Raw genomic sequence first — 72,089 nt, 5'->3', positions numbered from 1 at the left:
CCCAGCCAAGTCAGGTGAGGGGAGCCCTTGCCAGGATTATAATCCACTTCAGAAGGTGCAGGGAGCCATCACATCGCTGACATTTTGTTGAGCACAACCTCAGCAATGTAGCACACCTGCTCTCTCACTTTCTTTCACACTTAACACTTTGCCTTCACTAAATAACTTGCAATGAGGTATGCTAACTTCATTTTGATTGTCTTTGCTTTAAAAGTCAGTCACCATTGTCTAAGCCAAGCCACTATAATAAGATTGACCTTAAACACTTAGCAGAGCATTAAGACATGTACAATTCCAAAAGAATCAAGCCTCTCCATCAATGGTATCATTTCTCTTGTAAGCATGTGAGACTCTTGCCTTCACCCTGCATGGGTAAGATTTGGCTAGTTCTGTGACTTAGCAGCTATTTCATTCAAGCATTTAAGGACTGTCCCAGGAAGAGTGAGTAAAACACATTGACCCATACTCATTTGCCCTTTTAAAATGTGGGCCACAGCAATTTGGGTTAGCAGCCAGTCTGGCGGATTCTGAGCCAGGTGGAATGACCTCACACCACAACACAACTACTCAGATTTCTGAGGATAAGTGGGCATGTGTCATCCTCTAGAGTCATAGATCGTACCCTCCAACCAAGGATTAACCAAGGAAAATATAATTATCACCAAATGCTTTTCTTCTGCTAGAGTATGTAAGAGAGGGAGCCATTCAGGAAATTTTACATGAAACCAAAAGAAATCTAGTTGCCTTTTTAGAATGCCTCCTTCCTTCCTTCCTTCCTTCCTTCCTTCCTTCCTTCCTTCCTTCCTTCCTCTCTCCCTCCCTTCCTTCCTTCCTCCTCCTTTTCTCCCTTCCTTCTTTCCTCCCTCCTTCCTTCCCTTTTTCTTTCCTCACACCTCCCTTGCTTTCTTTCTCATTTTTTCCTTTTTTATAATGATTCATTACTAATATTGAGCACAGTTCATTTCAAACTTTTTATTTTCTAGGAGAAATATCAATTTATTGCTTCAGTGCAGTGAAATTATTATTTTTCATTGCCAAGTTAGCCCTTCAGATAATGTTAAGGTTTACTTTGAACTTTTCACCTCATTCTAGTTCCCTGTCATCCTTTTTCTGTATGCTGAACTCATAGAAATGGAGATCTATATTTGGCAGTCCATCATCTGCTGCAAAGGTCACTGAATTTATGCTTTCTTCATATTAATATTTGCACATTTATTCCTTGAATATGTATCAGAAACATTTAGTGTGTTCCTATGTTGTACATACACTACATGTCCCATAGTACTGCTGCAACACTGCGCACATAGTAAGTGCTGAAGTAATTGTATGGTTCTGTGCTAGTTAGATTCACACATCAGTCACATATACACAAAGAATAAATGAAATAGGAAATGCCAGGGGAAGATTTTACACTTCTTTGAGGATACCATAGGCAGCTAGAAAGCTGAGGAGACCGTAAAGAAAAAGATCGATAGACATAATTTTCTTAAAAATTTGAAAGTACTCTACACTAAAAAAAAAAATAAATAAAAGTCAAATTATGAACTGAGAAAAATTTACAACATATGAGACAAATAATCATCTTTATATCTCTATATATTAGGAAATATTATAAATCTTTTAGAAATAAATGTAGACACTATTCTACTTCTGAGGAATACCATTAATGAATAAAGACAAAGATCCATATCCTCATTGCATTTACAGTCTAGTAGAGGAAAGTGGACAGAATACATCTTAAAAAATACATAAATTTTAAGACATTCCTATCTTCTGATTGTGGTCTGGGCATGCGAACTGCACTATTTGTTCAGAAGTTAAGTATTCTGGTGTTCTTTATGTTAACACACACACACACACACACACACACACACTCACATACATACACACACGAGAAGACACCTCAAAATGGTACCTGACAGGGCAGCAGGGGGACGTGCTAGGCAGCCTCAAGATTTTCAAGGAGCCAGTGAATGCCATCACCTTGCCAGGTGACAAGATGGTCAAGCAGAAATGTGTAGTACAGTTGCTTTGTTTGAAACAAGACTCTTAACTTTTCAGAACAGGCAACATCAATTCTGGCAAGAGAGAAGAGAGGGGTGAATGTTACCTTTTTGGGGCAAGATAGTAAACTACCATCCTATTTCTTTTTTGAGACCATTAACCAGAGCTAGTGTTAAGTTTCAGTTAACCAAACCAGTTTTTGGTGTTTTTTTTTTTTTTTTTTTCCTCAGCCTGTTTAGTTCAGAAGCTGCAGGCTGGCTGGAAATACTCCACTGAAGATATCCCAAGCAAAAGGTGATACCGACGAGATCTGCTGCAGCCTAAATTTTAAAAAACCATTGCAAGAGAGTAAGGTCCAACTCTGTGATATTTCTAAGATGGCAATATGGAATCTTTTCATAAAATGATTGATTTGTATTTCAAAGGAAATTTCTCCTCTTAAAATCTGAGCAAAATGCTTGAGGCTTTTCACAAGTATGGCATATGGAATATTAACACTCTTCCATTAACTCTGCATTTTACTCCAGTCACTGGCAGAAAAAAAAAAAAAAACAACTCATTTTAGAGGAATCAGCCAAGTTTTTAAAGACAAGCACGTGATTTTTTTCGACATATTTAGGTTTATTCAAAGTCCTCTTAGCATTGCCAGGTGAAATACTAAATACTAGCTTCTCTTTCAGATGAACATCAGATTCAGTTCTAAAAGCCCTCTGGCAATGCTCAGAGTCCAGAAATACTCCTGTTTATTAACATTTATAACTATGATGCTATTTTAATGGGAGAGGGATATCATGATTCTTGTTTCTGTCTGAGGTAAAGAACCAAGACTTCTCCAGGTATGGATGTTTCCTACCAATGAGCACACTGAAATTTTTAGGGCACACTGAGATTTTTAGTGCAATGTTTCTTAAAATACAGGTTTTAGTGGCCCATTAGATTTGAAGCTGAGTGACCCATTTAGTGACCCATGACTCATAAGAGGATCATAAAATCAATTTTGTGGATTATAACTCAGTTTTGCTTTGTTATTGAAAAGTATTAGAACAGGATGGAATAAATGGAAATAAAGAATAAATGGAAATAAATGGAAATGAGTATTTATTAAAACTGCCTAAGCAGGGCACAATTCCTACATTTCACAGATTGCCACAGTCCAGGCAAAGTATGAAAAAGATGAAAAAGTCTAGTACCCTCTCCTCAAGAGTTGATTGAATTATAGCACAATTTTTGACAATTCATTCAGTAGATTGCATCATGTTGGTCACAATTTATTTGTAAACTATTAATTCCTACCTAAAGAGTAAACATAAGTACTTAGTTGTATAGATGTTAATATATTTAAAGATTAAGTCTATAAAACCCTGACATTTCTGATTATGAAAAATAAGTACGTTGAAATTGGTTCTGTATTTTGCTTTATTGTCTAGATTCTAAATGTTATGGCTTAATTTGAAGGTTGCTTAATTTGAATCCTAGACTGTCCCCATTTGCTAGATTTTCATGTGATAGGTCTCTTGCCATAGAGGCCACATAGTGTTCATGCCCCATTTTTATGCTTTTCAAATGAAGTTCATTTGCATCTGCCTAAATATTTATTATCACATTGATATTGAAGGGAATTGTTTCTGTGATGTTATGTTCTAAAGCAAAACACAAAATAATCAAGAACTATGCAAGATTGTTAATGAAATTCACTTCTACATGTTCCCAACAAGCTGCTTCGAGAATTAATTAGCTTTATAACGAATCATTTGTGCAGCATTCACTTATCTCAGAGGCCCAAAATCAGCTTCCCCTGCCTGAGGGAACATGGAACACTGAAAATTCAATCCCTCCATACTTAAGTGTTATATAGCATACTTAAAAAAATAATAACGATAATAGAGAAAGGACTTAACAGTATACGTTTTAAAAATAAATTAAAAAAAGAAATCTTACCTAAGAGTGACCTCAAGTGCCTACATTTGACTTTAGAGTGAAGACAAAGGAGACAAGTAAAGTCTGAGGACTTAGAACAAAGGGGTAGGTGATGGGGGAGTTAAGGAAAGTGCTCCAATGATTTCACATTTCTTTAAAAAATCTTTCAATGATTGTACACTACAGATTTGATATAAACTCATCTTGATGCTTGAGTAAGGTTGCTAGGGCTGTTGTAACCAAGTGCAACAGACTGAGCTGCTTAATCAGCTCAAGCTGATTCAGCGGGAAATCTGAGCTCAAGGGTGGAACTTGTTCCTTTGCAGGAAGGATGGGTCCCAGGCCAGCCCTCCCTCCTTAGCCTATAAATGGCTATCTCTTCCCAGTGTTCTCCCTTTGTACCTCTCTGGATCCAAGTTCCCTCTTCTTATGAGGACACCAGTCACGTTGGGTAAGACTGCCCCTAATTTCTTCATTTTAACTTAATTACCTCTGTAAAGATACCATCTCCAAATACGGTCGCATTCTGATGCAGGTCAGGACTAGGGGTTAGGACTCCAACACAGGAATGGGGAGGGGCACAATTCAGCCCATAACAGTGTTCATGACTCCGTATAGCTTGAGAAATAGCTAATATTGTTAATATCCATATTACCAAAGAGGAAATCAGTACTCAGAAGTTAGGGGAACAGCCTGAATTCACACAATTAAGGGGCTTATTCAGGGTGCAAAACTGGGTGTCCTGGATCTAACCGGGTGTCCTTCCTAGTTCTGCATAGTCTGTTCTGTGAGGAAATCCAGAATATGGTCCTGCCTCATGTTTCTCATTTTGCCTCTCACTTACATGCCTTCGTTGCTTTGCAAATGTCTTTCTGTTTTCACTTCTATCTCTGCCTGTCAAGATTTTATCCATCCACAAAGGTTTTACCTCAAATATAACCTATTTCATAATTAAACACTTATGTTTCATAAGATTTAGAAAATCTTGATGTCCTTCCTACAACCTATGCCAATTAAGTCAGTATCTCAGGAGGTGGAGAACAAATGAGTATTTCTTAAAGCTTCCAGGTGATTCCTACGTTCAGTTAAAGCTGAGACTCACTGCTTTAAAATCTTGTCTCATTATCAACATTTTTATCTTTAGCAACATTTTTCACTATTAGATTTTTGTACTGGGACTACCTTTTACTCATTCAGTCATCTCCCTGCCCCATTCCCACCAGATGCAATGCCTTACATAGTTCAGACATTCAGTAATAATTTTCTTAATTGAAATGAATTGGATTCACCAGAATGAGAATAGAGAGGAAAGAGAGTGGTTATGGACTCATTCTTTTAGGAAACAGTTTTAATTTTTTTCTCTGGAAAAGCAACTTGAACTTTTGGCCCAAAGGCATCCATTAAGCAAAAACATAATTCAAACATAGGTCCATCCCTTAAGACTTTCCTTTATGATGTTTTCTGGCTCATTCTTTCAGTTGAGAGACTTTAAACTTAATGCACACAATTTGGAATTTACCACTTAAAGTAATTACCCATTCATATTGTAATATTTGTCTTATATTAAAAATAATATGATAATGGACCCAAACTATATAGCTGTCATGCATCGAGTATTTATATTTCCAAGAAAGCCAGATAAGGACATTTTATTCTGATTTGCTGTATGTCTTATGGCAATAGCCTTTGCTTATTGGTGCTGTAGCAATGTCCTCATACATATCACTCTATCAAGTTGTTACTAATACCAGCATCCTCCTCCTCTTCACCATTGTGATCACTTCCTAGCTATTGACCTCAGGGAGTCATTGTTGCTCACTTTGGCAACTGCAGAAGCTTTCATCATCACCTGCTCCTTTCCATTCTCCACTCTTTTTTTCTACTTAGCTTTCATAGGCACTTCCCTGATCCAGATTTGCTGAGCAGACTAAGTCTGCACCTGAGCTTATTCTGCACTTGAAATGCCTTCAGTGGCTCCCTATTCACATAGGTTCGTGTTAACACCTGGCATCCAATACCTGGTATCCAAATTCCTGTCAAATATGGCTCCTACATGAAATTTGCAGTATTTTCTTCCATAATATACCCTCCACCTTGAACTGTATGATCTATGGAGAACCAGTCTACCTTTCCCGAATATATCCTAAATGTGTTCCACTATTCCCAATATCTGCCTAAAGAAATCCTAAAATTTCCTTATTTCACATTAAATTTATTGATTTACGTTGTGTGGCTTCAATACTATGTAACTCTTATCTAGCTGTCTAGACTATACATATACAAGAATGATGTAGCCAGGCCAACTCAGCAATATCATGAGGAACTTTTAAAAAAAGACTAATTTAAGTAGACCTATAAACATACTTCCAGGAACAAGCAGCTGACATTTTAAAACAATAGTGGAGGGGTGTCTGAGTGGCTTAGTTGGTTAAGTGTCTGCCTTTGGCTCAGGTCATGATCTTGGGGTCCTGGGATGGAGCTCCACATCAGACTCACTGCTCAATGGGGAGTCTACTTCTCCCTCTCCCTTTCCCCCTCCCCTGGCTTGTGCTCTCTTTCTCTCAAATAAATTATAAAATATTTCAAATGAATAAATAAATAAAAGAATAGTGGAATTCACCATCAAAGGGTATGAATTCCTAAGGAAATACAAGATGCTGCAGTATGAGAAAAAATATGAGAGTCTTTTATTTTCCTGTCTGCACCTTTCTAACACCTAATCCAGTTGCTTGAGGGAACTGGTACTTGATATCAATTTATGGATTGCATGATTAACTGAGTAAATGAGAATTACACATGTGGTTGAAACATATACATGTGGTGGAAGTTAACTGCTGAAACTGGCAACATGGTGAGTTTATATCATCTGACCTAGAAGGGGCAAGCTATGCCTCAGTAAAGAAACATTTGGAAACTATTTCCCTTTAACTCTACTACACAAGAAACAGTTCTTTTTACAGATCATGCACTACTGCCGTGAAAATATGGAGCCAAAAATAAATAATATCCCAGGGGTGCATTAACAGCCGAAGTTAAACTCCATTTGGCACCAATTTATCAGGGCTGTATTGCTGGTGGGTTATGATACAGCATAGGTGATAATTGTGGATATAAAAATCAGACAAGGATGTGAAAAATTTTGCCTGTGAATCAATGTTTAACATCTAAACTTCAGCACCTTTGGTGGCCTCCTTCTAATTCTTTCAACATTCCTCGATGGATAAAGCAAAAGAAGTGCAGGGGATGTCAGTTTAAATACTTCGCAACAGTCTGGGATGGTACCTGATATTGGAATAAGTACAAGTGAATTTTATGACCATGTTTGATGTCCAGGCTAACTTCTTACCATTACTAACATTTCCTAAATGGAAACAAACTCAACAGCAGAACAGTACAATTAACAGGGAATTTTGGAGTTTTGAGAACTGCAGTCTTCCACTACCAATGGACACCATGGAGGGGGAATGACAGCATGAGATTTTTCAAAGTTAAAAACTGTGTGTTGCACATGTCTCATTCTTCAGACATGAAGAGTGTTTCCAATGTTTGAGTTATCATTGGCTGTCACTGCTGCAGGAGCAATGAAACCAGGATCCCACCAGGAGGAAGAACCTCCAAACAGTATGTTCTAAGAAAAAGCATTCTGGATTCTTAGCTTGGTATAATATATGGCATAGTTTCAGAACAGCCAGATAATGTACCTGTCACACTAGCACATTTCATACAAAGGCAGATTTGGAAGCTTCATCCAGCCACAGGAAAACCCCTACATCCTGGTGACAGCAACCATCTGATTACAAAAAGAACAGGAATGTGATGTGATGAGCACTGGGAGTTATACACAGCTGATCAATTATTGAACACTACATCTGAATCTAATGATGTACTATATGTTGCTAATTGAATTTAAATTAAAAAAAAAAAAGGCAGGAAGATGGCTTACAACAGCTTGCCACGTTAGCCTATGACAGGGCAGGGAACCCTGCTGTTAAGTGGCCTGCACATGACCGCTCTAAACAAGGTAAACCCTACTCAGATCTACAGCCTCGTAATAACTGCCATCATTCCACAATCTCAGGTGTTTGAGACAGGTTCTTTCTTTTTCTTTCTTTCTTTCTTTCTTTCTTTCTTTCTTTCTTTCTTTCTTCTTCTTTCTTTCTTTCTTTCTTTCTTTCTTTCTTCTTTCTTTCTTTCTTTCTTTCTTTCTTTCTTTCTTTCTTTCTTTCTTTCTTTCTTTCTTGTTTTTATTATTAATTAACTTATTTATTTAAATTCAGGTTAGTTAACATATAGTGTAGTACTGGTTTCAGTAGAATTTACTGATACATCACTTACATACAATACCCAACAAATGTCCTCCTTAATCCCCATCACCCATTTAGCTCAGTTCCCCCACCTACATCCCTCCAGTAGCCCTCAGCTTGTTCTCTATAGTTAAGAGTCGCTTATGATTTGCCTCCCTCTGTTTTTATCTTATTTTATTTTTTCCTTCGCTTCCCCTCTGTTCATCAGTTTTGTTCTTATATTCCACAAATGAATGAAATTATATGAAACTTGTGTTTCTCTGACGGACTTACTTCACTTTTAGCATAATATGTTCTAGTTTTATCCATGTTGTTGCAAATGGCAAAATATCATTCTTTTGAATGAAATAGATTTTATATATGTATATAATATATACCCACCTTCTTTATCAATTCATCAGTCAATGGACCTCTGGGCTCTCTCCATATTTTGGCTATAGTTGATAATGCTGCTATAAACATCAGAGTGCATGTACCACCTTTGAATCTGTATTTTTGTATATTTTGGGTAAGTACTTAGTAGTGTAATTGCTGTGTTGTATGGTAGTTCTATTTTTAACCTTTTGAGAACCCCTCAAACTGTTCTCCAGAGTGGCCATACCAGTTTGCACCCCCACCAACAATATAAGAGGATTCCCCTTTCTCTGCATCCTTGCCAACATCTGTTATCTCTTAAGTTGTTAATTTTAGCTATTCTGACTGGTATGAGGTGATATTTCACTGTGGTTTTGATTTTTATTTCCTTGATGATCAGTGATGTTGAGCATCTTTTCATGTGTCTGTTAGCTATCAGTATGTCTTCTTTGGAGAAATGTCTATTCATATCTTCTGCCCGTTTATTAACTGGATTGTGTATTTTGGGGGTTTGGTAAGCTCTTTACAGATTTTAGATACTAGCCCTATCAGATACTTATCTGATAAGACACTTGTAAATACCTTCTCCCATTCTGTAGGTTCACTTTTAGTTTTGTCAATTGTTTCCTTTGATGTGCCAAAGCTCTTTATCTTGATGAGGTCACAATAGTTCATTTTTGCTTTTGTTTCCCTGGCCTCAGGAGATGTGTCTAGTAAGAAGTTACTGCAGAGGTCAAAGAGGTTGCTGCCTGTTTTCTTCTCAAGGATTTGGTGGTTTCTGAGACAGGTCATTTCTTTAATTTGGGGCAAGATAAATAAAACATTTTTTCCTAGTCCTTTTGAAATTGTTTTGAGATGCAATAAATTGCAAATTATTGTGGTTGTTGTTAAAGTATTTTATGTTTGGTTGTTTCTATCTAAATTTGCTACAGCATAAAAATTTCTCTGCAGTGCAGGTATGTTGTAGAAATCTACTACAGAGAACGTGTATAAGCTACGTATATCAGTGGTCCTCAACTTGAGCGTGATCTGGAGATGACTTATTAAAACACACATTACTAGACCCCACTACCAGTGTGTATGATTCAATGGGAACTGGGGATTGAGTGGGTATAAGTGATGCTGATCCTGCTGGCCCAGAGATCACGCATTAAGAACTACTGATGTATGGGAATATGGATCATAGTTAGAGAAGATAGTAAAATTACGAGGAAACTTGTGCCATTTCTGAAGTCTTGTGTCATTTTTGAAATGGCAATATCCTGATGCTGCCCGTGGACATGTAGGCTTAGGAGGTCATTTGTTCATTCATATCTGTTTACCTTCCAAGAGTGGAATAGGTTTGTTTGAATGTGGCCATCTCTCTTTGCCTGCTCCCCCTCCAGTGGCAGTGGTTGAGAATCCTTTAAAAGGTTACCAACTACTTTGAAAGACACTGATTCAGGCCAGCTCAGGGAATAAAGTAAGAACTTAGTTAAAGAAAGTATGTTTTCCATTATTTGTAATACTAGATGGTATAAAAAAATTAATGTTTTATCCTCCTATATTTTAAAAAGGGATACTAATTTTTTAAAAAAAGGAATACTAATCACTTTCCTGTTTTTCCTTTTCTTTCTTTAATTTTTATATTTAGATTTGCAAGTTCAGTGCTAAAGAAATTTTTCATTGCATTTTCTAAGCACTTTTCCATAGCCCACACTTAGTGAGATGTATTTCCCACATCAGTCTTTGGGTAAGTAATAGAAGGACTTCAACTCTAGGCATAGCCATATAAATGACCACACACATAAACAGAACAGACACATGGTTATTGAAAATCACACTCAAAGAGAAGAACAGAGATGTAATCTGTTTGTTTTATGCTTATTTTAAATAAATGTAACTGTGTTTTTCATCCTCCCCTTTAATTAGCATGTTCCTTTGGGGAAGATACCTTTTCTCTCAGTTTAAATCTTATGTCCTGTCACCTGCATGACTCTGGAGAATAAGTTCAAGTTAGCCCTTGGAACTTCTCACTAGTTATTTATGGATATGTCAACTTAGGGGAAAATTATAAAGGGTATATAATTTCATAGCCTACTCCTGGAGTAATATAGCACTGTTTACTTCCTTTGTTTTTAGACTCTCCTTTCTGAAAATACTAAGAAATTACAGCATACCTCTGCATAAACAACCCTATATATTTTTCTGAAATAGATTATTTCTTAGCTGTCCTATTTACATTTTTTTTTGGCAAAGAAACTCTTTTTCCCTTAGTTTGTTTGATTTTATTAGCAAGTGATGATAAATCTAAAGTTATTCTCCGAATACTAAGATAAGGTTCACATTTGCCTATAATGTAGAGATATTAATTTGTAAAACTCACCTCATCACAAATACTTGTTCTTTAAAAAAACAGAATTGTAAAAGAACACATTATTAACATAGATAGGAAAGCTGAGCACGGTTTTAATTTTTTCTTGCAAATACTTTACATTTTAGAAATCTAAAGTGAATGATAAAATATCCAACTTGGCATCTTTATATTCTGCATGTTAAATAATTGCATTTTGATGTATAACTTAATATTCCAACTGGTTGGTTGTGGGGCCAGAAGATTTTCTTACATATTTAAAAACTTTCTTTTATGTTTGTCAGGTTTTAAAATATTTAACCAAAAATATAATAAAAATATATAAAAAAATATTTAACCAGTTTGAATGTACAAATAGATTGGTGTGGAGAGCTGACATAATTTAAAGTGTGGAACACCTTTGGAACTGATAAGAGGGTTAGGGTTATATGCATGGCAAAGAACTAAATAGGATTCATATGTGTAGGGAAAAACCAGAAGGATACACATAAAATGTTAACAGTATTTTTGTTGTGGTTGTTTTGTTTACTCCTATAGATAACAATAATATTTTTTCTTTTGCTTTGCTGTATCTGTCTGTATTTGACAATTATGATATTATAGTGAATTCACATCACGTTTGTAACATTCTTAAAAGAAGGGCAGTGATTAAAGACATCCTAATTCTGAAGGTCAGTGAGGATAAAGATATATTGAAATGTTACCTTCCTTGAAATTACTAGTAGAAACTTGGAAGTACTTTTGGTTTGGGTAGTCAAATTGTAAATTTATTCCAGAGAGTAAGAGTAGCAGATTTTTCAAGATATCAAGATTGATGCCTGCATTATTAAACAGACAATAATAGGTGCCCATTAACTTACTAGTTTAGTGAGCCTATATTTATTAGTTTCTTTTTTAACAAGCTGTATTTAAAATATGTCAAACAACTATGAATAACTGTTAATTGACTCTTCTCTCTGGCACTATTCTGGACTATTCTGTAGATTTTTTTTTTTTTTTTAAGTAAGCTCTACACCCAGTGTAGGGCTTAAATTCATGACCCTAAGATCAAGAGTCACATGTTCTGAGCCAGTACCCTATGGATGTATTTTAAAATTCTCCCTGACTCCTGTTTCTAAATTAGGGTCAGTCATGCTCATATAAGATGATAATGCATTTATGACACTATCCTATTTACTTTCCTTACTCGCCTATCTTACTTCACATATGGGCTGCCATTTTTCCATTCCTATTGCCCCTACCTCTCTTGGTTGGGGATAATAATTATAGCATCCTTATTAGCTATTCCACTCCTCACTCAGTTTGTTCTCCTTTCCAATCAGTTCTGTGCATTGTGGCCATGTTAAACTTAATAAAGAATGAATTTCTTATCTAGACTTCAAAGGACTCTGAATCACCCCTAAAATGCTTTCAAATTCAATTTACTCCTAAATGTCTTTCATGAGCTGTGTACTCTGGGTGAACTTAACTATTCATCTTTTCCTAAACATCCCCTAAGCATCCCCTTATCTGTACCTGGATGCATATAGGCAAACTGTTTGCCCTGGAGAGGTGCTTAGAGAATGCCAGCCTTTCTTCCTCTATAGTTGTCCATATTCCCACTATACCTACTATGATCAAAAATCCTTAAAAAAACACCCCTGCCTTCGTAGAACCTTCCTTAAAGTACCTACCCTTTCTAGAACTCATCTGCCCCTCCCTTTGATGGTCATGGCACTTGGTTGTAGCATTCATGACTTAATTTTTCTACCCTGTGACATAGCCGTTTCTGCATTTCTCTTTATTGAACTGAATGTCCCTGAAGTTTATGGTTTGAGAGTCTCCAGTGTTGCCTAATATACACTTCCACTTCATAGTAGATTGCTCAATAACTATCTATTTAATTAAGGAATAAAACCTGCAGCCTCCTAGAGATTTTTAATGGGTTCTCCTATTGAAGTGAACAGTAATCCTTTTCCTGATGATTTCTTGCCAAAATTCAGAACTCGGCTTTTTGAAATTGTGGTCCGGAAAAGTCATTTAAAACTATCACTAAATAATCATTTGTATTTTTTAGTCATTAGAAAATACAAATTCTGACTTCAGGAAAAAAGTAAACTGTTTTATTTCTATGCATCCAAAAATACACGTACCCTAACATGTACATTTTTCTCCAAAATTTCCCATTGGGTTATACTTAGCAACAGTATTATTTTTCTAAGGAAATGTTTTCATCGATCAGAATAAACAAAATTCTAATTATCAGGCCTACAAAAGCCCAGACCTACAGAATTTCTGGAAATGGAGATTGGAAATCTGAATTTTTATAAGCTCCAGGGATTTATGCAAACTAAATCTTAAGAATTGAAGATATAATAGGTTATTTCTCTTAAAGAATAGTGACATTTTCAAAGCTATTTTTTAATTACTAACTTCTAAATGAAGTGCTAATGTTACAAATATTAGCTGAAGTCTAAGGAAGTAATGTATTGGTTTTCAGGGACCTACTTGTTCATGAGCCAGCCCCCTTCCATCTCTAAATGGTTGGTTCTGTTCTCAAGTTACGTGAGACTCCTTCAGGAGTAAAAATCAGGAGTTCAAAGATGAAATCAATTAAAAATATGAGTACTATTTGGTTGTAGAAAAACCGTTGGGGCTCAAAATCTGTTTATTCCTTGGTGAGAATGAATAGTGAAAGAAAGACAAGTATGTAGAAGTGAGGAAGAATTGAGAAGAATAAAATAAAATCACATTTGCTTGTACATTTAGTTGGGTTATTGGATTTCATTCCATTAAGAGCAAGGAGTTTCCATTTTCTTCTGACAAGTATAAAAACAAGAGTAATTGGCAGTAGCATTAATTACTAAGTACCCATTATCCAGAACTACCTAATTAGGAATGGGAATTGCCATCACAAACCTGTCTAAAGGATGTTAATAAACTGCATTAATTATCAAAGATGGCAAGAAACAGCAAGAAATTGCCTACCAGATTAAAATTTCCAATATTTCAGTTATAACAAGCTCTTGAACATATTAATGCAATGAACCTTGTAACATGTATGAATTATGTTCTGGGTTTGGGAAACAGCATCACAGTATTTCTGCCTAACAGAGTAAATAGCATCCCATTCATTAATAAAAGCTGTCAATGCAAATATTAAAAGGCTTTGGAGTGAATGCACACACAGCACTCATCAGCACTCTTGGTCTCATAGGTCATTTCCTCTTTTGCCCTCAACCTCTTCATCAAGTTTCAATGTCAATGACATCTTTGGGAAGGAAAAGAACTTCCTGCTGCTTTACTGACTAAATTCAACCAAGATTAGACAATGAGTATTGTGAGCTTGGGAAATCCATTTGATCCTTAAGTTACTTTATACTCCTCTGATGTCAGCCTTCCTTGCTTTCTTATAAAATGCATGGACAATTTCAGCCCAGCTGTTAGGAAGATCAACTTTTATGTGAGAACTGGATAAACGCCTTTTTAGTTATTCATGGTATTTCTGCATGTGATTCATTCCTTTTTTGTCCTAAGATTTTGTTTTAAAAATTTTTATATTTATTTATTTATTTATTTATTTATTTTTTATTTATTTTTTTTTTAATTTTTATTTATTTATGATAGTCACACAGGGAGAGAGAGAGAGAGGCAGAGACACAGGCAGAGGGAGAAGCAGGCTCCATGCACTGGGAGCCCGATGTGGGATTTGATCCCAGGTCTCCAGGATCATGCCCTGGGCCAAAGGCAGGCGCCAAACCACTGCACCACCCAGGGATCCCTGTTTTAAACATTTTTAATTTATTTTCTGCTATATCACAACATACGATAATCTCTCACTTGCTATTTATTTTTATTTTATTTTATTTTATTTTTATTTATGATAGTCACAGAGAGAGAAAGAGAGAGGGGCAGAGACACAGGCAGAGGGAGAAGCAGGCTCCATGCACCGGGAGCCCAACGTGGGTTTCGATCCTGGGTCTCCAGGATAGCACCCTGGGCCAAAGGCAGGTGCCAAACCGCTGCTCCACCCAGGGATCCCTCACTTGCTATTTCTTAAATTTTTGATAATTAATACAGTGTATGAATGAATATATGTCAGGTAAGTTCAGAAAAGCAAGGATAATGCATGGCAATGGTGAAGAATTACTACAGTAACAAAAGTATGTAAAGAGTGATGCCACCCCAAAATATGCCATTTTGGTATAAATATTATTTTGAGCTAATGGCCTTTGAAAACAGCAGATTCAAGGGTATTCTAGGCATATTCCCTATTCTTCCCGAAAATAGGAGATAAAAACTCCCATGTGAAAGATGCCCTCCTTTTATCAGGAAAAAATAGTAACGTTCTTTGATGAAGAGTCATAGCTGAGAGAATTCTACACAAATAGACATTGTTAAAAAATTCTTAGCTTCCTTTAACTCCTTGCCATCCCCCCATAATTCTATTACTTTTCCATCATTGCTTTTCTTTGTTCAACCTAATTAAAAAAGGCCTTTATTATTTTTTTTAATAAATTTTTTATTGGTGTTCAATTTACCAACATACAAAATAACACCCAGTGCTCATCCCGTCAAGTGTCCCCCTCAGTGCCCGTCACCCATTCACCCCCACCCTCCGCCCTCCTCCCCTTCCACCACCCCTAGTTCGTTTCCCAGAGTTAGGAGTCTTTATGTTCTGTCTCCCTTTCTGATATTTCCCACACATTTCTTCTCCCTTCCCTTATATTCCCTTTCACTATTATTTATATTCCCCAAATGAATGAGAACATACACTGTTTGTCCTTCTCCGATTGACTTACTGCACTCAGCATAATACCCTCCAGTTCCATCCACGTTGAAGCAAATGGTGGGTATTTGTCGTTTCTAATGGCTGAGTAATATTCCATTGTATATATAAACCACATCTTCTTTATCCATTCATCTTTCGATGGACACCGAGGCTCCTTCCACAGTTTGGCTATTGTGGACATTGCTGCTATAAACATCGGGGTGCAGGTGTCCCGGCGTTTGATTGCATCTGAATCTTTGGGGTAAATCCCCAACAGTGCAATTGCTGGGTCATAGGGCAGGTCTATTTTAACTATTTGAGGAACCTCCACACAGTTTTCCGGAGTGGCTGCACCAGTCCACATTCCCACCAACAGTGTAAGAGGGTTCCCTTTTCTCCACATCCTCTCCAACATTTGTGGTTTCCTGCCTTGTGATCCTGCGCCACCCAAGGATCCCCTCAATTTCTTTCAGAAGTGTTCTATAGTTTTTAGGGTATAGATCCTTTACCTCTTTGGTTAGGTTTATTCCTAGGTATCTTATGCTTTGGGGTGCAATTGTAAATGGGATTGACTCCTTAATTTCTCTTTCTTCAGTCTCATTGTTAGTGTATAGAAATGCCATTGATTTCTGGGCATCGATTTTGTATCCTGCCATGCTACCAAATTGCTGTATGAGTTCTAGCAATCTTGGGGTGGAGGCTTTTGGGTTTTCTATGTAGAGTATCATGTCATCAGCGAAGAGGGAGAGTTTGACTTCTCCTTTGCCAATTTGAATGCCTTTAATGTCTTTTTGTTGTCTGATTGCTGAGGCGAGGACTTCCAGTACTATGTTGAATCGCAGTGGTGAGAATGGACATCCTTGTCGTGTTCCTGATCTTAGGGGAAAGGCTCCCAGTGCTTCCCCATTGAGAATGATATTTGCTGTGGGCTTTTCATAGATGGCTTTTAAGATGTCGAGGAAAGTTCCCTCTATCCCTACACTCTGAAGAGTTTTGATCAGGAATGGATGCTGTATTTTGTCAAATGCTTTCTCTGCATCTAATGAGAGGATCATATGGTTCTTGGTTTTTCTCTTGCTGATATGATGAATCACATTGATTGTTTTACAGGTGTTGAACCAGCCTTGTGTCCCGGGGATAAATCCTTCTTGGTCATGGTGAATAATTTTCTTAATGTACTGTTGGATCCTATTGGCTAGTAGGTTTTAAACGTAGGTTTTTCTTCCTCAGGCTGTCGTTTATTTCCCTTAATCTATCTTCATGGTCTTTTAATTGTTTGTCTCTTTTTTCCTCAGTTTCTCTCTTTGCCATCAACTTGTCTTCTATGTCACTCACTTGTTCTTCCACCTCGTTAACCCTCGTTGTTATGACTTCTAGTTTGGATTGCATCTCAGTCAATTGATTTTTAATTTCTGCCTGATTGGATCTAAATTCTGCAGTCATGAAGTCTCTTGAGTCCTTTATGCTTTTTTTCTAGAGCCACCAGTAGCTGTATAATAGTGCTTCTGAATTGGCTTTCTGACGTTGAATTGTAATCCAGATTTTGTAGCTCTGTGGGAGAGAGGACTGTTTCTGATTCTTTCTTTTGAGGTGAGGTTTTCCTTCTAGTCATTTTGCTCAGTGCAGAGTGGCCAAAAACAAGTTGTATTGGAGAAAAAGAGGGAGAAGGAAAGAAAAGAGAAAAAGAAAAAAGAAGAAAAAAAGGAAAAAAGAGAAGAAAAAGAGAAAGAAAAAGAGAAAGAAAAAGAAAGAAAGGTGAAAAAAAAAGGGTGGGGGAAGCAATCAGAAATCAAAAAGAAAACAAAAACAAAAAACAAAAAACACGGGGGAGTATCTTCCGATTCTGTATACTTTAAGCCCCTTGACTTCCCCTGGAACTGGTCCGTCTAGCTGGTCTTCTGGGGGAGGGGCCTGCTGTGCTGATTTTCAGGTGTTAGCACTTGGGGCAGCTGCTCTACCCCTGCCTGGTGCAGGGCCCAGTGGGGGTTGTTTACCCCGTGAGGCCCCAGGAGGAACAGCCACAGTGGCTACGGCAGCTCTGGAGCCCTGGAGTCAGCTCCCGCAGTAACCACAGAGCTCTCCTTCCACAGGGCCTGGAGGCTCCGAGGCGGGGCCGCTGATCTGCTCAGCTCCGGGCAGGAGCATCCTTGCTGTCCTGGGCCCTCCCGGCCTCTGCCTGTCCCGGGGGTAGGCCGGATCCCGGGCTGTGTCCCAGCGCCCTGTGCTCTGGAGCCTGCGCTGTTGGGTTCGGGCTCCCGCCCTGCAGCCTAAGCCCCTCCGAGCTGCTCCCGGAGCCGCGCTGCCCCCTCCACGCAGAGCCACGTAAAAAAGGCCTTTAGATTTTGGCATCATGTCTTTGAATCTTTGTTTCCTTATGCAGCTCCTATGTCACATAAACCTCTTATAAATTGATATGTTTTCCTCCTATAAATCGATCTTACATCTGTTTAATTATCCAGGCCTTGTCAAGAAACCCTAAATTTTGCCTCCCCTGTATGCACAAAAAAAAAGTCTTGTATCCTCCTATACACTTACCAGAGAATACCGCATTATATATAGTAAGGCCGATGTTGTGGAAGTTTATTTGATTGGTTGTTTGGTGTTTTTTGGTTTTTCCTTCTACCTCAATACCTTTGTTATTCTTAAAACAATTTCTTGCCCTGATGGGGCTAGTTTTTGCCTATGGTTTATATCTTCCACTTCTGGAAGATGGTTATGAAGCTAATCCTCCCCCTCCCCCAAGTATTCTGTGTGCTTGTGGTGGGGAAGGGTGTTAGTAGCTCATGGACCTTGCACCATCAGCATTATTGTTGCCAGCTTTATTTTTTTTAAATTTTGTTTTGTTACCAGCTTTATTATTTTTTTTAAAATTTTATTTACTTATGATAGTCATACAGAGAGAGAGAGGCAGAGACATAGGCAGAGGGAGAAGCAGGCTGCTCCATGCACCGGGAGCCCGATGTGGGATTTGATCCCGGGTCTCGAGGATCGCACCCTGGGCCAAAGGCAGGCGCCAAACCGCTGTGCCACCCAGGGATCCCATTACCAGCTTTAGATCTGCAGAATTTACATCTCTAGTGTGGGGCCCTGCAGTCTTTAACAGTCTCTCTAGGTGATGCTTCTACACAGTGAAGTTGGAGAAGCTCTGCTTTGATTGCACTTTGTATCATTGACTCCTTTAGGAAATATTTATTGAGTACTTTTCAAATCAAGGAGCTAGTCTAAGCAGATCAGATAGGAATCCTCTCCTGAGGCTACACAGCATCTAGAAGAGATGACAACTGGTGTAAATAAATATTTGAAGTGGATGTTGTCATAAGAGATTCAGACAAAGTACTATGAAACAATTATATGAGATAAAGATTCTTTCCAACTAAAATGCTCTGAATAAAATGTCATAGAGATGTGGGATTGCAGCAGGACTTTGATAGATGAATGGATGTAGAGCTACAGATGCTGGGAGAAGGAAAGGCCAGTGGTATGGAAGCAGAAAACACAAAAGTAAAAGGTAGGACATAGGCAAGGGCAGAGAATAGCAAGTGGTTGAATCTGAGGGAAGCATAAAGCTTATAAATGTTTATGGTTGGCAACAGAAATGTAGAGTAAGACTATTCCAGAGAGGGTTTTGGAAGAAAGAAATACATGTGTATTCTAAGTCATTTTTCTGTATGTTCAGTTTGATCTCAGAAAAAAAGTGCTCTCAACACACAATGAAAAATTCTTAAAGGCTTGACTTCTTTGTATCTACAGCTCTTAGCATGGTTCCTAACAGACATGTAAGGCTCAATATATATTGTTAGGTAAATAAGCAAATCTTTATTTGGAAAGTCAAACATTTAGAGCTTCCAAATAAACTAAAGGCAAATAGAAGTTTTAACTCCATATTTTACACATCTGCTTGAAAAATTAAAACACCCAGGGGAAATTCAGATGGTCTACCATGTCCAGATAACAGACAAGCAAAATAATGATGTCTGTCTAAATAATCATTTTCTGATTTCATAAATGATTTCATAATCATTTTTCTAAATATAAAAGTATGGTTACAATGAAATGCTTTTTGAGAAATTAGAAAAATGTCAGCATATGCTTTACATGTTTTCATAAGTCTAATATTAGATTCTACTTCGCCATTTTATGGGCAATAGGCAATTATAATTTTGACAAAATTCTAAAACTTTGGTCAAAAAGAGAAGGTTATGAGTTTTTCTAGAATAGATATCGTGTTTATTCATCTACCTCACATAGCATCTTGCATGTAATAGGTGATCTGTAAATGTATTGTTTTTTAATTAAATAAACACCCAGAGAAGAGCTTGGGGCAGACAGCCAGGTTTTAGAAGGTTTTAAAGATATCACAAAGTAATAATGGTTATGACAGAAATACAAATTTCTCGATTAAAAAGGATGCATTTGCAATGGTAGATGGAGTTGGGAATTTTATTACCATGCAGGGAAAACATTCAGTCAGCCGTGCTGGGAAGTCAGAGGGAAAGCAGAGTGACCCATGCACATCTATAATCAGAATTTTATTGTTGCCCTGGGATTTGGACAGTGACTTGAGACAGTTATGAAGCCTCATTTTGTGAACACAGTATCTCCACTTTAAATGAACCAAGATAAGTGCAGTAATGCTCCCTTCCTTCCCAGGAAGGGGTCAAGTTACACTTAGGGCTTCAAGATAGAAGCTAACACTGTAATGGAACAGATTTGGGGTTTTTTTTTTTTTGTTTTTTGTTTTTTGTTTTTTCTTCTTCTTTTACAACTGTGGCGCAGCAATATAGCCAAGTTTGTGGCTTAATTACCCCTCTATGAGTCTCCAAGGAGAGTTCCTTTTCATAGAGCTTTCAGAAGAAATAGAAATAGAAATAATGACTATCTCACCCACTTTTTTGTTGTGAAGAGTAAGAAATGAGCAGTCACCTCAGCCTGTAAAGTAGCTAATAGGCAAATCTGTTTCAGGCAATGGGGCTAGGATTTTATAATCATGAAAAGAAAATAATAGTTTTGGGACAAAATGAACAAATTCTTTCTCTCATCTACTTCTTTTTTCTCTTTTTTTCCAAAAATGATTGGCAGCTCTATTAAATATCTCCTTGGCCAACCAGGAAGACAAGTGGTTTGTTACAGAGATTGCTCCCATCAAACCTTTGTCTGCCAACCCAGATGTGCTGTCAGTGGGGGCAAAGGAGGTAACTTGTTAAAATCTTAGTCCTTTCCTCCTTTCTGTACACAGATATAGAATCCCATTTCCTATGGTGGGTCTTACTAACTCCAGATGCTCAGATCTTTTCTTGGGGACTTTGAAGTAAGCATGAAGGGTGAAAACTGTCATTTTGAATTATTTGTAGGCTATGATTTAAAGCACTGTGTCCTTTTAATGATTCAAAAACCACTTGCAATGTAGTGCCATGTAAGAACACTTTGAACTTCCTAGAATTGAAACATTCTTTTTCTCAATAACATTTCATATTATAATTTCAAAATATAAAACCTCATCTAAGTCTCTATTATATGCTAACAAAAATGTTTTTTGTTTTTTGTTTTTTAAGATTTTATTTATTTATTCATTCATTCATTCATTTGAGACACACAGAGAGAGGCAGGCTCCATGCAGGGAACCTGAAGTGGGACTTGATCTCGGTACTGCAGGATCATGCCCTGGGCTGAAGGCAGGCGCTCAACTGCTGAGCCCCCTGGGTGTCCCTATGTTAAGGAAAATGTTAATAAATCATATAGCTTCTTTTCTCTCTCTCCTCTACCACTTCACTCCCCAACCAACTACCACCACCCAGAATATAAGCTCCAAGAGAGCAGGGTTTTGTGTTTTTTTTGTGTGTGTCTGACTTGTTGATATGTGCTTCCTCTGCTTAACACTGAGCCCAACATTTAGTAAGTGAAAATATTTTTGAATAAATTATTCCCATGTTATTAATAAGGAGTATGTGAGTTGTATCCTACTCAAAATCACAGAGCCGTGGGGAGCTGAATTTCATTCTCAGCCTGGGGGAGAAAGATGTTCTTTTTATAATACAAAAACACACTAGGTGCTGCCAGGCTTGTACCAGAGACTCTCAGAGCTGAAATGATTAGCTCAGTTTTCTTGAATTAAGGAACTGTGAAACCAGGGGCCAAATTCTGTCTGACTCCCGCGATGCTTTCCCCCAGTATACCAAAAAAGAAATGTATACTTTTTTGGCCAGTGGTCTATACCCATCTCAGAGGTAAGGGTGGTGAGGACATAGAAGTTCTTTTTGAAAAACTAGTCAAAGCTCTAATTTTCTCCAGACACATACAAACACACACTTTTCTACACAATTTTTCAAAGTTCACAAGAGGACCTGAAGTAAAGATTAAGAATTTTTTTTTTAAAGATTTTATTTATTTGTTCATGAGAGACCAGAGAGAGAAGCAGAGACACAGGCAAAGGGAGAAGCAGGCCCCATGCAGGGAGCCCCATGTGGGACTCTATCCTGGATCCCAGGAACACGCTCTGAGCCAAAGGCAGATGCTCAGTCGCTGAGCCACCCAGGTGTCCCAAGATTAAGAATTTTTTTTTTTAATTTTTTTTTATTTTTTTAAGATTAAGAATTTTTAACTTAGATATTACTCCTGTATGATCATTGCTGTTGCCCACTGTGAGCCATTTTCAAAACTGTACTAGAACACCTCCTTTTCCTCATAAACACCTATACTTGATTTTTAATGCAGAAGTGGAAAACAAGTTCAGTTTTTCTCACTAGCTCTGGAAGCCTCCTGATTCAGTGATCTAGTATACTATCCCTTCCCTTGTCCCCTGGTCAGCTGCTGGTACACTATCCTCCCACAATGAACACTGAGAAGTATACATTGCAAGGGCAAATTTTATTCATAAGAGTTATGCTAGTTTTGAAATGTCCCTCTTTTTGTCTGAAACAGTGTAGCTATGATGTCAAGATTGTGACAGTTCCAAACATAGGTAATACAGGGTGATTTATTAATAATAAAATGGAAGATATGTACTTAATTTTAATATGTAAATTAACTTTAAATCTCAGTACAGGTTTTAGTATTTAAAAATAAAATCTATTCATGAATGTATTACCTCTTTGAATATTCTGCTTTTGTTATTAGGACTCGAAATTAACTAATAATAAACTTAAAAATCCGAAACCATTTATGAGCTGGATTTATGCTCTAAAGACCTGATTTACTGACCTAATAATCGGTCAGTAGTACATCTAGCCAAGGAGCCTACTTTTGATCCAAAAAGCAAAATAAGGATATTTGTTACAGAATTTCATGGTTACCATTGAGAAAAATCTCAAGATGGTAAGTGACATCACTAAAAAAATTCTTACTTAACAACCCACTGGAATTTTGTCTAACATCTTTTTAGAATTAGTTGTTATTCACAAAGAGAATTATAATCTTCTTGCTAAGCAAATTTTTGTTTGATTCAAGATAAATGACTTTCATAGTGGCATTTCCTGGTAGCTTCATTATACTCACATGTAAAGATCATTTCCTGGACAATAGTTACTTCATTTGCTTATATCTTAAATGGCTCATGGATTTTTCACTTCTTATTTAACTCTCTTAAATGTGAGTTGTAATACAGCACATAAATGAGATGAGAGTAAGGTCTTTAGCAAAGTATTTTATACTAACAAGTGTAATGATCATGTGTTTTTGCTCATTTGTTATCTAAATCCTGATTGCATTTCCACCCTGAATCTTGACACAGCAATTTGTATCTCAATGCATTCCTCATTTAAGCATTAAAAATAAAGGCAAAATCTGTTTTTTTGGTTCTTCGATAAAAAGCCCATGGTACCCTAATTGTAATTAGGGACAAACACTGCTATGGTTTTCTTATTATAGTGATAGATAAATACTATAACTACATTGCTGTCTCCTAAATGAAGTATAATAAGCTCTGGCAGCAGAAGATGGCTCTTTTTTAGAAATGAATACATTTTGCCCCATAAAACTCAAAATCCATTTTGCTGCTATTAATTTCTTATTTTTTATTATACATTTAAATCATTTTCTATGAGATAGCTTTACATTGTCCTGCATCCTGTGGTCCCAAAAAAGTTTCTCTCCCCCTGCCAATGTATAATGACCAGATAACAGAAAGTCAGTCAATTTGAATATTAAAGACAAGCATAGAAGTTGATCGATTGGAAATGGCTGTTGGTCATTGGAAGTGGCTATTGGTCTTAGGCATGAGATCATCTCACCTCATCTCATTCTTTGTTAAAGTACTGATTGTTCATTGCCTGATGTGTAGGGTACAGTGGTAACTTACCTACAGAGAAATGAAATAGTGACAAGATCAATCTCCTCTGGCTAAAGTATAATTTGTCACTAATTTAAAAGTCATATCCAAACAGGTGATTCAATCACTGGCGTGTGGAGACTCCACCTCAAGCTGTTATGTGTTCCTTGATTCTGGGTTGAGATGTATTTTCCTCTACCAAGCCCTTGGGAATATCACAGGGTCATTAATTTTCAGTCTGCTTTTACAGCAAGATTTTTCATACCCAGAAAAAAGAGAACTGAACTCTGTGCCCCTTAGTAATTTGTTTTTTTGTGTTTGGGATGGAGGGCGGGGGAATACATTGAAATGTATTTACATCCAATCAATATTTATTGCTTATACAATATGGTGAGGTAAAACCTGGCTACAATTAAGCCACTGGCTGTTAGAATCTTCCCAAATTCTGTCATATGAGCAATGAGAGGAAAGCAATGAACGAAAGTACAACCCCACACCTTAGAGCATCTTTATAGAGATCAAATGAGAGCTTGTAGAACATCTGGGGTACTGTTGCCTCTTCTTCCTTTAACTTCTCCATCTTTGATACCCACATACATGTAGGCACAGCTTTCTGGGCAATATGTAGCACATACATCATTCCAGATAACACACAACTTCAGCAAAAAATTATGGCTGCAGAGAGTACATTTTGAATTCTCCTACAGCAGAAAAGCTGTTTACTGTAGCATTAGTTGATTTGAGCAGGGGAGATTCAAGTCAGATTCATTCTTCTTATTTGCATGCCAAGAAGGCAGAGGCCACCCAGAGCCTTCCAGCCCACAGCTGTTTCAGAGAACTACTTTGCTGCTTCTGAGTGCAGAGGTGGTGCCATCTGCACTGCTTGAGGTTTTCTTGTGGGCACATTCTGTACTCTGCTACAGGCTTTTTAATTAACTGAAAGCTAGCTAAAGGGAGTTCAGCTATTGAAGCTAGAGACTGAAAAAACAAAATCACAGAAGATGAAGGAAATGAACTTTTTTTTTTTTTTTATTATCAGGAGACTAATATTCTGCAACAGAACCTTGGATGCAGGCCCAGTGTCTTGAACCAGCCACCAGGGAACAAGATCAATTGCATAGGGACAAAAACATTTATGCTGTATTAAGAAGGGGAGCAAATCATCATAGTTATGCAAAGCAGACTGAGCATTATGCTATAGGGCTCTATCCATAAAACATAAGTGTTTGATAATTATCATAAAGGTAAAATGCAATCGCTAAAATAGAGTGCCCTGGAAAGTAGAATGAAGCACAGTTTACTTTTGATTTTGCTGGAGGTGTTTTCTAAATAGCTCAATTAAAATAATTTTCTCTACTTATGAGTTAAACTCACATAAGTACAAATCTGTGCATATAATGGCATAATTTGAAACTACATCCATATCTAAGTACCAAAGAAAAAGATTTCATAATTCTCTTCTTTCTTACTGCTTCTGCCCACTCCCTGCCCCCATGGTCCTCCTTCACAATATTCCCTCCCCCGTTCCCACTCCAGCAGATCTTCCTTTCCCTGCTCTTCTGGGATTTTTACTGCTGTTTTATGGAGGGTTTTCTTCAAGCAGTAACATGAGCAGTAACATAACCTTTATTCAAAGGTGAGTTCTGATGGAATTCTGATAAAGATATTGTTATTTTTTTTTTTTATTTTATTTATGATAGTCATACAGAGAGAGAGAGAGGCAGAGACACAGGCAGAGGGAGGAGCAGGCTCCATGCACCGGGAGCCCGACGTGGGATTCGATCCCGGTCTCCAGGATCGCGCCCTGGGCCAAAGGCAGGCGCCAAACCGCTGCGCCACCCAGGGATCCCAAGATATTGTTATTAATAAGGTTTACATGCCATAAGTACTATTCATTATGATTACTCTTTTTTTTTTTCAGACCTCCATCACAAGTGACTTTGAAAAAAAAAATTCTCCTTGCCCAGTCTGATACAGCTCTGAGGCAACCAAGTTGTATTTTCCTTTTGGTTTTTTTTTTTTGTAGATTTTATTTATTTATTCATGAGAGACACACACACACAGAGAGAGAGAGGCAGAGACACAGGCAGAGGGAGAAGCAGACCCCATGTAGGGAGCCCGACATGGGACTCGATCCTGGGTCCCCAGGATCACGCTCTGGGCCAAAGGCGGCATTAAACTGCTGAGCCACCCGGCTGCCCTCATTTTGGTTTTCTAAAAAGAGGGAAACAATGAACTGTTGGTATCAGATTTAGTCTGTGTAAATAATCCTCACTGTTGATTAGAAAAGATTCCATAAAAGACAGGATTTCTTAGTCCAAAAATGTCAATCAGTAGTCTTAGAGAATGTATAGTCCTAGAATTAACCAGTGTATATTGAACACATTGAATCAAGTTACTATTTCTTCATGGATTTTCATCTTGAATCCCAATTTCAACTCTGGGTTTCAACCCTACCTTTTCTAAAGGCTTGTTGGATGTTTCTGTTTGCAGTTAGCACTACTCTTTAACTTAGCAATACCTTTACCACTAAACCTCATTCCCTTTATGACTATCTTAGATCCAATTTCCATCAGTAATGGGTTTAATCTACCAGCAACCAACATTCACAAATTTGATGATTTTCTCATCTCCCTCTGTTCTTGTCTCATTTGGGTTACTGTTAGCTGGGATCCTTGAGAGAGTACAATGAGCATTTCTCTGCTCATCCTTATTAGACATATAGTGTGAATAAAATATCAGGTTTTGTCTTTTAAGCTTCTGAAATTTTGTGGCTCTTTGTTATCACAGAATAATTTGGCCCCTTCAAATTAATATAATCCTGCTGAAGTTCTACATAAATAATTTGTCTCTCAAGAATAATAATTTAATGTCTTCCTTTTAATTAACCATATTTTATAGATTGTTCTTGCCATGGAGCATTAGCCAAAACCTGTACTACCTTATTGTGAGAATGAGGATATAGTGCACAGACTTACCTTGTTTCTAATCATAAAGAAAATACCATTTAGTATGAGGATTACCTTGAGCAATTTTGATAATACTTTTTATCAAATGAAAATAATTTTCTCTTCCACTCCTACTTTGCTAAAAAAGAGTTTAGATTTTTTAAAATTTTGAAAGAGAAACTTTTCTTAGTTTTAATGTACAGAAAATTCAACGCTGTATACTTAGCCCAAATCGGTAGCCAGTTCTTTAGCCTTTGCCTCCCCAGTGATGGTGGATCTTATCATATCTGTCATGGTAATTGGTCCCAAAACATTCCAACAGCTTAGCCAGAGCCCTTTGCCTTCTGAGTTAACCTGTCTGAAGGCGACAGTGATGCAGGTCTTCCTGTGGACCGGACGTCCTAGCCTGGTCTTCCCTCTTGGTACAGTAGTAGGGAAACCCCATCCTGTGACACAGAGCAGGCAGGAAGACAACCATGTCGGTGGGATCCACGTCATAAGCAATTACTGCCAGCTGAGCCTTCTTGTCTTCCACCAAGGTAGTGATAGTAATATCCCGAGTTTGAAGGACTCTTTGTGGGGACATCCTCTTTACCAGCAGCTTTCTTCTCAGCTGTGGCCAACAATCTCTACCTCTCTCTTTGCCTGCAGTCTCTTTGTGGGTCAGCTTAAGCATTTGAATAGCCGTTTAGCAGTCCAAGGTGTGGGTGAACTGAATAATCAGGGAAGGCACTTTTCTTTCTTTCTTAATTTTTTTTAAGATTTTATTTATTTATTCATGAGAGACACACAGAGAAAAAGAGAGGCAGAGACACAGTCAGAGGGAGAAGCAGGCTCTATGCAGAGAGCCCAATGTGGGACCTGATCCCTGGTCTCCAGGATCAGGCCTTGGGCCGAAGGCGGCACTAAACCGCTGAGACATCCAGGCTGCCACACTTAGGTATTCATAGAGAGTAGTCCTTTGCTGCTGCAGCCAGATGTAGCAGAGCCATTTGACAAAGTGAGGAAGGCCCCCTTTGGGATGGATGTCCCATCCGATGCAAAATTCTTTGGCCTTTTCTCAAGGACTTGACCACCTTCTTGGGCTCCTGCTTCTTCACAACAGTAGGGGCCAGGACAACCTTCTTCTCCTTAGCCTTTCTTCCTTTTGGCTTGTTGGCTGGCTGGAGGAGAGAGCTAGCTTTTTTTTTTTTTTTTTTTACATCATCGGTGGGTTGTTGAATTTTATCAAATGATTTTTTTTTAAGATTTTACTTATTTATTCATGAGAGAGACACACAGAGAGAGAGAGAGAGAGAGAGAGAGAGAGAGGCACAGATACAGGCAAAGGGAGAAGCAGGCTCCATGCAGGGAGCCTGACATGGGACTTGATCCCAGGTCTCCAGGATCATCCCGGGCTGAAGGCAGGCGCTAAACCACTGAGCCACCTGGGCTGCCCTCAAATGATTTTTCTATATCTTTTGACACACAGAGAGTTTTTCCTCTTTTAATTTTTTACCATGGTGACTTTATTACTTGATTATTATTCCCTCCACTTTCCTGCAACAATAGGATGTTGCGCCACTAGTTACAGCACACTATACCCAACTCATCCTGTCTCATAATACATGAAGAGAACTGATTATTCAGAAAGAGTTAACAGGAGAAGGGATTCCCTAAGGAGATTTTTTTTTTTTTCTAAAAACAGCCTGTTTTGAAAGGTTGCCTCAGGGATTGTTTCGCTAAATGCTCACAGCAAAATGCAGACTGACAAGCATCCATGTGCTCTTCATGTAACCAAAAGGACTATGCTATTCATATGTGTGAGTGCATGTGGAACGAAGTAGAATATAAATAAATATTTACAAAATATAATCAAAAGTGACATGTGCTTCCACAGTTACAAACCCTGAGTTGTGCAAAAAGACTGAAAGTGTGTTATTTTCTTTATTACAAAGTAACAACACAACCTAACATATTCTATTTAAAAGCTAAGATTTTTTAAATAACTAAGGTTTATAATAAGCTCTTTGTTTTTTTCTATCTGTGCATTTCCAGAGTGCCTATCAGTTATGGAAAATGAAATGTAATTGAGACACCATTCCAAAAAGTTGAGTCATTCATGTTTTATAGAGGACACAAATACAGACAAATTTCATATATTTGGTTGTGACCCTCATTATCACCTGGTTGTGAATCAACTCATGTAGAGATTCTCTAGGACCGTAAGAGCATCATGTACCAAGGGTCAGTCAGAACCTTTAGAAGACTAAAGAGAAAATATGATGCAGAAGTACTTGGATTTTATTTATATTCTGAGATCACAAGTCTGGATATTACTCAAGAAATTGTGGAGTGACAGGAACAATATCAGTTTATATTGTTTATATGGTTTTCAGTGTAGTACATGGTTGTGACAGTGTTGGGTAGTAGATAAGATCATGGACTCTGAAATCAGATTGTATGGGTACACACCCAGCTCTTCTTCTTATAAACTGTGTGACCTTTAACAAGTTTCACAACTTCTCACTCTCCTCATCTCCAGATGAAGACAGTAATTGTAACTAGGTGGCTTGGGGAATTGATGACTTAGTAAATGTAAAGCACTTAGGTGCTTTGGGGAACCTATTGTAACTAGGTGGCTAGGGGAATTGATGACTTAGTAAACCTAAAGCACTTAACACAATGCCAAGCATCCTGAAGCAGCATATATGCCAAGATGATGATGATATGTTTTTTTAAATTTATTTTTTATTTTTTTATATGATATTAAAACAGAATTAACAGTGAGCTCGATAGTTGGGAGTGGCGAAAGTATTTAGGGAAGCAAAATTTCACCTTAAAGAAAATGACCTTGAATAATTACCAGATATATTATTATATTTACTCCTTGTCTCTTCTCTTCTGGTCAAACTGGGATCAGACATAACTTGTTGAACAAAGGTGTGGGAAAGAAACGTGACTGGCATACAAAATTTGGAATTTAGATAACTGAGATTTGGAGTAGGCTAGAAAATGTTACAGTAGCAACTTTTTCCTCCTATCAAATAGATGAAAGGATTATCATATATGCTAAGATGAGAATGGCATTGAAGAGAGAAGATTTGGGAAATTAATATGAGGAAATCTTTGTGAAAGTCTCTCTTTCTGTCAGTTTCCATCTTAAATCTCTTAGAATTTCAGGCAACAGTTCTTCAAATAGGCCCTAAATACTTGCTGTTAAATATGCTACACATGCCACACATGACTGCTAGGGGTAAGGTGTTGAGACATGAAAAGTTCTAAATGTTCACAGCAAATAGATCTCTTTTTAGTAAGATCACTCTGGCACAGTGTGAAACATGGTCTGAAATTGGGAACCCCTGGGACTAAGTAGTCCAGATACATGCTCAACAGTCCAAGGCAAGAAATGGTGAAGTTATAGACCATGTCAGTAGAGAGAGATGTATCAGAGGACAGTCAAGGTATATATATATATATATATATATATATATATATATATATATATATATACACACACCATGCTGGCTTGAATTTCAGAATAATCTGATATAACTGACCATGCATATGTATTTGATTGCTTGAAATGGCTAAATCAGTGGTTATCAAATATGACCTATGAGTCAAATCCAGGCTGACATCTGCTTTTATAAGTAAAGTTTTATTGGAATACATCCATGCCTCTTCATTTACATGTTATCTGTGGATACTCTCTCACAGAGTTGAATAAATGTGTTAGACATTATCCGGCCCCACATATGTACAGTGGTTACTTTCTGTCCCTGTACAGAAAAAGCTTTCCGAACTTGGGTCTAAGCTGATGTTGTAAATACTAAGGAAACTTGATCTAAAATAAGATTTCAGAAGTCAAGGAATGTTGTTTTTGAGGGAACTATTCATCAACTTCATACATGTGCATAAGTTTAAAAACAAAAGAACACCACCTCTTTGGTTCTCATTTATTACAGTAGAGCTTATATCTATTCTGTTCTCTTTATACACAAGAACTGAGATTCTTACGTCATCTTTCAATTATCCGCTCCATTCTGACCATAGTACTGGCCAAAAATCTGAAATCAAATACTTCCAGGCTTATAGCAGCTATAGGAAAAGACTTCATGGTCCTTCAATCACAGGCAACATAGTTGACTGAGGGCTGAAGGGGCTGAGCTCCAATATCCATGGCTGCTTTTGCACCAAGGCCATGCCTCTCCTGCCCTGTTGCTAGCTGATGAGTTCAGTATCAACTCCAAGGGAGACCTTTCCTAGAAAACATGTGCTCCTTTGATGCTGGATTTGGCCTGAGAATATCTTGAAGGCTTGGCTTGCATGATGGTCTACGATGCTCATACCCAATCTTCCTCTTTCCTTCTCTCAGACACAGACTTGCATCACTACATGACAGCTCTGCCAGCCTTCCATGGCTCCCACTCCATTTTTCTCTCATAATTGTTTTCCTATTAAATACTTGCATCTTAGCTGTCTCTTAATATCTTCTGCTCAAGGGACCTAGACTCTTTCCCCTTTTCTACAGAGCCGGTCTTGTATTTTAACTTCCCCTCCTCCTTTCCTCATGTCAATCTTTCCCCCCCACTACTTTGGAGAAGAAAAGCAACTTCTTTTGTCAAGATGGTTAAAAGTCTACCCTGGATCATTCTCAGGTAAACAATATAATGAAGACATTCTGGATCTTGTTACGTCCTTAAAAGTGTTACAGTCTTTAGAATCTCAGAGTGAGGTGAGCATTATTCTCGGTGACCTATCTACACAGATTTAGAAATAGTAGAATGGAACACATGTGTTTCTTTTTTCATCTGGGTGTTTTCTACTCTGATTAATTAAATAAGTGGAGAAAACTAAACTGGGTTATTCTTACATGATCCCTATTCATATCGTTTTCAAGATATTTAAGGAAAAATTCATAGAACTTAGAATTTTTATCCAATAATACTGTCATACTTAAAATAGTCTGTCATATTGGGCAGCCTGGGTGGCTCAGCAGTTTAGCACCTCCCTTTGGCCCAGGGTGTGGTCGTGGAGACATGGGATCGAGTCCCACGTCAGGCTCCCTGCACAGGGCCTGCTTCTCCCTCTGCCTGTGTCTCTGCCTCTCTCTCTCTGTGTCTCTCATGATTAAATAAATAAAATATTTTTTTAAAAAAAGGTCTGTCATACAAGTCCTTAGAAATATTATGCCACATCACTAAGGATTAGTATAAAAATGTATACAAATTCTAACAAAAAAAATTAAAAGTACAAGTAACCTAATTTTAAAATAGGCAAAACAGACATTTCCAGAAGATGGAAGACATATGACCAGTAAACAAACTAAGACATGATCGATATCTCTCATAATCAGGGAATTGCAAATCCAGATTGCAATCAGATAGAATTTTAAACCCATTCAATAAGAAAAAAAAATTTAACAATGCCAAGAAGTTGTAGACCTACATAATTTGTTATACAGTATTGGTAAGAATGAAAAGGTTTATAACCTTTTGGATAATAGTTTAAGTATACCTTTTACATTTGACCATTTTTACATCCACTAATGCAGCAATTTCATGTCTAAGTAAATATCTAAGAGAAGAATGTCCACATGTGCAAAAAGAGATGTGTACAAGAATGTTCTCAGAATCACTGTTCACAAGAGCAACAGCATGGACACAACATAGGCATCCCTCAGTGAAAAGTTGAAGAGTAAACAATGCTATATCTAGTCCATTAAATAGTATATAAATCATTTTCCCACTCCTGATAGAAGAAATTACCAAAACTTTCACTTAAAACAACACAAATGTATTATCTTATTGTTGTGGAGGTCAGAAGTCTGAAATAGTCTTATTGGGCTAAAGTCAAGTTGTCAGCAAGGCTGTTTCTTTCCAGGGAAAAATCCATTTTCTTGATTTTTCCAGCTTCCAGAGATTTACTGAATTCCTTGACTCATTGCCCCATTCCCTCTTAAAGCCATCAATACCTAGTAGTGTCTCTCTTTCTCACATAGTATCATCCTGGTGTGCTTTCTTCGACTTATAAGAATTTGATTATATATACAAAAAATGTGATTATGTTTGGCTCGTCCTAATAGTCCAGAATAATCTCGACATCTCAAGGGTCTTAGCAAGCTTATTTCCACCTACAATCATAATTCTCCTCTGTCTCATAATTTAGCATATTCCTAGGTTCTGGGATTAGGGCAGGGACACTTTTGGTTGTCATTATTCTGCCTATCACATGTACAACCATCAAAATAAATGAACTGCAATGATGTAACATCACAGAATGAACCCTAGCAATGTAATATTAAGTGGACACAGTCATTCTCAAAAGATTATATACAGCAATATGTCCTTTTTTATAAACTAAATAATAATGTTTAAGAATGTACATACTTGAAAAGCATTGCCAAAGGAGATAGATGGTGGGTGGGCACTAGGATGAAGGAGGTGAGATTTTGGGACATCTTACAGTGATGTCTCAGGTATAGCTTAGTTTATCTTACTCCATCAGCTAATTTTTAACAGTGTATTTTTTAAATCTACTGATTATTTGTGAAAGGAAAGTTTTTCTACAACCTGAAGTATAATTTAGATCAATATTGCTGCTCTTTAGGTAAAAAGGAAAAGAATGCATATATTCAATTTTACATATACAACTCTATATGTGCAAACAATTACAATGAAAGAAATGGAAAAATAGGTTAGTGAATTTGAAAGCACTGTTCTGAGTTTTCAAAGTCAGGCCATCAACATCATCTGAGTCCTTATATCACACGTTGGTGTTTTTCTCATTTGCATGTCTACCACAATGAGATTAATCTTATTTAGGCCTGACTGAAGTTACAGATTAGATTATGATTGACTTTAGTTTTAATTTAACATTTCCCCTTTGAACAAGCATGCACAGGGGAGTATCTCAATCCCGTGGTGTGAAAGGCAGGGATATATAGAACCATGTGCTAACTCTCTCTTCAGAACATCATGATGCTTCATCTATACTAATTAGAATTTCAGAAACTGAGCAGGAAATCATTCATACATAGAAGAAGCAAGATCAGTTGATCACAGAGTGGATGTATTAATTTAATTTATTGGTCACTTAAGAGACCTGAACACCCTAAACTATTTTATAATTCCCTGAACACATATCATATGTCATGCTTTTCAGTGGTCTCTCTGATCCATTATCTTATTAGGGCTCTCCTGTGATCCTGTATGATGGGTTGAAAAAGCATAATTAGTGCCATTCTACAGACAAGGATGCCAAAATATGGCAAGAGTAAATACTTCATCAGAGTTTAAACCTCATCACTATCTGATGGTAGAGCTCATACCAGAATTCAATCTTTAGAATCCTAGCTGTATCAATTAAAGTAAGTTGTATGTTGAAACAAATACCAAAATGGGTAACAACTAATTTATGATATAACTTTCCCATTCAGGTAAAGTACAAAGTAGATGCTCCTAGGCAATTTCTTCAAAGTGTGAATAAAGGACACAGACTTCACCAGTGGCTTTAGAAGATAGAAGCCCTATCTGTAGCAAGGTGGTATAATAGGAAAAAAAATATGGAAAATTTATACAAGGCCAGATCCAAAAGTGGCATGCCTCGCTTCTACTTACATTACATTGGCAAAACCGTGTTAATGTCAAGAAAAGCTAGGGAATGTCCATCATCTGGCTATTTCCTGGAAGAAGAAACTGTTCACAACTATGGTAGACACGTAATCTCTTTCTACCATATCAGCCACTCTTTTCACTGTACCAAGTTACTGCAAAGGTTACTGTACATCCATTTCCCCAACCCCTGCAAAGTCACAAAACACTGAAGGAGAAGTTATTCCTTTTTAGGATCTGTAATAGGTTAAGTGAGTTCACATGTTCAATGAGTGTTATGAGTGTATTTGTGGACACAGTTCCAAAAGGAATTCTCTAATAAGGGGTCAAAGGGTTTTTTCATGGTTAACGTTGCAATAGACACTTGAATGTAGACATAGATATCAAATTGATCTATTTCTACTTAAAACATTTCTGACACAAAATGTGTGTAGAATTTTTTCCACACCAAGCAGTTCTGCAACTCTCTGGACACCAGCTGGGTAACCTACAATTCAATTCAATTCAATTCTAACACTGACTACCCAGAGTAAGAGAGGCATGCAGCAAGATAGAGAAGAGGCCCCATGCCCTCTCTGGGTGTGTTATGCTCCAGCACCTAGATGTATTCACCACTCCAGAAGCTATCTGAACCCTTTGTTTAGGGTTTTGACAGAGGTTCCATTACATAGGTGTGTTGGATTAAATTGTTGGTCATTAGTGACTGAACTCATTGTCCTCCCTGGAAGTTCTGGGGTAAAGCTAGAAGTTCCAACCCTCTAATTACTTGGTGGGATTTTCTGGTGACCAGCTCCCATCCTAAAGCTATCTGGGTGTTTCCCAGCCAAAAGTCATCTTCTTATTACTAAGGCACTCTTATCATTCAAAGAATTACAAAGATTTTAGTAACTCTGTATCAGGAACCAGGAACAAAGATGAGATTTTATGACAAAAAATACTCATCACGTCATCACTCAGGAAATTCCAAAATTTTTAGAGACTTTTATACTAGGAACCAGGGATGAAGTTTAGATGTATATTTCTTATATCACATTATCACACACACACATGCACACACACGAAGTTTGTAGGTGCTACAAATTAATGAGTTAGTGTAAAATGTTTAAAAATAAGAGAAGCTTCTTCATGATATTGTGTTAATAACAGTGTCCATTTTATTAAACATATTTTTCGATATGCCAGAGGCTGAGTTCTAGTACTAAGCAATTTAAAATGCATTATCTCCTGGGTGAGGTAACTGTAGTAGATTCCTATTACCCACAATAGTTGTGTTCTATAAACTTTCTGAGTGCAGTGAATTAGTGAGCACTGAACCAGTGCTCTTAGGAGAAATACAAGGTTGCATTCCTGTGACCCTCTGATTATAATATTTTCATCAACCAATCAATACACATCCATGTTTTATGTATCTTTCAGTTTAAAGACATCTTATTTGATATATAGTGTTTGTTCATTACCATTGAACTCAAGGCCAAGGGCACTATAACTCATGCCTGAATGAAGCTTACCTAGAACATGGATTTTCTCCATAAGGTTCATCATATCCTTCTTGTGTTTAGAAATATTAGGCAGCATTTCAGCACTATGATTGGGAGCAGTTTAATCAGCAAAGTCACCAAGAAGAAGCCTAGGAATGTGTAAAATATGGCTCTAAATATATCATGAAAAGGACAATCATTTATAATAGGAGAGTTGACACAAGAGGAAGAACATCACCTTGTTTGGCATCAACTGTGGACATGAGCATCATCTGGTAACTCACATTTTTCACTGTTCTGTGCATTTCTGTGAATGACCATGAAAGCACCACCAGTATTGACTCTGGGGTTGCAAATAAATTTTAGGAGTAGGCAAATCTACAACATTACAGAATCTGAATAATGAGGATTAATTGTATCATGGTGCCCATTTTACAAATGCAGAAACAGACTCTTATAGAGGTCAAATCATTTGCCAGAGTTATACAATTGGTAAATGACAGATGTGGAGTCTACTTGGCTGAGGCCAAGTTTTAATTATGATACTATTTATCTCATAATCCCCTAAATATGTTCAGGAACCAGTGGTCCTCACTAAGAACTGTGGATATTTAAACACTGAGTCATTAGCCTAGATGACCTTTAAAATATCTTCAAATCTTAAGATTCAGTTATTTCAAAAGATGTCTTAGTTGTGCAAACTCTAATGCATTATGGGGCCATATTTTTTTAATCCTTTTTTTTAAGATTTTATTTATTTATTCATGAGAGACACAGAGAGGGAGAAAGAGAGAGAGGCAGAGACACAGGCAGAGGGAGAAGCAGGCTCCATGCAGGGAGCCTGACATGGGACTCCATCCCGGGTCTCCAGGATCAGGCCCTGAGCTGAAGGCAGTGCTAAACCACTGAGCCACCTGGGCTACCCATGGGGCATATTTTTAACAGTTTCTCTAATTTTAGCATATTTTCCTCTAAGCTCTTAACACTTTTAACTAGATTTCTTTATAACCTATTGGTTTTGTACTATTCCTTTACCTTCCACTACTGTAAAAACATTAAACTTAGACTGTTTCACTAAGACTCTTTAACAAAAATATATACTAGAAATTTCTGTAGATATTGCTGTTATCTCATTCAGTCCAAGCCACAGATCTAATTTTGTACAGACTATAGTCTGGTTTTGATTCATATCACATACATCTGGTGACCCTCTGGTGTGTCAATAATAATGGTCAGGAATTACAAATACTTAGTTGGCCCTTTTCAGAAACTCAGTTTGACCTCAACCTTCAGATGTAGGGGTTCTGAAATTCTTCAGACACAACATTTTTTTATTATTCCCTTTTTCCCCTGGTTTTATTGGGAAATAATTGACATACATCACTGCATAAGTTCAAGGCATAGACCATGATGGTTTGATTTACATATGGTGAAATGATTGCCACAAATAAGTTCAGCAGAAATCCATCTTCCCATAGAGATACAATAAAAAAGAAAGAGAAAGAAAAAATTTTCTCTTTGTGTTGGGAATTCTTAAGATTTACTCTTTTAACAATTTTCTTAAACAGCAGAGCTTGTCATCATGTTCTACATTATATCCCTAATACTTATTTATCTTCTAACTGGAAGTTTGTACCTTTTGACTATCTTCCTCCAATTCCTCCTTCCCCTACCTCTGCATCTGGTAACCATAAGTCTGGTCTCTTTTTCTGCATTTTTGTTTGTGTGTTTGTTTTTGTTTGTGTGTTTGTTTTTGAACTCCACATTAAGTGAGATCATATAGTATTGTCTTTCTCTGTCTGACTTATTTCACTTAGCATAATGCCTTTAAGGTTCATCCATGTTGTCACAAATGGTAGGATCTCCTTATTTTTTTATGGCTGAACAATATTCCATTGTGTGTGAATATAATATAATCAATATAAAATCGTATAAATGGGTAAGGAAGTTGTGGCATATATAGTATATGTATGTGTATATGTATGTGTATGATGCATATATCATAACTTCTTTATCTATTCAACCATAGATGGACACAGGTTGTTTCCATGCTCTGTCTACTGTAAATAATACTTATATGAATATGGGGATGCAGATATCTTTTTGAGTAAGCAATTTCATTTCCTTTGGATATATTCTCAGAAGGGGAATTGCTGGACCATATGTAGTTCTATTTGTAATTTTTCAAGGATCCTCCATACTGTTTTCCATAGTGACTGTACCAATTTATAATCTTACCAACAATGAACAAGGGTTCCCTTTTCTTCACATCTATATTACAATTGTTATCTCTTATCCTTTACATGATAGACATTCTAAAATATGACTAACATGTGCATTTCCCTAATGACTGGTGAGTGAGGCAACTCTTTGAGCTCTGAGGATGGGAATAGGATGTGACACCGGCTATAACCCACAGTACTGGAGAAGACTGGCTGTACCCTCCATGGTTCTTTTTTTCCTACTGGAAAGAACTGAAGGCCCAGGAAAGCCCTTTCTGTGTGTACTGCACTGACCTGGGGCAGGGGGCAGTGGTGCAGTGGGGGTGCTTCAGCTCCCCTTGTGTTCAAAGACTCTCTCAGTGATATCTTCTTGTTGAGTAGTTGTTAATTGGTTTCTTGTGAAGAGAGTGAAGTCAGGAACAACCTGTGTTGTCATCTTGGTGATTTACCAAAATCCACTGACAGTACTCCCAAAATTGTACCATTTAGGAGACAGGAGGCTTCTGTGTACAATTGTAGTGCTGGCAAATCCCAGTTCCATAAAGCAGGCTGATAGTCTAGAAATTTGCACAAGGTTTTTATATTACTGTCTTGAGGTAGAATTCTTTTTCCTAATAATTTCTGACTTTAATTGCTCATATGAATTACCATACTTCTAATTAGATAAATCACCTTTTTACTTTCCATCAACCTGCTTATGAACCCCTTCCTGAGGCAATTAGAACTTTAAAGGAATCTTCTGGAGTCAGGGAGGAAAGGGCCAGGAATTGAATAAAAAACCTGATACAATTTCAAAAAGATATTTCCTGGACATTAAAACAAATCCTTTAAACCCCCACCCCTACATGATTACTGTAGTAGGAAGTTGTGCAAATTATTTAGGTAGAGGGGGTCTTGCCATGAAATGCAAAGGTTACCAAAAAGGACTTGTTTTTATGATATAAGAATACATTCAGTTTTTGGCATCTTTTTGGAAAAATATAATTAGAATTTCTTCCTAGCAGCAAGAGTCTGGCTCAATGTGTTATTTTTGTATGATAAAAATTACTATCTCTTTAGATCCTCTACCAGGATATTTTTTTGGGGATACTACATGGGTGACCTTTTGAACATATTTGCCCCATTGCAAATATGTTATTGGTCTTGACTTCTCTTAAGCCCTGTTTGAATAAATGAATATTTCATGAACAGCTGCAGCTACAATTATCTATAGTTCAGGGACGATGTATAAAGAAAATAGTACAGTGATCTGTGCGTTTTTAACCTCTTCACGGAAATTGAATTAAGTCAGTAGACTGAATAAAGAACCCATGTAACTTTACTTGTAGAATCAGAATCTGATCAGATCCCCTGCATCTGGCAGAGGTAATTCATAGGAGTCTGTTCTACAGCCTTAGTTCCTGAGGGCACAGTAGCCACCAGCCCATGTACCCAACCCATCCATTATTCTGCACTGCCTCTAGGAGTGCCTGTTTATCTCAACAGCCCCTGTCTATCCCCTTGCTCTTGTCTTTCCTAGACAGCCACTTCTGCAGAGGCTACCTCCATTCCTGAATCTGTCACAAGAGCAGCAGAAGCCTACATATTACATCAATGTTTAGAGGTGATCATGCTACTCACTAGAATAGGGCCCAGATCTGGCTTCTGAGATGCTGCATTCCTATCACCTTTGTAGACTAGTCAAGTATTTTTTTAGAGGCTTTTGTAATGAGTGAGCTCTTTCTTCAAATGAAATCTTTCATGGACATCTGCTCTGCCTAATAGATAAAAGGTACCTACTATGCAGAATAAATAAAATAGGTAATACCTGGTTTGAGGTGCCCAGATTTTCCTTGCTTAACTACTACCCTTATAAGTGGCCCCTGAGACATTGCCATAGGACCCCTTAGCTTTGTGGCATGTGGTCTAAATTGCCTAGACTAGGCCAGAAACCTAATTGGGCCTTGATTTCTTCCCACTCTCTGGAAATTCTCAAGCACTCTTCCTGCTGTGCCAGACTTCCTTTCAGACTACTATCTTTTTTTTTTCTTTTTAAGATTTTATTTATTTATTCATGAGAGACACATAGAGAGAGGCAGAGACATAGGCAGAGACATAGGCAGAGGGAGAAGCAGGCTCTGTGCAAGGAGCCTGATGCGGGACTTGATCCCAGGACCCCAGGATCATGCCCTGAGCCAAAGGCAGACGCTCAACCACTGAGCCACCCAGGGGTCCCATCAGACTAGTGTCTTATACTGATCGCTCAATAACTTGGGTGGGGCTTTTGGGTCTCCTGCATGCCCCTCTTCCCATGAGACTGGAACCCCCTTGTGAATGGACAAATTGCCCGGAGGTATAATATACCTTGAAACTTCCTGCTTCTACATTCTTCTTCACCTCATTAGACTTTTAAGGTAATTCTTGTTTGCTTTTACTGATTTTTATCCTCCAGCTTGGACTTCAGCTTAGAACATATATGCTTCAAATGGCTAGAAGTAGCCAATATACATGAAGACAGAACCAAATTAGGTATATATATATATTTTTTTTTAATTTATGATAGTCGCAGAGAGAGAGAGAGAGGCAGAGACATAGGCAGAGGGAGAAGCAGGCTCCATGCACCGGGAGCCTGATGTGGGATTCGATCCCGGGTCTCCAGGATCACGCCCTGAGCCAAAGGCAGGCGCCAAACCGCTGCGCCACCCAGGGATCCCCAAATTAGGTATAGTCAGAGACTTAGGATCTCAGCCTGGGACTCTTCCCAAGCCTTCATCTTCCATCCCAGTTGCACTTTGACCTGGGTGTAGTACTCTTTACACCAGGCCCACAAGTTCTCCCAGCAGTTCCTTAGGCACCCTTCCCATAAAAGACTGTTAGACACCTTGTCACTTTGTCACTGGCTGCTGAAGTAGGCATTGGTGTGACAGCACCTCCTCCTGGCTGCACTATGCTCAGTGAGATGGAATAGCAATCTGATTTTACTCAGTACGCCTATTTTAGTGGGGACCTTGTAGTGAAATCTGGTCTGAGGAGTCCTAGATGAGGTCATTTGATGCTGGAGGAGCTACCAAGACATGGGCTGTCTTAGATCCAGCATGGCTGCCCTGAGGGCTGACAGGATATATATACATATAGCTCAGTTTGGTGCCTCGTGCATCACAGGTTACAAAGGTTGGATTAAACAGAAAAAGGTAGAAAGAAGAGTCAACTCTGGGGCCCTGGTGGCATCTTGTTAAGTGAGATTTAAGCAGTGGTTCTGAAGGATCAAAAGGTACTAAAGTGAGATGACAGTGGTGGGTCCCTTTAAGAGCAGACCTGGTAGTTTCCTCTATCCTTATTTCAAATACTTCCTTAAATTTCATTAGGTAGAAGTCCATCTACCTAAGCCAGACAGCAACAGACACACACAGGCTCACATACATGCATAAACATGTACACCTGTTCTTGTCTGAGTAAAATAACACCTAATTAGTTAATTTGGCATTTGCTGTGGTTTTATTCAAGCATTGCTGTTTGTTCTGAATGTTTGACCTTGAAGTTTAACCACTTTAACATCACTCCTATTATTATTCATAAGATGCATACAGAATGAGGAATTCTTACTGAACATTTTTACTTAAGTCTGACTATGACAACCGAACCCAGTTGACCACCCCATAGTTTTGATAGTTTTATCTTAGCTCAGAGAACAATGGCTGTTGATAACATGGGGTTTAAAGTGACAGAGATTCCAGTAGTTGGGGTATAGAAAGAAAACCAATTTTCTCATCTAGGGGAACATAGTCAACGATGCATTATTTTAAAACCAGGAGTGAAAAGGGTACAGCTATAGAACCATTTCTACCACCAGATGGTGTTTGTCTGCTTCTGTGTACTAATTGCTATCAATAATTAAATACAGGTCTCTGATTCATATGCACAGAGGCAGTGATTCTTAAATTAAACATTTTAGAATCATTATAGTACATTTTGTAGGTTCAAATAAACACAGCACTCTGGCTGATTATGATTAAACATACTGATACTAAATTACATATTGATCCATAAATATCAATGCACACAGAGAAGCAATGAGAATAATGCTTGTAACCAGAAGGAGGATTTTAATTTTAGATGATAATGGGGACAGTTTTTAATGGAGCATCATGCAGAGGTTTGGGTTCTTCCAGTTGACTTTCATCATGTAGGAAATAGATTTTATTTTTCCTTTTGTAATATTATACATTAATTATAGACTATATCTACTTTTCTGAAGTAGATATAGGTCTGACTTAGGTCTAACACAATTCTGAAGTACATAACAAGGAAAAGTAGATTCATGTATCTTAAAAATGAAGAAAATAATTTTTTTTCAGCACTTTCTTAGAACTTTAAACAGAATAACATAACTTAAACTTGTTTCCACTTCCTTGATGTTTATCAGTAGAAGAGATGGATGAACTGCGTTGAATTTATCAAACACAGAAACTGAAAAAGTTATTTTGAAAGGAGATAAAAATGGGTTGATTAAAAAAAAAAAAGTGTGGTTCAAACTGGATACTACCATGCTGTGTGATCGTTTACCCAAACTCTTTATGATCATGGTATTTGTGTCCTCACCAAGATTTGATTTGATTTGATTTAATTTGATTTGATTTTATTTGATTTTTTAAGATTTATGTGAAAGAGAGTGAGAGCTCACACGTGCACATGAGCTGGAGGAAGGGCAGAGGGAGAAGGACAGGGAGAGAGGATCTTGAGCAGCCTCCCTGCTGAGCAAGGAGCCCAACGTGGGGCTCAGTCCCACAATCCTTAGATGACCACCTGAGCCAAAAACAAGAGTGAGATGCTCAAAAAACTGTGAGCCATCCAGGCACCCCTGTCCTCACCAAGATTTTAAAGAAGATGGTACAAAGATCTCTGAAGTCTCTTACAGCTCTAAAATTATATAATTCTATTATCTTAATAAAATCCGCAGCTACTTGAGAGGAAGCTGCATTAATGCAAATGGGAACTGAAGTTGCTCATAGAAGCCAGAAGTTGCACTTGATGATTCACTCATTTCCAGTCATTTCTCCTGCAGATCCATTGACTAATGTAGACACTTTACACATTCTGCATCATCATCCTCAATCAAAGCCATCAGATGATGCCACATGTATAAAGAACTATCTCAGTTATGAGTCATGTGTTCACTCACTTGAGGAGACAATAAATAATAAAAACATTTATATCAGAAGTGGAAGGACACCGTTCTTTATAAAAATAGATAAGTGAAGCAATGTTCTTACTGCTTAATTGTTAACTGCTTTGAAAACTATTGTGTCCCAGTATTACTCAACTGATTAGAAATCTGTGGGAAATTACAGTATATCAGATACATAAAGAACAGATAATCCTTTCTTAGAGCCTCAGACACTTTCACAAGAATTTTTGTCTTTTAGGGGTTCCAAACACTTTGCAGTAAGTTGTATATGTCACAATTGGTTTATTTTCCTTTCTTCTTCATCACTTTGTTTTGCTACCAGAGCGCCTGTGCCAGGTTGCAGAGGAGAGCAACAGTACAGCAACAGAGCACATTACCTCAACAAGGTCAAAAGATTAACAAAAATGTATTCAGTATAAACAAAGTCCAATTTACTCAATTTTTTTTTAGTTTTTTTTCCCCCTGTATGGCTTCAGAGGCTTATTAGTTCCATCAACATCTGTGGAATTCATTTCTAAGAGTATACTTGTATAGGTAGGCTACAAAAGGGAAAACCCTTATACTTTTCATGCTGTGCCTTAATATCACTATCTAAACAATAGATCTATTATTCTCACAAAAATATCAATTAGATTCAGTAGTAAGGTTTATCAAGGAATGGAATTATATCAATTTCATGTTGAAGCCTACTCTAACCATTGTATATTACCCCTTTTCTGCTTCATTTAGAGGTAAATATTACATTTACCACTGTCCTCTGTAGTCTTTTCAAACTCTTCCTACCCAAGAGTTAGAATGACAATGTTCAGGTTTTGTTTTTTGGAAATTTTCACTAATGTTCATGAAACAATGTTAATGATGTTGTTATTTTAGGTTGATACAGTCACAAATAAGCATGTTAGGTTTCGACATAAATATTAGATCATTTTAGATTACTTACCCATGGTTTTGAAGTATTGCCAAGACAATAGCAGTGTAAAAATTTTAATATAATGATGTATATTTTATGAGTTATAAAAAAATACACCTAAACTAAAACAAAACAAAATTAGCAAGAATAGGCAAGAAACACAGTAGGTTGTACATGTTACAGAAGAGTTCAAGTATGATACGGAAGTGCCATCTATACCAAGTTTAGTGATATAGAAAAATAAAAGAACATAGTTTTATTTTTTCTAACATTGTGCTTCAGAGTGAAACCCCAGTAAATACTGACACGAAGTAGACTAAGGCAAACATCACAACATCACAAGGAACCATAAACATGACACAAAGATTGCATGATTATAACTAAAGCTACAGAGACTTGAGAAGAGAAAATGCAGCTTGTGTACATGCCCAAATACAAGGAACCACTTTATATATGTAAGCTGCTGCCCAGGCAGATAAGAAAACATTATTTATTATCAGTTATCTGTTCTCAGGTTTTAGTTTTGACTCCAGAGTTATTGAAGATATTGCCAAGGCAACAAAGGAAAATGACTTTAATCCTTGCCTCCTTGAAAAAAACTTTGTTTTCAGGATTCATTGAGTTTTTTTTCTAGTTGCACAATCACTTCAAAGTATCATGACACAGAAAAAAACATATATCCTCTTTTATAATCACAGAGAGAAGTCAACTGAAAAAGAGATTCAGGAAGTTATCAAGACAGGGATGATCCTTATAGCAAAGAGTTGCCAACGTGATGTTGTATATAATGTCCCCCACTAAAGCACTCAGAAGTTTTTCCAACTTTTCCATACAAGGCTCATGTTGCTTACTTCTTTATGTGGTTTTGCAAATACCATAGCTATTAAATTATAAATAGTACCTAAGAGGGATAATCACAGAAGGCCATTATGACTCAATACTGAATTGAATCTAATCAATCAGGTAAGTTCTAGCAAGGATGGGAAAAGTCCAAAAAGATTAAATAAAAGTGAGAAAAGTGAAGGGGAAGCCAAATTTGGGCTGTAGGTAAATTATTTTCCTGGTGGGGGTGCCATGTGGTAAATTCTGAGAGTTTCAGATGCTTGAAAGATGAAAAAGGAAAGAGGAAAAGTCAAAAGTGAATCAGAAAATGCTGAAGATGAATTTTAAAATTTTTTTATTTTTATACCAAGGACCGCCCTTAAGTATTACTGTCTTAATCTGATTATCTGGTAGAGGGATGTCACTGTGAAAACAGGTCTCAGAATTGCTCTCAATACCTTGTAACTCTGTCATATATTTTTTGAGGACAGGAACAAAAGAGAAACTTTAGAAAAAGCTTAGTAGAAAACAATATTAGGGATCCCTGGGTGGCGCAGCGGTTTGGCACCTGCCTTTGGCCCAGGGCGCGATCCTGGAGACTCGGGATCGAATCCCACATCAGGCTCCCGGTGCATGGAGCCTGCTTCTCCCTCTGCCTATGTCTCTGCCTCTCTCTCTCTCACTGTGTGCCTATCATAAATAAATAAAAATAAAAAAATTTAAAAAAAAGAAAACAATATTAAATATTAAAAGATCAAAATACAAAACCAGGAGGAGAAGCTTATAGAACCGGATTCCTTCTGGTAGCACTTTTGTTAGAATGACAGTTCCCCAAAGTCAAGGACCATCATTATGCTTTTCATCTATTACTCCACACTTCCTGAAATGTATCTTTATCTCTGTGGATGCTCAACAGATATATGTTGGTTCTCATGTTAACTCCATAAATGGAGATGAGAGGAGTCTAGCAAAGGCTTACAATTCTAGAAGTGAGCATGGACTCTGAATTCATAGAGCATGAACTTCGGTGATAACTGAACCCAAATTTGAGACCACTCTAGGTAATGCTAATAATAGCTTGAAGACTAGCTGTTATAGGTTGATAATCTCTGGTCAGGAAAGGCATAATTCATGAGTGACTGAGTTTGGGGAATAGAGTAAAATAAAATTTACTTACTCTTATGAAGGAGTTAGAGCCATTTAAAATTACTTTTCACAGATACTCCTTACCCCCTTGAAAATATAAAATATTTTCAAATGATCACTGGGTTAGGATGAGTAAATATGTATGTCTGTTTTTTTTAACACTTATTGCATATTATTGTGATTCTTTGATGATATTTATAACCTTCTTCACTGGAATATACACTTTTCTACTATTCAGTTTAATTCATCGTCTTAGCTTTGGTCCTTGCAGGGGCCCACTACTACCAAAATTTAAAACTTACTAGAAAGCTGTAGAAATAACTATGATGTGATTTTGGCAAATAGATACATAGATCAATGGAATATAATAGAGTTCAAAATAAACCCATGTAAATAGGGTCATTTGATCTTGACAAAAAAAGTACAAAAGTAATTCATAGAAGAAAGAAAAATCTTTTCAATAAATAGTGTTAAATTCAAGGAGAAAGAACAATCTTTTCAACAAATTATTGTTGGTAATCCAACAAATTAGGATTACCAATAGTTTCAACAAATTGGTAATCCACATGTAAACAAAAGTGAAGCTCAACTTAAATCTTATTGTTAAAAAAACATGAATTATACTTTTCAAAACTAAAATGCTTTGCTTTGCCAAAGGCTCTGTCAGTAGAATGCATAGACAAGCTTCAGATTCATAGAACATATATGTAAATCATACAGATTATATACATAATATACATTATGATTATTTATATTGTATACATTACAAATAATATATATACCAAAATATACAAAGAAATCTCAAAACTCAGCAATAACAAAGCTAACAACCCAATTTTTAAAAGTAAGTAAAGTACTTGGACAGTGGTAAAGTAATTAACCAAAGGAGGCCAGTAGACTGGAGAGTCTCTTATGTCTTAATAGCCTGTGTAAGCAAACCGAAACCCAAGCCGAGTCAGTACACTAGAGGCCAAGAAAGTGAAACTTAAGAGCATCCAATCAGAAACAGCCAATTTGGCTTTCCCACATTAACCACCACTTAACCTATAGCCAATTAAATAGTTGATTTGCTTTGCTTCCTCTTCCTCTCTATACCAAATTTGCCCCTCGCTCCTATTGGTGGAGGAGCATTCCTCACCATCTTTTTGTTTGGTGCTGCCCAATCTGACAACTGAGGTGTGCTCAAATAAACTCTTGAAAATGTGTGCCTCAGTTTACCTTTTAACAACAGACACTCCACCTAAAAGGACGTAAACACATGAAAAAATCCTCAATATCATTAGCCAGTAGGGAAATGTAAATTAAAACCAAGGTACAATATCTCTACACCCTTTACATATCTAATACAAAGACTAAAAATTTTTTAAAATGCTAATACTACTAACTGTTGATAAAGAGCAACTGGAACACATGCATTACTGATTAAAATGCAAAAAAATGGAACATTTAACTTTGGAAAATGGTTTGGTAGTTTCCTATCAAATGAAATAAACTTACCATAAGACCCATCTACCCAACTCCTGGATATTTACTCTAGAGAAATAAAAAATAATTTATACAAAATCCTGAATATGATTGTTTCTAGCAGTCTTCTTTATAACAGACAAAAACTGAAAATGACCCAAATGTCCTTCATTGGGTTACTGACGACCTGTGGTTCATCCATAAAATTGAATACCACTCTGCAATAAAAAGGATCGAACTATTAACACATGCAACAGCTTGGATGATTCTCAAAAGATGCTATGCTGAGTGAAAGAAGGCCATTGTACATACTATTTGACCCATTTAGATGTAATTATCAAAAAGATAAAGCTATAGTAATGGTTGCCAAGGTTTATACTTGGTGGGGAGATATAACAATAAATATACAGCACAAGGAGGTTTTTTGGAGTGGCAGACTGTAGCTTAATAGTGGTAGTGGTGGGATCCCTGGGTGGCGCAGTGGTTTGGCGCCTGCCTTTGGCCCAGGGCACGATCCTGGAGACCTGGGATCGAGTCCCACGTCGGGCTCCCTGCGTGGAGCCTGCTTCTCCCTCTGCCTGTGTCTCTGCCTCTCTCTGTCTCTCTCTCTGTGTGTGACTATCATGAATAAATAAATAAAATCTTTAAAAAAAATAGTGGTAGTGGTTATATGAATCTACATGTGTGTTAAAGTTCATAGAAACATACATGAAAAGAAAAAAATAATTTTGCTGTGTGATAATTTAAAATGTTAAGTTTAAAAATAGCCATAAAGAAAACAAAGCCCAGATAAAAAAACAGACAAAAGGAGGAGACAGAGGAAACAGAGAATAATAACAGGAGTCAAAGAGAAGCATATTTCTGTGACTACTAATCAATCGTTAGATATATTTTAATTTCTCCATTCAAAAAGAAATTCTTTTTCTCCCTCCTCCCTCTCCTCTCTACCTTCCTTCCTTCCTTCCTCACTCACGTCTCTGCCTAACTTTTTTCTTTCTCCTACATTCTTGCTTTCCTTTCTTCCATTTTTCTAACCCTTCACTATTTCCTCTGTTTTTTTCTTTTTTCTTGTTTTTCCTTTTTCTTCCTTTGTTTATTTGTTTCTTGGCCCATGCTACCTCCTGGGCATTAATAACAGTTTAACTTTAGATGTTTTGATGACATTTCATAATTTTCTAGAACTTCAGTGGAACTAATCAGCAGTTCTGAGAGCCAAGACTGCTCATCAAATGGGCTGTGGTTTGATGCCAAAAGTTAATTAAAGTTATACATTGATTTAAAAATAAGGATTCCTGTAAAATGAGGGGGACAGGAAAATATACAAACTAGACTAAATTAATTTTAGCAATTTCTAACTGTGTCATTGTGCTCTGTCTTCTAAAAATATAACATTTTAGTTGTTACTATTTGATTTATTGAGATATAATGGGCAGGGGCTGGTTGCCAGGAGGACCAATCATGTGATTAAGAGGATTGAAACTCTGGGGAAGAAAGAGGAGCTAGAGGTTGAATCAGCCAGTGGCCAATGGCTTAGTCAAGCATGATGATGCAATGAAGCCACTGTAGAAACCCAAAAGGACTGGGCTTGGAAGGCTTCCGGGTGGGTGGACATGCGGAGATCTGGGACAGTGGAGCACCTGGAGAGCACATGGAAGGAAGCTCCTTGTCCTTTCCTTATATTTCACCCTACATATCTCTTTATCTGGCTATTGATTTGTGTTCTTTATCATATTCTTTAATGAAGTGGTAAATAGGTTCCCCTGAGTTCTGTGAACCTCCCTAGCAAATTAAAAGACTCTAAGGAGGAAACTTCAGTCTGTAGCCAGTGTGTCAGGAGTGACAAGCATCTGAAGAAGTAGGTGGAGGGAGGATGATCCCATTAATCTATGGAATCTGTTATCATCTCCAGGTGGATAATTTCAGAATTGATTTAAATTCTCCAACACCTGGCTGGGATCTGAGGATTGCTTGGCTGTGTGTGTGTGTGACCCCACCGCATCCACAAGGAAATTGAGTCCAGGAACCCTAAAAAACTTACTAAACTATCATTGACAGTAACTTTCTCCAGATGATGGATACTCTGTTGGGTATCAAATGATTTTCTAAGTTAAACTTCTCAATTTCTTGTCTTTTTTCTTCCTTGCCAATTAAGTCAATACCATTAAAACTTGATCTTAATTTTCCCAGTATTGCTCAGGTATGTGTTCTGCTTCCTAAGAAAAGATAAACTGTGAAGAGAGACAAAACAGCATAATTACATCGATTTTACATGATTACGTTGAATTATGTGATTTTTAGAAGCTTGGGTAGGGGGCAGTTGTTTTTTCACACCTTTATTAACTTCCTTGAGTAAAGAAGCATCTTTGGTTTTATTTATAGATATAAGTATTTAAAAACCTACCTCCTCAAGAGATGTCACAAAAGGATTTTATTTCGAAGTATGCTGTGAGTGATAATTATTAATTTTTCACCTGAGGAAAGGCATGTGTTTGTGAAGGGAGAGGGGAAAAATAGATAAGCAGATGAATACTAAATTGGTGAAGAAGTGAATGCTGTAAGGTAAAGAAAGTTTGCATAAGCAAGGATGACAATGTCAAAGACATTTCACCTTCAGTTTTTTTTTATTCTGGACATGTGTATTGCTATATCCAGTCTTTTGGCTTTGCAAGCAGTACTCAGTGCAGAATGGGTCCAGTAATGTGAGAATTTGAGCTATTGCCTCTGGGGTAGTGGATTCTTTCTCTCTCTCTGTCTTTTTTTAAGATTTTATTTATTCACGAGGCACAGAGAGAGGCAGACACAGGCAGAGTGAGAAGCATGCTCCCTGCAAAAAGCCTGATGTGGGACTAGATTCCCATACTCCAGGATCATGACCTGAGCCAAAGACAGAAGCTCACCTGTTGAACTGAGGGGATTGTTTCTCAGCATTGAATAACTGGAAGAAAGTTTAAGGTCATGGAATTCTAAATCATACAATTCTTATCCCTCCTGTCTGATGCTACATAATGGTTCCAGCTCTCTGAACTTCACCCCTAACTGAATTATATACATAATCAAACTCCACATGCTGTGGAGTTTCTAGGGTCACCAGGTGAAATGTGTGACTTTTATCTTGTTCATTTCTTTTGGTAATGCGGAGACCATAGGAAGAACATTTAAAATGCACATTCATTTTATGTAGAAGTTCAAGAAGTTCACATTTCATAAACATTTTCTTTATGTAATCTTTATGCAGAGCTGATTCCTAGTACTTTCAAGTTCATACCACCTATTTCTATAATATCTGTACCTGTGTAGGAAATAGCGTAGAACTGATATGTTACTGTAAATCCATAGGGGAAGTGAAGATCTTTGTGAGATAGGATCCAAACTGAGTAGATACTTGGAAAGTTAAAGGTCAGAAGAATCCTCAACTCGAGGGGAAAAAAAGTATAGTTGCATCATAAATTAGATAGAGTCCATCTCTAATTTAATTTTTTTTCTGTTCTATGTCCAATTACCAGTGATATTTTCTTCCCTCATATGCACTTACTTTGATATCTAACCTAATGTATTTGTACATGTCCTTGAAAATAATTTACCCTTGTAAAATAATGTAGCAAACTTAAAGACACACACATAATATATATACAGAAGAGTACACAAGTATTACTGAGCAACTCAATGAATTAAAAAAACCAAAAATCCAAAAAACATTGTCACTACTATCCAGATCAAGATAGGGATTATTAACCCCACAGAAATCTGCACTGTGCTCCATCTCAGTTATCACCTCCTCCAGAGAAAATCATCAAACGACTTCTATTAACACTGATATGTTTTTCTAATTTTTTTTTGAAGTTTAAATAAGTGGATCTTATCGTGTAATCTTTCTAGTCTGATTTCTCTCATTAAACGTTATATTTATGAGATTCATCTTGGTTACCTACAGCCACATTTTGTTCTTTTTCATTTCTGGATAATATTCTAACATATATATTTATTTATTGAATCCAGTCTCAGTTTTTGGCTACTGCAAATAATGCTGCTATGACCATTTTTGGTCTATAAAAAGATTTTATCTCTTTTTTATTTTTTTAAATGTAATTGTCATTCAGTTCACATTTTTTTCTTATTTCTATTGAGATTTCTCCTGTGACCTGTGGGCTATTTATAAGGGGCTTGCTTATTATTGAAACAATAGATTTTTTTCCAGATAGTTTTTTCTACTAATTTCTTGCTTAATTCTTCTGTGGTTAGAGAGCAAAATAAATTACTTCTGTCTGTCCTTTGAGATGTTTTGAAACTTGTTTTATGGTTGCCTTATGGTCAATTTTATTACATATTTTATATTCACTTGTAAAGAATGCTAAGTATGGCATTTGATAATTAGCTCAGCTTTATTAATTCATTTAGATACTGTGTTTCTGTATTGATCTGTTGTCTACTTCTATCAGATATGAGAAAGACTTGGAAAAATTTTCCTCAATGATGTGGATCTCTCTATTTCTCTTTCAATCTGAAGCTATATTAATGAGCACATATGAATTTAGAAGTTTATCTTCCCGATAAAATTACAGATATCTCATTTTAAAATATCCTTTATTATCTCTCCTAATGCCCTTTTGTCTGACTTAAAAGTCTACTTATCTGATTTATATATCAGAAAAATAAATGTTACAGCTTTCTTTTGGCTGGTGTATAGGAGACATATGTTTATTATTCTTTTACTTTGATGCTTTCTGTCTTTTAAAGTTTGTCTCTTGTAAGTGACATAGATTTGGTGCATTGGGTTTTTATCTTTTCCTCCAGTCTGACAATATTTTATCCCTTTTTTAATAGTAGTATTTAGGAGCACCTAAGTGGCTCAGTGGTTGAGCGTCTGCCTTTGGCTTACATTGTGATCTTGGGGCCCTGGGATCAAATTCTGCATCAGGCTCCCCACAGGGAGCCTGCTTCTCCCTTTCCCTATGTCTCTGCCTCTCTCTGTGTGTCTCTTATGAATAACATTTTAAAAATCTTAAAAAAATAGTAATATTTAGTTAATTTTAGTTAACGTAATTACTGGGATCTTTGAGTAAGTATCCTCCAAAATATCATTTGTAGAAACAGGTTTTTTCTTTTTTCTCTCTTTTCTTTTTTCTTTTAGCTTTTGGGCATTTGTTAACTTCTTAAATACACCATTTCTCCCCCTGCTCCTTGTTCAGAGTTTCCCTGGATAACAAATTATTCCTTTTACCATTTCCCAGATTTTAAAACAATGGAACTCAATTTACTTCCTTTTAGCCTCTGAATCATTGTTAGCCATCATTCTGTTCTACAATCTTTTGGATACCACAGTAGGTTTTTACTATTTTAAGCTGTGAATATTCATTTACATTTAGACATATATTGACCCTTTTCTATGTTCTTTTTTTTTTTTTTTTGACATTTCTGTTTTGGTCAGTGATCATTTTCTCTCATTTAGTTAACATTTACTGTCAATGAATTCTCTCATCTGCTTTTCTAGAAATTTCTTTCATTCACCTTGAGTTTTGCTGATATAAAATTCTAGATTGACAATTGTTCTCTTTCATCATTTTAGAGTTATTGTCTTCAGACATGTCATCCCTAATGAGACATTAGATGAGTCTTAACTGCTGCTCTTTGAAGGTAGTATATTGTATTTTCTGATTGCTTTCTAGTTTTCTCTTTGTCTTTTGTTTAACTATGATACACTATGATGTTGTTTAACCATGATGCACTATGTGGTTTTCTGCCTATTGCCTTTGCTTGGATTTCTCAATACTTTTCAAATATATGAGTTGATATTTTTCTTTGGGTTGGGAAATTTCATTATTTTCTCTTGAAACATTACTTCTACCTAAGTTGCCAGATGACAATTATGTATGCTATTACCTTTTATCATGTCCCATTTATCTGTGAAGCTGTTTTCTGAATTTTCTATACTTTTAGTGCCCTGTACTTCAGTCTGGACATTATTTATTAACTGTTCTTCTGGTTTATTAATCTTCTCTACTACTCTATTTAGTCTTCTGTTCATTATACCCATTCATTTATTATTTTCAAAAACCTCTATTTTTCAGTTCTAGAATGTTAGTCTGAGTCTTATAAATTCTAGTTCTCTAGTAAATATCTTATAATCTCTTTTATCAAAAGTTTAATGACCGTTATATATGTCACTAATCTATGGACCTTTTTTTTTAGAATTATGCATTTTCTCCCTGGTTCAGTTTCTCATTAGACTTGATTTTTTTTAATTAAATGAAGCATATTATATATGAAAAGTTATAGATAATATATGATATTATCTTCTTTAGCTTGGGTTCAAACATCCTCTGGTATGGGCTACTTTGTGGGGGAATACATCACATTAATCCTTTTAGGAAGTAAGTTGAATGGAACCTGGGTTCTAGTTCTGTAGGGCTCATTCTACTGCTGATTTATCTTCTCATCTTGATGTAGTTCTTCAGTGCTTCCAACTAAAGCCTATGGTGATAACTAAAGATCTTTCACATTGATGAATAATAAAGCATAGTTTTGGTCTCCTCATCCCCAGGAGTCAACTGAAACCATAATTTTGTTTTTCAGCAGTTTTCTGCTTAGGTTCTAAGCCTCTTGCCTGCAAAGCTGAAGAACTGAGCATGTGTCTTGGGTGTAAAATCACTCAGTGCAGGAGCTTTCTCTGTACCTCCTTCCTTTCCAGGATCCCAGCCACTTTTCTCCTCACTGTCTAGGCTTTCCCTAACTATAATTATTGCCTTTCCAGTCTTGTGAGAATGCCAAAAAATCTGTTTGTTTTTCTGTTTCTTAGCTCAGTTTCTTACCGATTTTTAAGAATCGGCCAATTTCCTGAGAGGAAAAGTGACTTGCAGAATATCAGCTTATCTCTCTGCTGTTTCACTTACATTTTGGCCCTTGAAGCTTTAATTGCTTCGTCAATTCATAAATGCCTTAAAACAAACTTTTTAAAACAGATTTTATGTGGATTTTCTAATTATTCTTGGCAGGTCTGCTACAAATGAATCCATTAGAACCTGAAAATAAGTCTGTTTTTTATTTTTGAAAATGTGTAGTGATATTTATGTGTGTTTATTTTGCATAAATGATATTTTAATATAACTTTTTATTCAGTATTTTATAAGATATATTTATGTATATAAGTAGTTTGTATATGTATGTATGCATGTGTGTGTACATGTATATATATGTATATACAGTTAGTAGAGCTTACTGCTTTTAACTCCAGGATAATATGACATAATTTGCTTTCAACACGATTTATATATTCATTCACATTTTGATGGACATTCACATGTTGCCTTCAACTCCCTGCTACTACAAACAGTGTATAATAACATACGTATCACCTCATGGTCCTTTATGAGAATTTGTGATGTATATGTGCTAATGAGGGGATGATGGAATGATTGTATATACACATAAAATTATTTACTTCTTTAAATGATATTCTAATATATCATCATTGAAAATTACTTGGTACTGATGCTTAAGCCCATATTTTTAATGAAACATTATATATTTTAGTATTGTCTCGCTTTTTAAAAAAATATCGGTAATGCTGCATTAAATAATTGAGAAATTTTCCCTTATTTCCAAGAATTTGTATGCTTTAAAAATTATTTATTTATGGTTTAAAAAGGCACTGTAAGTAAAACTGACCCACCTTAGATAAGTGGTCTAAACCTGGAATTATGATGACCTGTAAAAGCCTAAAAGAAATGATTATAATGTCTGTTAAAAAGTTATGCTTCTGTTTATTTTTCTTCAGCACTTATCACAGTTTTGCTTTATGTATTTGTTGAAAGGTTATTTGGAACATAAGCCTTAAGAACTGTTGCCTTTTTATTGTCAGTATACACTTGTATCAATATAAGTTGCATATTTTCTTCCTTTTGATGTTTTTTCTTGACTTTTTAACTTAAATTTAATTTTTTAATCTCCATATTTTTTACAGATTTATTTATTTCTTTGAGAGAGTGCATGAGCAGGAGGAGAAACAGAAAGAGAGACAGAGACGGAAAGGATCCTTGAGCAGACTCCCCACTGAGCGCAGAGCCTATGCAGGGCTCAATCCTAGGTCTCTGACATCATGACCTGACCTAAAATCAAGAGTTGGCCACTTAATCAACTGAGCCACCTAGATGCCCCTCATCTCTGTATTTTTTAAAATCATGACACATTCTATTATTTTAATTTTGTAGTCATTGTCTGGTACTTTTACTATGAGCAATATATTGTTAGACTTTATTTTTTAACTAACTACGAAACCATTTATCTTGGAGTTTGTAAATTTTCTATGCTTACTTAAATAATTAAATTTTACTTATTTTTTTGTTGTTGTTGATAATCATTTTAGTTTTGTCCTAGCTGCCTGTTGTGTTTTATGGCTATTTTTTTATTAGAATATATACTATCTAATGATTTATTAGATATTAATGTTTGTCAGTTGTACCAGTGTTTATTTTTATATTTTGAAAATAAATATATGTTTAATTATTAAGTAATAAGACATTTTTAAATCTCTACTATTTCATTTGAAAAATTTAGTATAATTCTGCTGCTCCCACACTTCCCCTGAACATAAGATATCCCAAGTTTTATTGTTAATGGAAGGCTAAGAGAAGTCTGACTTAAGACTAATAGATTGGAGGAGCACCTGAGTGGCTCAGTTGGTTGAGTGACCAGCTCTTGGTTTCGGCTCAGTAAATGATTTCATGGCTCATAGGATCGAACTCCACATAAGCTCCATGCTCAAAGGGGAGTCTGCTTGAAGATTCTTTCCCTTTGCCCCTTCTCCCACCTACTCTTTCTCTATCAAATAAAAATAAATAAATCTTAAGAAAAAAAAAGAATAGATTGGGAATGGGAGGACAAATGTGTTTTGAGGAGCTAACAAGAAATATCTTCAAGGTGAACTGAAATAGGACAAGCTTCTAAAATGGTTCCAGGTCCAATTCTTGTTAGAGGGCCAAGACCCAAGAATTAGAGAAGTCACTTCAAAGACCACAATGTAAAAACAAGCCTGGAGTGTAAAAATAAAATTAAGTCAGGAGTCATGAAAAATTTGGTGCAAAGAAGATCATGAACAAATGGGAACTTTGTGGATTATTTGGAGTGAACATTGATGGAGGCCTTTGATTTATCTTTTTGGGAATTATTGGTTTATAGCCAATAATATGTCAAGCTGACTTAAAGGATTTCAGTAGAGCTAGTGCTATAAGAATTGAAATCAGAATGAATCCTTGAGGACTGATAAGTCAGAAACTTCATTGTATAATGAAACTTTAGCTGACTCTTAAAGGAGAGAAATATGGAGAAACACAGAAAATGGAAGAATGCAATCTGACTCAACAATAATAATGAATTTACAATTATGAAGAAAAGGGTCAATAATGACAGACTGAATAGCTGTGGAGTATTGCTAACCAATCTTTTTTCTTTTTTTAAAATTTAATTTTAATTCCAGTTAGTTAACACAGTGTTATATTAGTTCAGGGATACAGTATAGTGATTCAGCAATTCCATATATTACCCAGTGCTCACTCATCACAATTGCATTTCTTAATCCTCATCACCTATTTAACACATCCTCCCACCCATCTCCCCACTTACAATCATCAATTTGTTCTTTATAATTAAGAATCTGTTTCTTGTTTCTCTCTCTCTCTCTCTCTCTTTTTCCTTTTGCTCATTTGTTTTGTTTCCTAAATTCCAGAAGAGTGAAATCATGGCTATTTGTCTTTCTCTGACTGAATTATTTTGCTTACCATTATATCTCCTGCTCCATCCATATCTTTGCAAATTGCAATATTTCATTCTTTTCCATTGCTGAATATTTGCATTGTATACATATCCCATATATTTTTTATCTATTCATCAATTTTGGGCTGCTTCTATATCTTGGCTATTGTAAATAATACTTCTATAAAATAAGGGTGTATGTATCTCTTTGAATAAATGTTTTTGTATTCTTTGGGTAAATACATAATAGTGTGATTACTGGATTATAGGGTAGTTCTATTTTTAACTTATTGAGAAATCTCCATATTGTTTTCCACAGTGACTGCACCAGTTTGCATTCCCACCAACAGTGCAAGAGGGTTCCTTTTCTCCTGTATCCATGCCAACACCTGTTGTTTCTTGTGTTTTTGATTTTAGCCATTCTGAGAGATGTGAAGTGATATAGCATTGTAGTTTTGATTTGCATTTCCCTGATGGTAAGTGATGATGAGCAACTCTTCATGTGTCTGTTGGCCATCTGTATGTCTTCTTTGCAGAAATATCTATTCATGTATTCTACCCATTTTTAATTGGATTATTTAGTTTTAGGGTGTTGAGTTTTCTAAGTTCTTTAAATATTTTGGATATTAACTCTTTATTAGATATGCCATTTGCAGATATCTTCTTCTATTCTATAGATTGCCCTTCAGTTTTGTTGACTGCTTCTTCCACTGTGTAGAACTTTTTATTTTGATATAGTCCCAATACTTTAATTTTGCTTTTGTTTCCCTTGCCTCAGAAAAAATAGTTGCTATGGCTGATGTCAGAGAAGTTGCTGCCTGTGCTTTCTTCTAGGACTTTTATGGTTTCAGTTCTCACATTAGGTCTTTAATCCATTTGGGATTTATTTTTGCATATGGTGTAAGAAAATGGTACTGCTCACCAATCTTGCCTGATAGGAAATAACAGGTGAAAGAAATATAATTGTAATTATCATCTATTTTTCTCAGTTCTAGAGGAAAAGCTGTCCATTCCTTCTTTAGTCAGTAAGCGTCATTAGGGCAGGGATCATTTTTATCATCTTGACAATATAAATCCCCTACTTAAACAAAAACCTAAGAGTTAATGCATGTTTGATAATTGTGCATTGAAAGAAGAAAAGAAGGTGATGATAAGCTATTTCGTGGTTTGGGCCAATGAGTATTGCAATCAGGAACCATCAAAGACTAATTTAGGTAGTCACAAAGTAAATACTGAATATGTTGGAGAAAAACAAATGAAGAAATGGCTCATCATGAAAGGATTTTTGTGATACCACTTGGGAAAGCATTTGTCTTGCAGGATTTCGAATTGGGTGTACTTGTAACATAAATTTTTTCCATTAACATCAGAGCTAGCATTCTTAATAGAATGATATGGAACATTAAAACAATTATCCATTATCCATTATCAGATACTTCATTCCACTCCACCCACATACCAGTAAAATGCCTTTGTATCACTAATCTGGGTATTACTAAAGATTACTGAAGATCACTGCAACATTTTCAAAACCTTTTGAAATTTTCTTTTGCCTAGCAGAAGATCCTAAGCACACCCAACAATACTACTTTTAAGTAAGGGGCCAGAGAAAATATAGACAATGTTAATTAAAAAGCTATAGAAGCTTTATCAATCAAACTATATATAGAGTTTACTTTATTAAAAAAGATTTTATTTATTCATGAGAGACACACAGAGCTAGAGAGGCAGAGACACAGGCAGAGGGAGAAGCAGGCCCCATGCAGGGAGCCCAAGGTGGGACTCAGCCTGGGACTCCAGGATCATGTCCTGGGCGGAAGGCAGCGCTAAACTGCTGAGCCACCCAGGCTGCTCCGAGTTTAATTTTTTTTTTTTTTAATGAATAAAATGACTGGAAATAATCATATAATGAATCATCAGTAGTCTTAAGTTCAACTAGATTTCTTAAAACCCAACAGAACTCAAGTGTTCTGTTCATTGTTTCTCAAAGTACGTATAGATATTTGTAATTGGAATCCAAAATAAAGTAGGATAAATACTGAACTATTTCAACAGTCAACGAATCCTTCTGAAGTAAACACTGCCACTTGTACAGAATGGTCTGTTTCCCAGGGCGGGAACTTGTTTGAGGCTGTGTGTTTTGGGTGGCAAAAAGGTGGTTACCTAGCAACAACCCCTCCTCCCAAGTCTCTGCAGCTAGAATGGTATTGTTCACGTCAGTGAATTGATTACTTGTTTGCTGAATTGAACGAGAACAATGTAATAATGTGGTAGGGTATGAATCTTAAACATAAGAAACTTACAGGTTTTTCCTGTGTGTTGGATCATCTTCCCATTCCTCATCTGGTGCCGGGAGAGGCTTGTATAAAGAGATTGGATAATAAATAATATGCTATTCATCAAATGAAAATGAGGGAAACCTCTGACATTTTAATTAATAACATTTATTTCAGTTTGGTTTTAAAGCAAGCAATGAAACAGTTACTATCTTCACAAAAGCATTAGCTCTGGGCAAGAGGTAATTTTATCACAATGTGCCCTTAGAAATGAGACAGCCCAGGGTGGGATGGGGTTCTGTAGAAAGAGAGTTTAAACAGTCTAGCCAGATTTTAGATGACAGCATTTTGCCACCTGAAGCAAAATTAATGAGATACTAATTTATATAAAACATACAAATAAGGTACTTACATTTACAACAAATGAGTTTAACCATATGTTAGCAATAACTTAGCCAGGAAACACATATTCTAGTAAGCCTCACACCATATATTTTGTTTACCTGTGGTATATGAATCAAAATAAATACCACTTTCATCTAATGAATGTCTATTCCTAGGGACAATCCCACTAGGTTCATGCATAACTGAGGAAGCAAGTAATCTGAATGAAATGAAAAGATAAGGACACAAAACACAGGTTCTGCCAATGGAAAAAAAATTAAGCATAGTAAATTAGTTTATGTTTTCATAGCATGACAATATAGGGTTTTAAAAAATCTGTTAGAAGACTGTTAAAATGCCAAGTATGTGGGAACAGTAGAAAGGGAAAGAAAAGGACTTTGGTTTATAAAATTTTCCATGATGCAAAAGACTGAAGCTAATTTTCCCCCAGACACAATCCTGACGCTCAGGGTGACTGCTCACCAATGTGCAGGAACCTGTCACTTATGTAGTAGCTTTCTGGGAGCCACTCATTGCCCCCGTCCTCCCCCATCCCAGCACATACTGAATGTCATTTGCTCACTGAGCTCCAGAGCAAAAGAATTCTTTGCGGAGCAATAATTGACAGTTGAAGTTACAACCTAAGTTCTCTCCTTTGGAAAATTGCTAAACATTTGTTTTAAAAGGAATACTCTTCAGATTAAAATTAATCAGATCCTGACACCCTATATTCTCCAGTTCTTCAAACCCAGAAATATCATCCATTCAGAAAAAAATGTTTTCCTAACAAAATAACCAATAATCATCAATTTCATTAATTTTTAATTTTGGTCTGATTCTTGTTATTATTTTGCACAATCCTGTTAGAAGTCAAGGCTTTTAACCAGAAATGCCATTCCAGGAGCAGTCTCATTATATGCAAAAGTCATAACTGAGAGTGAGTCAGAATACAGAAGGGATTATTCCCATCTGTTCCTAAGTACTTCAACTGGTCAAATGTCAGATATTAAAGGGAAGAGAACTGACAGACAGATGGAGCAACAGCATCAGCAAAATGTTTAGACTATTTATTAGAAAATAAGTGATTATAGAGGGAAAACTGTTATCTTATTTCAAATGGATTAATGCGCAGTGGATTCTTTTCTAACGTAGGTATAACATATCAAAGAAAAATTTAGAAAGCAAGAAACATATTCCTGCATGTCACAATGTTCATTTGATGCAGACATTTCTGTCTTCTGACTCTTAGCCTAAATCATCCCTGTAAATCGCATTATTCTGATAACTCACAGGCACATTTTTACTCATCTTGATGATCAGAAGATTTTGTATTAGAAACTGACAAGAATGAGTTTGGGGGCTCATCACCATGTGCCTGTGAGCCCCCTTCCTGCCCCCCACCCACCCACCCAGAATAGCAAAGCTAATCTCCAGTAGTCCAACAGTTAAAATAATTGATGAGTATGTGTTGAATCCTCAGGGGAGAAGGGAGGAAGAAAGAAGGAGAGGAGAGGCTTGGAGGGTGGAGGGGAGGAGGGCAGGTGCTGATTTCAACCCTGTAGCGTCAGGATTGCGTCAATTCGGGTTTCAGCCACGTCTAGAGTCTCAGAGACGAGCTTCTCAGAAGAGCCAAAACAGGAACAGGGGTGGCAAATCACTGGGCGAGGGCGGGCGGACCTCCCTCTCTGCCTGCTCCCGTTCAGGGCACAGGTCCTCTGGGCTCTGCGCCGTTGTTTGCAGCGCTCGGGAAAGCCGGCGCCTCCCATCCAGGCAAGTGAACCAAGCCAGGGAGTTTTCCGTTCAGCACCTCGGACAGAGCACGCAGCAAGAAAAATGGCTCCGATCACCACCAGCAGGGAAGAATTTGGTAAGCAAGTTACCCAACTTAGGACTGCGGTGGTTTCTTGAATACTCCAGGGTGGGCTGTTGTTGTTGTTGTTGTTGTTGTTGTTGTTGTTGTTGATGATGATGATGATGATGATGATGATGATGATGATGTTTTTCCAGGGGATGTTGAATATGGATTTCCCAGGTAATCTGAAAAGAAAATGAGAACTGTAAAGGGGCAATCGTGGCTTATCTCTGTTGTTTCCCCCCTTCCTTGCTGTCTTTCTCCTTAAGATTGCCTTCTGCTTGCTACAGGGATTTTACATCCAAGAAGTTCCGAAACGTTCAGGCAGCTCTGTAAATTGCAGCACGCGCTAAGTAAAGGAAAGGGGTCTGTTGTTTGCTGTGGGTTCCATTAATTCCGTAGGTGGTTTTTATTGGTAGGTAAATCTGTATTTAACTTACCAGGAGAGGCCAATGTTGCTGTGATTACATAAGGGTTTGATCTCGGTAGAAAGCAACTTGTATGTTGGTAGTTTGGGATATATATATACACACATACACACACACACACATATATATAAAATTATATATATAATCTGTATATATATTTTTTATTACAGAGTGTAACGTAAGGTTGTTTTTCTCTGCCGTTTTTCTTGTATCCTTGAAATATGTTGCTAGTGGAAGACACAGAATCCTATGATGCTAGGGTTAAAGTGATATTTGGAATGAACTAGCTTGGTCCATTGCATTTCGCAGGTGAAGTAACCAAAGCCCAGAGAGATGAGGGAAGTGTTGCAGGTCGAACACTTAACTAAAAGGTACTGGAAAGTAGAATTAGGAATCATGTTTTCCAGTTCAATTTTCCTTTTCCTGTACCAGTTTTTTTTGGCACCACTGCTCTCTTTCTCTCTTTCAGTAAATAAAATCAGATGTACTTCAAACTAAAAAGTAGTATTTTTAGGTCCTATTATATCCCGAAGAGAAGAGATGGAGTTTTACTTACTTTACAAGTATTCAGAAAAATTCAGGAAATGTTACAGAAGTTTGTGAATAAGAAATGATATCTCCGAGTACATGAAAATTATTATTAAACTGATTGAAATGACTGAGGTTTTTGCTCTCAAAAGCTTAAGACCTTTTCAGTAGAGAATACACAGTGAGTACAGAGTACATGAGTATTTCCAGGATACATTGAAATTTTGCCTTGTGACATAAGTATTGAATAAATACAATCTGTGACATTAATTCAGAAACGAGTTTATTTTACAACATTTTATTTGGGTGATTGGAATTTATATTGTTGTGATGCTTATTCCTGATTTCTGATTTGAAAAGAAGAAATTTTCTACTACTGAGGCATTTTCAGAGATGGTGCTAGTGAAAAATATGTTATAGATTGGACCATTGATCTATTTAGGAGAGAAAAAGGACAATTTTCTATTGTTTTTATTGTTCTCCCAGGATTGGGTAAAGAACTACCTTAGTTTATGATTTGGTTTTGCTTCCTGGCCTTAGATTATTAGAGAGTCCAGGAGTGGAATTCCACCCCCCCCCCCCCACAAAGACTTGAATAGAAGGAAAAACTGAAAAGCTGATAGTAAGTTTAGCTGATTATCTTTAGCTCTCGCCTCATTCTTTTTCTGCAGAATTCGCTGCTTTTTCTACTTGGGGAATTTAAAGGTTTATTTTTCATCTCTACATGATCAGTTTCTTGATATAATTTCAGTATAGAATTCTTATTGCTGTTTTTTAATCTTTTATATATTTGTTCTTATTTGTCATTACTGATTCTTATATTCTTTGAGTTTAGTTTTAAATTATGAAGAGACAGGCAGAAGATTTGGAGGGATGAGGAAGGGGAGTAACAAAAGATTATTCTTTCAGGGGTTATTCAAACAAGCCTTAACCCTTTCCTGACTGACTTCTAACTTTACTATTCACTATTTGGGATAAAAATAGTTAAGAATGAAATTAACTGCAGATAATATTACATTAGTTTTAGTCACTATGATTATATTAAACACTGACTCAGTTGACGCACTGTGTCCAGATTTAGCAATATGCTTTTACTTACACAGTGTTATTAATCATTTGTTGGAGAAATATGCTTACATATGGGACATGATAAGCTTCATGCATAATCAGTGTTACCTAATGTCAGTAATTTAATGTGCCCTCATTCAAGGAAAGAATGCCAAGTTCAATTTGATTACCATTTACCATGTAGAAATGTGCTAGAAAAAAATAAGTTTATGGATAAAATTGGACTCTAAATTATCTATACTTACTCTTCTCATTACACATAAGGAATGGTGATTCATTTGTAACTGTTGTTTTTTTTTTTTTTTTATCCCACTTAGGTATAATTAATTTGTACTTTGGAAATTCAGTGTTTCAGAAATTTAGGATCTGTATACAAGGAATTTGTAGTGTTTATAAGTTATGTAAAATTAATATCCTGTTCTTCATTGTTTTTTGTTCTTTTTTCCCCTAATATATATCACATTTCTCTTACCAGTGTTCCATAATTGAGATGGAAATTATAGACAAGTTTGTGACAATAGCATATAATGTTCCTTCATTTCTTAAAATTCCTGGAACCACTGAGCCCCTTTGCTCAGTGCTTGAATGTCTGCTGCGTGAATCTAGGATAAATAAAGAACTACTAAGAATATAAAATCTCTCAGTATTTGAAGAATGTACACTTAGAGTTTCATAGTCAGTAAAAATTGATGCTTCTGGAAAGCCTCAAAATGTCAAGAAAACATAATGAAATTAGTACTGACCTATCATGCTAGAGTTAACTCATGTTATCTGAGAAAAGAAAGGTAGGTCAGGGTCATTTGGCATCCCTCATCCCTGACCTAAGCCCAGTTTCATCATTTTATTTTATTTGTGAAAAATTACTGAAATAGAAAAGTTTCTATCATAGTGTATTTTTTTCTGTATGTCACACAGTGTATGTGTTTATTCCTAAGGTGATATGAAACATGTACATAACTCATACCCAGAACAGTCGGAAAGTAATCCAATCTGTGCAGCCTACAGCAATTGCCAGCTCCAGTATGCTTTTCAAATAGGCTCATACCTCCAACTCTGCTCCTTTAATATGTTATTGGTCATTTGATTTTTCAGATGAAATCCCCACAGTGGTGGGGATCTTCAGTGCATTTGGCCTGGTCTTCACAGTCTCTCTATTTGCGTGGATCTGCTGTCAGAGAAAATCATCCAAGTCTAACAAGACTCCTCCATATAAGTTTGTGCACGTACTAAAAGGAGTTGATATTTATCCTGAAAACCTAAGTAGCAAGAAGAAGTTCGGAGCAGATGACAAAAATGAAGTAAAGAATAAACCAGCTGTGCCAAAGAATTCATTACATCTTGACCTTGAGAAGAGAGATCTCAATGGCAATTTTCCCAAAACAAACCTCAAAGCTAGTACCCCTTCTGATCTGGAGAATGTGACCCCAAAGCTCTTTTCAGAAGGGGAGAAAGAGGCTGTTTCCCCTGATAGCTTAAAGTCCAGCACTTCCCTTTCTTCGGAAGAGAAGCAGGAGAAGCTGGGAACCCTCTTCTTCTCCTTAGAGTACAACTTTGAGAAGAAAGCGTTTGTGGTAAATATCAAGGAAGCCCGTGGCTTGCCTGCCATGGATGAGCAGTCAATGACCTCTGACCCATACATCAAAATGACGATCCTCCCAGAGAAGAAGCATAAAGTGAAAACCAGAGTTCTGAGAAAGACCTTGGACCCGGCTTTTGATGAGACCTTCACATTCTATGGGATCCTCTACACCCAGATCCAAGAGTTGGCCTTGCACTTCACAATCTTGAGTTTTGACAGGTTTTCAAGAGATGATATCATTGGAGAAGTCCTTATCCCTCTTGCAGGAATTGAATTATCTGATGGAAAAATGTTAATGAACAGAGAGATTATCAAAAGAAATGTTAGGGTAATTCATTTTTAGTGCTTAAAGTATTTATAAACAATCTTTTATTTAGCTTTTTTTGTATCTAGGGGATTTTCGTTAAACTGATAAGTTTTATACATATCACCTTTACCATGTTTAATTATTATTAATCATAATAAAAAGGGGAACAAGGGAATAGAGTGTATGAAAGAATATTTAATCCACAACTGAAATGCTTAAAGTATTTTAATTATATAAAATGAATAGGCATTTTTATGGATATTTAAATAATACTTATATAAGTATTTTTATTAATTCCTATCATAAGTGTTTTGACTAAGATTGCCACTTAAACTAAAATACAGGCAAATATTTCTTATGCATAAACAAGTTAACAAATATGTTTCAAGGTCAGCATAATTGAATTTGAAATTTAAAGTAAAATCAATTTATCCTGATGATTTGGAAGTTGTATTGACTTTTCATGGAATTTCTTTTTAAGGAGGAGACATCATATCATATTGAATTATAAATGTTCATCACTATGTTGTATGACAAGAAGTGAGCTATTCTGCCTTTGTAGTTACACTGCTTTGGTAGCTCTGAGACTATTAGACAATGATAAGATGTCAAAATTAATTCTATTTCTCCTTTAAGTATAGAACTCAATTGCTTTAAACTGTAGTATTTCAGAATAACTTGCTTCTATAAGGCATGATTTTATAGAATACCATAAAGCTCACCTTTGTTGAAATTAATGAAAAGTCAAAGTTCAGAAAATTAAGTAGCTTCTTTGAGACACCCAGTTGTTTAGTAGCACAGTAGGAATAAAGACCTATTCCTAGCTCTTATTCTTCTTGGACTCCTTATTCCTATAATGACCCCATTATAGTTTTTGTATATAGATTGAAGTTTTATATGGCCAGCCATCATTCTTAGTTATAATCTAGCCCTGAGTTTACATTTTGTTACTATCATATAAAACTTGTAATTTGAGTTCTTCATCATCTTACCGAATATCTTTAAAGTAAAAATAAAATCTAAGTAGCATACAAAGAAGGATCTTATGATACTCTCCAAAAACAAAGTATTGAAAATTGAGTCAATTCCCTCCAATACTTAATTCATTTCTTAGATTTGAATGAGGACTTTGAGTGGGGGCTGGGGACAGAGCATTTTAACTCCATCAGCCCCCTTGGGCAGGAGATGGTAGCAGTTAGAATAAATTTCAGTTGGTCTGAATTCAAATTTCAATAATGTCAGTGCTTTTGAAAAAAACTGAAATCAAATCAAGCTTGAATCATTTTGCCCTATTACAGAGCCATTCACATGATCAGACAATTTTTATTACTATTAATAACTTTAAAAAGTAGTTATTTTAGTTAAAAAGCAAAAGTAAAAAACAAAACAAAACACAAAAAACAACAACACCTGTATAGGTTATACTCTGTTACCCTTTTAAACATTTCTAGTAATGGGTGTGGCTAACTCTACAGATTTTAACATCCTGTAGTACCTAAAATCACCACAAGATGGCAGCCAGTTGTTTTTAGAATGTGAGAGTACTGCACAAAAGCTTGAATTCCTTAGCATATTAAAAATAAGTAGGAAAATTACATTTAAATCATAACATTGTATGGCTTTAAAGTGTTGCTATAAGTACAAACTTCAAACAAAAAATAATAAAAAAAACTTACACCACATCTCTCTTTGTTTAGAAGTCTTCAGGACGGGGTGAGTTACTGATCTCTCTCTGCTATCAATCCACTACAAATACTCTCACTGTGGTTGTTTTAAAAGCTCGACACCTGCCGAAATCTGATGTGTCTGGACTCTCAGGTAAGAATGCTTCTGAGAAAACTCAAGTCTCAGTGTACAAGTGAGTAATAAATTGAGCAAAATAGTTGGCAACTAATATGATTTTGATTTACCTTTTACTCACAAGAGCAAGTGATGTGATTGTTTTTTCTGCTTCTCATTTAATGGAATAACGATGTGGGCCAAACCATTAGCAAGAAAAATAAAACTACATAGTCCTAAAATCTAAACCATTGCTAATACATCGTAGATGTCTGATTGAGTGGGTTTGAAGCAGAAAGCAGTGATAAATGCAGAGGTGAGAGGTCATTGCCAAAAACAGCAATGGTTTGGGAGAAGAGTCCATTATTTTCATGTTTTTAATGAGCCTGCCTACATTTACACTTCTGTTACTATTTTATTATTTTTCCTTTAATTCCTTATGCATCTGCTTTAAGCATTAGCTTTTAGTTTTGTGACTAATTTAAAAAAATTATTTATTGTATTGCACAGTGAAAAGAACACATGGCCTATGGGTTAAAGTGATATGAGTTCGATTCCTAATCCTTCCATTTTAGCATATAACCTTGGTTATGTTTCATAATCTCTCTATAAACTATATATAATAATACTTTAGGGGGATTGAGAAGACTAGAAAGATATACTTCATTAAAAAACATCTAGTTTTATTATTATTATTATTGTTACTGTTACTATTATTTGATAATGGCAGTTGAATGTCTCAAATGTTTAGATTAGGAAGCTGAACAGAATCATATACTTCGACTAGAAAGAGGCAAAATAATATAATTAAATGTGCGATAAGGTAGTATGATCCTAACATCCACACATTAAGGATGACACAGGGAAGACCAACACTGGAAAACAAGAAGCAAACCCAGCTGGTGATAGAGAAGCACAAAATTCAAAGCAAAAAAGTACATTGCCATTGTGAATTCTAAATGCCTCTTCAACAAAAAAAAAGATAGGTAGAGAGACTCATCCAGTCATACGACTCAGTCAGGCTGAGTCTTGTCTGATGTTTTTTTCTTCTATCCTATTTTCTGGAATGGGTTCTAAGTAATCAAAACCATTAATTTTTTAAATATTATCTCTTTTTCCTGCCATTATACTTCCTTTCCCATCCTGTGGTTTAGAGCTATTTTCTCTTCACATTGCGCATTCTTACTTGTTTTCAATTCGTTGATTAATAGAGAGGCCAGGCTTTATCCATATTTTCACTTTGTTCTGACTCATTTTCATTACCATCTCACTTTATTGGCATGCAACAATCTCTAAGGGCACCAGTATGTGGAGATCAACTCTCCAGCCAGGTTCTGCCGGTATAACATCTGTCGTTTACCATTGCAGATCCCTACGTGAAAGTGAACCTGTACCATGCCAAAAAGAGAATCTCTAAAAAGAAGACTCACGTGAAGAAATGCACCCCCAATGCAGTGTTCAATGAACTATTTGTCTTTGATATTCCTTGTGAGAGTCTTGAAGAGATAAGTGTTGAATTTCTGGTTTTAGATTCTGAAAGGGGATCCAGAAATGAGGTGATAGGGAGGTTGGTCCTGGGAGCAACAGCAGAAGGAACCCGTGGAGAGCACTGGAAAGAGATCTGGGACTATCCCAGGAGACAAATTGCCAAGTGGCATATGCTCTGTGATGGGTAGCATCCTAGCTATGATGAGTTGGAACTCAATGGTTTTTACTAGGCAAGGAGCAATTTTCTTTCTCTTTTTTTCCTGATATGTGATTACAAGCTTGTGGAAACAAGCTGCCCTTTTTTTTTTTGGTTGTTAGAAATGGATTGAATTAGCAGACCAGAAAGTAACTATAAATGTGTGTCATGATACTTTCCCCCCAATATTCGAGAAGTTGGATAAATTTTCCTGAGGTATTTAATTTCTTCTGCAGGTGGCCAGAGTAGCCAAGCATTTTATGAATATGGCAGTGCAATCCCAAGCTATGGATATGGTTTAGAAGGTGATGATCTCATGGGAACGTATCACTGGAAAGCCATGTGGTTTTTAGGATTTAGAAATGAAAAGCATGCTTTCTCTTATGAAAATTCATCCATTTTTCTTCAGATGGGAAGTCCATTTTTCTTTAAATCCAAAGATATTAAAGAACATTCTCTAGTTTGTTTTTATTCATTATGTCGCGTGCAAATGGTTGTCTTGCATATAAAAAAAGCATATGGTCATTTCTCTTTAGTTTGTAATTATTTGATACTTTATCATACAAAGAGTACCTTGCTTTTGTTTCAAAAGGACAGTGAACAAGCTGAGAAATCACTTTATCAAAGGGCTGAGTTGAGAACACTGTGGCTGAAATATTATTTTTCTCCCTCCTAACGTTATATGTGAGTCAAATTGTTGTAAAATATGATCTCACATAAGAACCACAGCCTTGAATTATTCACTGCCCTTCATAAACATCAGTGTGGTCTAAGAAAGCCCTGTTTACCGTTGTGAAATTGTGGAGTTAGTTAGTGGGTCAAGAAATAAACTTCAGCTGGAAATGCAGTTAGAAATGCAGCTTTCTGAAAAGAAATATGTACAGTCTGTAAGTGTGCATTCAGGGCCATCCCTTGTGCACAGAAAGGGCATAGCTAAGTCTTCGTTTAGCTTGTCCTCCCCCAAGAACGGACTAAGCTACTATTTGGAAAGAAACAGAATGAGAACTGAAGTTTTAACCCTTGCCAGATAGAAAGCGTCACTTAAGCCAACAAACTAAGTAATGCCTAAAAAATAGCTACACAGCAAAGCCTAATATAATTTACACGTGTTCACACAAAATATATTTAGGCTGTCAAATTAGCACAACAAAGTATGTTTCACTATCTTTTCTAGGCTAATTTGTCTCGAGCTGTTGTCTGTGGAGCAGTTTATAGACTCGTGTCTTGTATGGTTTTTCCAGTACCAGGGCTTTAAAATTCAATAGCAACCTGCGAGAGCAAAGCAACGCCCTGGGATTACTTGAAAGAATGAACTTGAGGTAGCATCACTATATTTGAGTTTTTAGCGAGTATGAGTGAAACGGGGTACAGTCGAATTATTAAATATGCAAGTTAGAAATAAAGTCTACTGAAAAATTCACATTTTGAGTCAGGTTTTGTGTCAGTACTTTAGCAGTTTTTGAGAATGTGTTTGATATCACAGTGTTTGTAAATTCTATGACAATGCATTTTCAATACAACTTATACATGCTTTTTATGACTATGCCTAATGTAAAGAAAATGTTTTACATTCTGTATGTACAAAGATTGAAGTCAGCCTCTTTTTTGTGCTTTAAGATGACTTTGGGATTAAAAAGAATATCCCCTATCATTGTCTTTATTCCATCAGAAAGTTACCGCACAGCATTTCTACGAAAGCAACATGAAATGAATTATAGTCAATGTGTGGTTTGGGGACGTCAAATGGCCTTTTTCTTGTATGTATATTTGGTATCATGGGCCATGTAATATAATATATTTTGGAGCTCTGAAAAGTTGTGAGGAGTCAACTCTAAGTATCCTTCACAACAGCCAGAAGTTAACGGTGGTATCAAGTAAAGTATGGTTGTTGGCGGGTGATTTTTTTTTTTTAAGTGGAACAAACAAAACCAACAACAAATACTTTTAAAATTACAATGAATAATTTGTAAATAGTTTTTAGTTTTTAAAATTTAAAGTGTTTTTGAGTGTGAAAAGTTGAGTAAAACTCTTTGTAACTGCTTTTAAGGAAAGAAAAAAGGAAAACTAGAAAGAAATTGAAACAGGCAGGGACATGTGATCCCATCATCTTCTGAAAATTTTACTGTTTTAAAATGTATTACAATATCAGTGTGAATATCTTGAATTCTGTTACAAATCCTGCGCTGTATGAAACATGTAAATTAATTGTTTGTCTCATTAGCAAATCCAACCCCCCTAATGAGGAGGTCTTTATGTTTGAAGAACCGTGTAACTCAGTAACTGACTTGTTCTGATGTTGTAACTCAATAGAAGTGATTTGGAAGGAAGCATGGTGTATGAGATGGTGTCTGTTCTTTCGTGCCAGCTCTGTATGATGTTTGTAAGACCATGTTTGTAAGACATGAATAAATTGCTGCTTTTGCCCAACCCATTTCAACTCAAACTTTCTGCCAATAGACTCTGTAATAAGAATCTTATTTCTTTCTAAGCTTTAAGTTTCCTGAATGGATCTCCTGGCATAGCATAGTTATCATTAGTGATTCAGCACCAAGGTCTTCCATCTATCATAATTTCTTTTGTTTAATCTTCACAATAATCATTGGAGACAATTATCATTATTCCTATGATACAAAAGCAAAACTCGAGACTTGAGAAGCTTAGGCAATTGACTCAAGAGCATGTGGATAGTAAATAGAAGGATTTCTTGGCTGACTATGCTCTTCCCTCCTGGAGAAGTCCTCATCAACTGGATCCCCTAGACCCTTA

The 72,089-nt window shown here is 36.5% G+C and overlaps 1 protein-coding gene and 1 pseudogene across 2 annotated transcripts; one reads left to right on the top strand and one right to left on the bottom strand.

The window, feature by feature from the left end:
* Window positions 1-27,140: 27,140 nt before the first annotated feature.
* On the bottom strand, window positions 27,141-47,739 carry LOC112918786 (large ribosomal subunit protein eL8-like; annotated as a pseudogene).
* A 13,360-nt stretch (window positions 47,740-61,099) lies between these two features.
* SYT4 (synaptotagmin 4) lies at window positions 61,100-71,754 on the top strand. Of its 2 annotated transcripts, none has more exons than XM_025997041.2 (4): window positions 61,100-61,965; window positions 65,067-65,881; window positions 67,558-67,678; window positions 69,008-71,754. In XM_025997041.2, exons 1-4 carry the CDS (start codon window positions 61,932-61,934, stop codon window positions 69,313-69,315), a joined length of 1,278 nt encoding a protein of 425 aa, XP_025852826.1. In that variant the 5' UTR covers window positions 61,100-61,931; the 3' UTR covers window positions 69,316-71,754. The 2 variants fall into 2 exon arrangements, with proteins under 2 accessions (XP_025852826.1, XP_072588376.1); XM_072732275.1 differs by having other exon boundaries at window positions 61,558-61,965; window positions 67,561-67,678.
* Window positions 71,755-72,089: the final 335 nt, after the last annotated feature.

The sequence above is a fragment of the Vulpes vulpes genome, chromosome 13, assembly GCF_048418805.1.
Source record: "Vulpes vulpes isolate BD-2025 chromosome 13, VulVul3, whole genome shotgun sequence".
Lineage (NCBI taxonomy): Eukaryota > Metazoa > Chordata > Mammalia > Carnivora > Canidae > Vulpes > Vulpes vulpes.
Note: the sequence above shows the minus strand (reverse complement) of the source record. Positions and strands in the feature narration are given on the sequence as shown.

Coding starts and splice junctions, on each gene's coding strand:
- SYT4 (XM_025997041.2), top strand. CDS start 61,932: ATGGCTCCGATCACCACCAGCAGGGAAGAATTTG. Junction 61,966..65,066: donor CACCAGCAGGGAAGAATTTG/GTAAGCAAGTTA, acceptor TTGATTTTTCAG/ATGAAATCCCCACAGTGGTG. Junction 67,679..69,007: donor TGATGTGTCTGGACTCTCAG/GTAAGAATGCTT, acceptor TTACCATTGCAG/ATCCCTACGTGAAAGTGAAC.